General features: G+C 45.5%; 2 protein-coding genes across 3 annotated transcripts; one reads left to right on the top strand and one right to left on the bottom strand.

Moving 5' to 3' along the window:
- Window positions 1-13,715: 13,715 nt before the first annotated feature.
- LOC126541203 (uncharacterized) lies at window positions 13,716-42,858 on the top strand. Of its 2 annotated transcripts, XM_072286517.1 has the most exons (3): window positions 13,716-14,659; window positions 15,259-15,747; window positions 39,352-42,858. In XM_072286517.1, the coding sequence occupies exons 1-3, from the start codon at window positions 14,648-14,650 to the stop codon at window positions 40,087-40,089; spliced, it is 1,239 nt and encodes a 412-aa protein (XP_072142618.1). In that variant the 5' UTR covers window positions 13,716-14,647; the 3' UTR covers window positions 40,090-42,858. The 2 variants fall into 2 exon arrangements, with proteins under 2 accessions (XP_072142618.1, XP_054932606.2); XM_055076631.2 differs by lacking the exon at window positions 13,716-14,659 and having other exon boundaries at window positions 14,920-15,747.
- Window positions 42,859-45,532: 2,674 nt separating this feature from the next.
- On the bottom strand, window positions 45,533-51,932 carry LOC140215838 (uncharacterized). The gene is made up of 3 exons (XM_072286150.1): window positions 51,921-51,932; window positions 48,056-48,187; window positions 45,533-47,852 (listed from the first exon to the last, which is right to left on the bottom strand). The coding sequence occupies exons 1-3, from the start codon at window positions 51,930-51,932 to the stop codon at window positions 47,175-47,177; spliced, it is 822 nt and encodes a 273-aa protein (XP_072142251.1). The 3' UTR covers window positions 45,533-47,174.
- Window positions 51,933-72,089: the final 20,157 nt, after the last annotated feature.

Below are 72,089 nucleotides of genomic sequence, written 5' to 3'. Positions count from 1 at the left end.
TGAGGGAATAGGGTTTGAAAGCAACCGTCAGACTAGCTTGTGTCACTGGGTATTTGACAATTTGTATATAACACCGTTCGATGAACCTCAGTGATGCAAACTTGGATCACTGGGTATGTGCTACTCTATGTATGTGCCGCTCTTCACTGAACGTCTTTGACGACAGAATGAGTAACTGGGTAGGTGACATTGCGTATGTACCGCTTTTCAGTCATTAGAAAGATCCCTTGAAATGTATGTGGTGCTCGGCGGAATCGAACCTGCGCCATGAGCGAACTTCGCGGCTGCCCCGCTAGATGCCGCAGGGTCTCAAGTGAGAAGCACGAGAGAAGAGCCCACCTGCATGCACGTTTCAGCTTTGGCAGTGCCATGTGTCGCTTTATTGCTTCAGTGCTAATCGCATGAACGTCTACAATCATCGTGAGATGGGTTCCGCTGGAATTATTTGGCTTTCGCAAATGCACTGGTTGCGCAGCAGTTAGCGCTTTCTTGTTTCATTTAGTTGTTATAGGCAAGCACAAATCACATAAAAATATATATTTATGGCTTACTATATGACCAACGCATTGTTCGCTCTCAGTACACTAAAACTGAGAATCGCTGCGATGAAACCAATTATTTATAACTGAGCAGTGTACAACGGCGAACTTCCATCAATTTCCCTCCGCGTCCCGTAAATACGACGCACTGCAGCGAAAGTGAAACTAAAGCAGGTTAATATGCGGAAGCCACGGCTACTTTGATATTTTGTGTAAGCCTAATGCATCACAATTACAGAGGCCACGCAAGTTCCGTAGCGTATACGGGAAATGAATATGGCGACTGATACTTGTCTCAATCCTTTATCCCGAGCTGGCGTGTGACTGATAGTAACCTAATTACAAAAGGCTATCTATCCGCGCCTCCAGCTAAAGCGTCCAACGATAGCTCTAAATAAGACGAACGGGATCATCTTAGGCCACTCCTCGCGCTGCTCGCTCTTTCACCGACTCGCTCGCTACCGTTCCGTTTTTCTTTCCCGCATTTGCCAAAAAAAAAAAAAGAAAGAAGCATCGCAGGCACCACGCACGGAAGCCTGCGCTGCAGCCATTAATCTTCCACGTAGTTTTTTCCGTCCCGAGGCCTTCGAGATGGTTTTTCTTTAGAACCACGTCCAGGAAGCGGGACGTACGGAACTTGCGCTCGCGCTACACTCTGTAACATAGTCGAAGGCCTTTTTTTCCCCAGTCGGCTCGATGAGCCCGCTGTGTGTACGGCACGATTCGCCCCGCCACCTCCCTCCCCCTGCTACGTGCCGCACTTCGCTCGCTCTCCGCGCACACAGAGGCCAAGAAGGCACACAAAGGCAAGGCAGAGTCTCAGCTGGCGCCAAGCACTCCCTGCCTTGTCTTTAAGACGCCGTCAGAACCAAACAAAAGGAAACGATACACTGACCCAAGAAGCCGAACCCGGTGTGCGTGTTCGAATTACAGCGTCCATGCATTACAGTCCCGCTGGCTGCCGCAATATCCTATAATCTACCGTTGCGCAATCGAAGCGGAGGCCTTCAGACGGACTTCAGCGAGCGAGTCGCCGCGTAGCGCGTGTGCGAGGTATCGCGAGCAGGCGCGCTACTGCATACGAGCGGGCGCGAGTGACGTGCTGGTTGCGGTTTTTCTTTCTCGCTGGATCAACTACGCTTACATGGTCTGTCGGCGACGATTTGTGTTTTGCTCTTTGTGTTTTGCTTTGCGTCACGCAAACCGGCTCGTGTGTGCAGCCGGTGCGTGGTGGCAAGGTCTCTAATTGTTCCCTTTGCGTGCCATATTTACCGCGGCATATAGGATAGCCGCGGGCGCCTCCCGCACGGCGCGGCCCAGCAGCGCGCCGAGGTGATGCGGCCTTGCTGTGCAAACACAGAAAACCGATCATGCCAATTTGAGCGTGCATGCTGTCTAGAAGACCGCAGCCCTCTACCGGTTGTGTGACGCATTGTACGTTCTCTCTGTTGCCGTTCCGAATGTGATACACGTCCCTGCTGGCTTGCCACGAAAAATCACAGAGTTAGGCATGCCGAGCGGTTTTCCGCACTGAATGTTTGCACAATTTGACACTAAAAGAGACGAATGTCGAAAGAGTCAGTTATGTAATTAATGTAAGGTTACGTGACCAGAATCGACGGAATGCATTCTCGGTGTTCTAAGCAAGGTTAGCCGATTTTCTGTGACGTGCCTATGATGTATGCGCTATGCAGGTGTGCGCCACGCACATCAAGGCACCACTCTTTCTTTCTCACACACACACACACAAACACACGAACACACACACCCACTCTAGCCATCCGCACAATCTCGCTCGCATATATGCGCAGGTTTCTCGATTATTATTTTTGTTTTCGAATGACGTGACATAAGCAGATGGCGCTTAAGTACGGCGCTGGCTATGCTTCCTCTCTTGAAGAGATAGTACAGTGACATATATAGTTTTTGTACCATTGCGCACGATTTCATAGGAGATAGAGCAGAGGAACAGCTAATACACACACAATCACGTTACCACATACCAGTAAGAAAGATACATACACATTACAAAGAAACCGTCAAACCAGCAATGGAAACAAGAACGAGACATTATACAGCGAGAAAGTACCAACAAGCTTTGTTTACAAACGTGATCTTTATTCGTACCTTGCCAAATGCATGCTCATATAGTATGAAAGAGAAGCCTCACGTCTGCCGCAGTTCTGAAGCCCATACATACACACTCCGGCTGTGATTTGCACAAGACTAACGCAAGATAAAAGCAAAGATATTAAGCATGCAACCATTATTGCACACGCCTTTACCACGCATGCTAGTGAGTTCACTGGTGCGTCCTTTATGTGGAGATAAAAAAAAAAGAGAGAGACAAGGAGTTCTTCTCTGAGGAACGAATTAGTAATTCTCGACGTAGTTTCCATCTATGAAACATCGCCATGGCTATATTTCCGTGACTCTCGCTTTTCCTTAACCCAAAATAATCACCGGACGCACTGAAAGAATATAATCCTCGCGAAAAACGTCGTTGCTTACATTTATTCCTGCTTATCTCTTCCTGCTTAAATCAGTTGCTGCACACACTGAGCCGCTCCCTGCAGGGCCAACACCGGAAATGCAAGAACTGACGCGTTGCATTGCATGGCTCGGTGAATACTGATGGTGCGGATGGCCATCGATTGAGACATTGAGCGATGGCCCACCTCAATGCGAACCTGGTTGCACAGGTGGCGACGCTGCAGAGTTCTTGGTTTCCGCATGCGTTTTCTTCTGCAGCGACTATAGGACGGCCCACCCATGTTTCCACGAGCAAAGCGGCAGGATTGCACGAACAAAGCCCGTTTTCTTCCGTGGAAGGTTAAGGCCCTCACAAGATGTCAGAAAGGGATAGGGGAAACTATGTTGTCAGCCTCAATGAAATGCTGTCAGTGAGACCGATGCAGTAGAGAGATACATAACATTATAACCATAGTCAGCATCATTAGTTCGTGATTCGGTTGGACCTCCAGTGCGGTCTCTTCCAGGCGGGGATGCGCGTAGTGGACCCAGACGACTACCAGACATGGACAAACTCCAACGCCAGTGCCCTGGGGCCTACTGAACTTTGTATATACGTCCGTCTTAGTCGCCCTGTTTTAATACATTACCTATTCAACTTCCCTAAGCCTGCGGGCCCTTCCTACTAGGAATCAGCATCATCGTTGTCGTTGTCATCATCATCAACCACTGCAGCAGCCTATTATTATGTCCACTTTAAGAAAGAAGCCTCTCCCAGCGCTCTCCAATTATCCCTGTATTGCGGTAGCTGATTGCAATTCCGCCTGCGAATTTCCCAGTTTCATCCTCCCACATAATTTTGTACCATCTTCGGCTGAGCTTCTCTTCCAAGGGCTATACCTCTAACGATCCAGTTTTTATCTAGCCTACGCATATATGGCTTGCCCAGCACCATTTTTCTCCTAATGTCAACTAGAATGTCGGCTATCTTCGTTTACTCTCTGATCCACACCGCTATCTTCCTATCTCTTAATGCTACGCCTAACATTTCTCATTCCATAGGTATTTTCGCGCGCCTTAACTTCTCCTCAATATAACTTACAAAGAATAAACAAAAGCAATGATTCGTTCGTCAGTGGTCATGATTGGGCGAGTTGATATTTCATTTTCAGACTGGTACACCGCAACAAGGAAAGGACGAAACATGTAATGATGGTGTGGTTCTCCCTAGCTGTGACGTTTCGTGACTTCTTTTGACAATATTGTCTGATGATTTCTTGTGGCTTGTATTTTGGGCAATCTGCTAATAAAACTAGTTGTAAGTCAGCGGTCTCTTCCTTCTTTTGGCAGGCTCGGCTGTTTCTTCCTTTCCTTGTTGCGCCGTACCAGTTTGAGATTCGTTTGCGCAATAGGTATGCGTGCGTGCGTGCGTGCGTGCGTGCGTGTGTGTGAGTGTGTGTGCTGACGTAGTGCGAGTGTAAGTGCACTTTCTGGTAAACAAACAAACAAACAAACAAGAAATTTTAGGACCCCTAAGCAGTTATTATGAGTTATGAATGCGAAAACATTATTGTACAATTGAACGCCGCTGAGTTGACCTTCGAGTTTTGCTTTGCCAGTAATGTACCATAGCGGTACATGCGACCCGAGCCCGCAAGCAGCCACAGCTTGCGGCGTAAGCGCCGCTTGTCACCGACGTCCTGCGCGTCGAGAGACCGAGGGAGCATCAGTGGCCACCAAGGTCGGCAGGCGCGCGCCGCAACCAAACCCAGTGGTGGTGAGAGATAGAAATACGCAACGGCGCGCCGGCTTCCGAAAGCGACAGTGAGGATGACGTGGCGTCGCGGTGATGCCCTCTCTCCTCACGCAACACCTAGAGCGTAACGCCGCAGCAGGTGCTCCAATTCGCCTGCTCTTCTCCGTCGAGACGCTTTCGTGATGTGGCCACAGCCAATGGGAATTTAGGCATCGTTTCGTTGCTACAGATGCAGGATTTCTCGTTCAATGGGGTATTTGATGCTTTCGCATAAAAAAAAGGAAGCAGAAACACGAACAAATGAAGGGTATGTAAGCATTTTGTATTATTAAATATGTACTAATAAAAATGGGCGATGTTTTCGAACGTGGGAGAAGCTTAGTTGCTTGGAAAACATTGGCAGTAGTCGGCGCGAGCATTAATTAACAACCTATACTGTGCCAAATGATCATCCGAAGTGCTCAGTCGAGAAAAAGTAATTATTCTGCGCATATTATTTGATTGCTGCTAATTGAACTTGTAATATATTATGAAGTAACTTTATTAGCGATAATCTATATGTAGAACCCTGGCATTTGTAAGATGGAGAAGGCACTAGCTCCTCGCTAAATTAATACGAACATTCGTTGCATCTAACAGTGACTTCATTTCCCATAATTTATTCGGCGCCTACTGCAAAATCTTTCTTTTTCCCGAATCCCCATATGCAAATAACTATCTTGTCACGATAATGACAGGAGTTCGTTGTAGCAACCTAACACGTTGCGCATCCCGTTAGACACCAATAAAAATTCAGGGAAATCGAATACGGCATTAGTATTTCCTCTTGGGCTCGTTGGTGAAACATCGCTATATTAAAAGACCGGAGCAAGCAGACACATATACGCAAGTGCTTGTACTGTCTCTCCCTTCCTGTGTATCTGTGTTTGCGCCAGTATATCATATCTAAGGGACCTCCCCCCCCCCCCCCCCCCATGACACTACCTATTCCGTTTATATCCCAGCCTGTTATGTGGACCAACTTGAACAATAGCTACATGTTAAAAGGCCGGAAGACCGATTCGGTAGGCCGAGTGTGGTGAGGGTGTTGCCCTCCCTGCTCTTTCGATAGTAGTTTGCCCTAGGTCACGCGTTCTATTCCCAGCTTCCTCGTCCGCATTCGCACGCGCGCGAAATACGGTAACACTTCTGGGCTGAGATTACAACGCACGGTAAAGAAACCTAGGCATCAAAAGCCTTCAGGTATTTAATTCTTCGTGACCCAGACGCAACTTTGGGACGTGCGGAATCAATACCAAGACCACAAGAGGCCGATTTAATAATGCTTGCACAAATAAATGGGCACCTAAGGCAAATATATGTGTACACGAACGAAACATGACAGTGACTGGAGGGGGGGGGGGAGGGAGTCGTAATGCTGACGGTGGCTGAAGTTAACTCGGCGAGCACATGTCCTATCTTTGTTACTTCCTCGCGGGGAAATGCGCTTCGCGTTATTCACCAAGGCCACTGGCTGGGCAGTTGGTGATTCACCATGCCGAAAAGAGCTCCGCTAAGCAACGGCACAACACAAGAAAGGCAGGCGAGAGACGGAATCACTGTTTCTTGTTTTCCTATTTTTGCCTTCCCGTACCCTCAGCGCTGCTTTTTGCCAAGTGGGCTTTTTCGCTTTATGGATACTCCCATGAAATAAAGTCGAAACCGAGACATTTCGTCAGACAAATGTGTTGAATGATTCTGAAATCTAGTGCGTAATATGCGGCATAAATTATATTTATAATTCCAGGCGCCGCAGCCGCTGACTGACCTCTGCGTATTAGCGAAACATAACTCAACGAGGACACTGCGAGTCTACCAAACGAAGCCCTGTAGAACCAAGATTAATGAACTGATGGAGCAAGCGCCGACCGTCTCAAGGAGAGCGGTTTAAACAAACCTTGATGGCGTCCGCTCAAACCTGCCGGCGCTGCATTTTACAACAAGCGCCAGTGGCTCGACGCCGCGTTAGCCGCCGCAAGCACGGGGCGACAGCGGCGACAGCGCTTTGACAAGTCGATCGCGGGTCCGGAGAGTATATACGGAGACAGCGGGCGTGTCGCTACCTTTCAAGCGGCTGCGACACAGCGCAAATCGGCCGTCCATGGGCCGTTTGCCTTGCTTTCTTTTTTTTACGGTTTAACGGGCGCAGCTGATTTAATTTCGGAGCAGGGAGCAGCAGCCTGGCATACACGCGGCCCATTCGTCGTGCCATAGTTGGGCCACGCCTTTTTTGCGTGCCTGCGAGCGACCGCGCGCTCGATTATTTTTTCCCCGACCTTGCGAGCACGTTACTTCGTTAAGAAGTCGCACGAAGGTCGCGCGGCTCTGGCTCCATTAAAAATGAGGAGAGGGTGGCGGTGGATAGGGCACACGCGAAATCACTGAGGCCAAACTGCCTGGCACTGTACACCGGCCAGCGCACGGGCACGCGTAATCGTGTGTCAGTTCGTTGAATATTTTTGTTTTTCGTTTCACTTCGCTTCTTCGAGTCCATGGCCTTATACATATGAATTAAATTACGAACACCGCCACCCCTTCCCCGTGCCTCCGGTACTCCTCCAGGGAGCTCTTTCGGTGCCAGGGAAAGACGACCAAGAAAGGCAGATCGAGAAGCGAGGGTTCGAGTCCAGAGAACGGAAAGGCAAGAAGTCGAAAGCGAGTATGATTTACTGGGAGGGATGATGGCGCATTCGATAGCCGGCGCCGACGCCGGCCAGCGCCGTGTTATACGGACGACAGCATTGTTGCTCGTGAAATGGGGCTATCAGAATATGCGGCATTCCTCGGGCCGCACCCTGTAGATACTCGACTGGCATTGCAAATTTGGTCGTTCGGTTTGTTTATTTCTCTCTTTCGAGGGCGCGCGTGCATAAGGGCTGTATATCTTGGTCCCCACGTTGTTCCTACGCACCATTGTTACTCGGGCGTGAAAGCTTTTCCATCGAGCTGAAACGTGGTGCACTTAAAACAATAAGAAAGTCGAGAAGAGCATTAGGACGCCTGGAAGGATAAAGGCGAAGAAGGAATTCGAAAGGAAAACACAGACTAATGGACATCTCCACGCTTCCTATTTATTTTTTGTTGCCGCTAGCTCTTTTCGCTTTCTTTGTTAAAGCTCGGCGTTCATGAGGTTTGCACGACCGCAGAGCAGACAGCTGAGGCGAGGTGCGTAAAGTGCTTGAGAGGCAACCGCAGCCTTCCGTAATAGGCATGTTCGCACTGAGAACGATCATCTATGAGCAAGCACAAACATTTTTTTCTTCTAATCTCAAGCTGGCGTGAACATATATAGCGACACAGAGTGGCAACAAATCATTCCAGCGCAGACCTTCTCCGATTCGTGGTGTTCGACCACCGGTGAACACGGCGGACGACATCATTTGTTTGCCCCCCCCCCCCCTTTCCCTTTTAGTGGTTTGAAAATTTTTAGAACCAACGTATGACGTTTTTTATGTCTTCAGGTTGCATGATAAATATGACGCTTGCACTATGCGGTGTTGCAACTCGCGAATGCTCATTTTGGAACACGCGCTCTTAAGTAAAGCGCGGAGGGAGTTGAACGTGCTTCGCCTTCCTTAACTGATGAAGTTTTGCAATAAAATATCAGGAAAAAAAAAACATTTTTCTTTGTTTTCTGGACATGTTGGCGTACGTGATCCCCTTCTTTCTTTCTTTCGTTTTCGGTTTAAACTTTGTTCCGTTCTTTTCTCCCTGCGTCTGGCCTGTATACATGAAGTACGTCTAATAACGGCGATAGCCTGTTGGCTATTGGTCGAAGAGTTATGAATAGACCTTTGATGACGAACTTGAAAACTGATTGATCAACTGATTTATTGTTTTGGAAGTCAGCGCTGTCCTTGTATTTTCCACCGCTCAAGTCTTGTCTGCGCACTGCCAGTTGTAATCATGCCTCGCCAACTGTAGCACAAGCCTACATGATGTTTATCTGTACACTGCCTTTCGTGCGGCCTACGAACTTTCTGTAGAGTTTATGCTACGATTTCGCCACTCATATACACACGTCCCTAAGTGAGATCTACCTCTTATGCGGAAGATGACGGAAGCCTGCCGCATTTTCGTGAGGTTACGCTTTAGGGCATGTGTGCGGGTGAATTTGCGCCGGACGACGCTCTTGGACAAATAAAAGAAAAAGAAAAACAAAAACTAAGGTGACCGAGAAACTAAAATGCGAACCGGAGTGCATCCACTTTCTTAGGCGTCCCAACGGACAGCGCTCTTCACTGTCAAGATAGCCAACAACCCGGCCGGAGAAATAGCAGACACGGTGAACCGAGACCAGGCGTATGGGATGGCCGCCAGCCCGTTCGGGAAGGCCAATATGGCAGCAAAGTATGAGGGAAAGGGTTGTAGCCCGGTGGCGAGGTGGAGCGACACATAAGGCAACGGCAGGTTAAGAAACGCATCGCTTGGCAGCACCGGAATATTGCTTTCGTTTCGGAAGCGAGGACTAACAATACCCGCGCGTCACAAGCGCTGCGACCATTGCAAGTAGATCGCTCATTTGAAGAATGTCTGCAACACTGCGGTTAATAATTCATTCCAAGCTTTCATCGTCACCGACTTCAGCTAGGCAGATTGCACCTCTTTGCCTGCTACTGCAAGTATAGTGGGGGTTGATAATATTTCGTCGACATGCAGTCCTTAGTCGCCGACATTGCAGCTATATTAACACTCATGAACAATGATGATATGAGTCTTGTTCGCGTTGCACATTGTGTGTTTGTTGTTAGGCAGTTGTTATGCTCGATGCTTAATCTTGACGCCGGCTTTCCTTCAGTATAATAACGACGTGCCGCGCGCCTTCAGCCACCGGTCCAGAAGTTCTTCCTGTACTCCGTTTTCCGTTACCTCTTGCGCGTTTCCTGCTCTAGCGCTTTGGCAAGCCTCGGAGAACTGATACTTTAATTTCGTTTAAAGTGTCTCTTCAACTGCCTTTAAATGGCATCAAGTCGAAGGCAAGAAAAATTTTTCAGTTTTCTGCCCCGAAAAGTTCAGCTGCTTTCCCTCTTCCGTTGTCTATAATTGTACAGCGTAATTCCGTTTGTTCCGTTCGATCGTGCTCAACCTCTCATCTCTAAGATAGAATTTGTCAAGCACTGTGACTCTATGTGGTCATTTTTTGTTCCCTTTTACTGCTTATGCACACGTACGCAACAACCAATATTTCCTCATTGACAACCGTCGTCAAAGATAAAAAAAATAGATAAAAGGCAACCGTTAGATGAGTGCGTGCGCACGCACCTCGCATTGGCCGAGAACAGTGGACCGCTGTCCATGGCGTCCGGCTCGGCCACGCGGGCATGAAACGCGCGAGCCTTTCGATTAGGCTGCACGACGGCCAGTCACTTCCATAGACTTCCTGGAAACACCGATAAGATCGGCGACCAGGAACCTTCATATTCTTCCCCAGAGAGGAATGAAAACGTGTCGATGGCTGGGAAGCGGAACGTATACAGTCGCCTTCACGATCTCGGCCGGTATCGGCCGAGCTTTGCGCACATTCGGTGTTGATACGAATCGAGAGGGTCCTTTATTTTAATTCTCGTACCACTAAAGAAACACTCCAGCAGACAATAAACGACGCCCGTATTCTTGAGTCTCAAGCCACTGCACTCGCTACGTGGAACGCGATACGTCAATGGTTATCCGTGCAGCCGTGGCTGACTGGAGAGTGGAAGAGCTCCAGATTCCCGGATAAGAGTGTGGGGCCTATATGCTCGGGCGCTTCAGCCTTTATAGGTTTCGAATTCAAAGTGTGCATCTCTACTATCCGATTCAGAAAATAGGAATTACTGGCGAAGCCGCCTGTTTCTCACTGGACTGTAAGCAGTAGAATTGAGGCTGTTGATAAGAGTTACATGGTGGTTTATTTGAAGTGTATTTTACTGATCGACAATAAAAGCGACCTTTCCCGCCTGTAAGCGAGCCAATATTAGCCGGCTGTTGATTCGTGGCGGAAGGTGCTGCAACGTACTAAAAGGGCCAAGCGAAACACCAATTAGTACGATATACGCCACCGCCCCACCACTGCTATTGGGGAAGTTGTTTGATTTCAGCATTCTCGTGATGACGGCTAGAACATAGGTCTTGTTCCATAAAAGGTCGCCTGAGCGTTTAGAGTACTTGATTGTGTTCTTAATTCCACACTTGGATAAGCTAACTCGATGAAAATTTCTGTTTCGTGGTGCCAATATATGAGTTTCTTGTAGCTTAGTATCGAAATCGGTAATACAGTGTGTTCGTAACAAGAAAAAAACAATAAAGGAAGGAGGGGGAGGTGCTTTCATGATTTCCTCAGCTCATCTTGTGGGTCAAGGAATGAATATTGACACGCCATACTTTAACGTGCAGTGCTCCCGTATATACACAAAATGTCTCTATCGACCATATATATATATATATATATATATATATATATATATATATATATATATATATATATATATATATATATATATATATATATATATATATATATATATATATAAATATATATATATATATATATATATATATATATATATATATATATATATATATATATATATATATATATACATACATACATATATATATATATATATATATATGTATATATATATATATATATATATATATATATATATATATATATATATATAATATATATATTTACTAACGCGCGTTGAGCCACAGAAAGCTGTATCGTGAGTATTTCAAGACACTGTACAATTTCCTCATCGATGTTTTTTATCTAATTATAATATTTGATAAGTTGATTGATTCGTTAAGAGTAATTATCCAAAGAGGCGGAATGAAAAAAAATTGTTTGGGTATCTGAAAGCAACGGCAAACATTACCTTGGTTCTGTCCTGCTACGTATCATTTGCATATTTTTAATGTTTGCCTCAAGTTACGTGAAACACCCTTATAGTCCCTCCAATAAATGTTAGAAAAATTTACAGCTTCACTGGAAAAAAATTATCCATCGTGCTTATTCGCCAATGCGTAGGGTGTGTGCATTCAAGAGTAGTGACCGCCGCTGCTGTAAACCAATCAATCAATAAACGTTTTATTTCAGTTTTTCCGCACGAATGACTGAGGACGGCGACATAGAAGCAGTGTCAAGCCCCTGCTTGACGGGCCTCACCGCCCATACATATAGACATTGTGCACAACAGCAGTAATAACATATTAGGTAGATATTACAATAACATTATAACATTGTACCACACGTCATAGTCAGTCACTGTATAAGTATGTTTCACAAGTATTCAACCGGTCATGCACTTCAGCTAATCAACAGAACAAGTAATCAAGGTATAGTAGAGTACCGCAGTACCATGCGGCTTCGTCAGCAAGGTCATTACCAACAATGCTGGTATGCCCAGTGGCTGCCTGGGCATAGCGGCATTCCAGGTAATGACCTCGCCAACGAAGCCACCCGGTCTGCCCATCTGGAAGACCAACTAGTTCCAATCCCTTTACCCAGAACCGACGCTGCGAGGAATCTTGATATCATGGCTGACGCTATGACACACAAATCTCCCCCTTCCCCATCTTTCATCGCCCCCATCCCTCTCCCATGTGTAGGGTAGCAAGCCGGTTACGCTAAACTGGTTAACCTCCCTGCCTTTCCTTCTCTACTTTTTCCTTCCTTCCTTCCTACTGGTCTTTTCCCAACTTCGCGAAGTGTCATCTTCGTAGGCTTGATCCATCCTTAAGGCTACAAGTGCCTTAAAAATGTTCCCGCTCTGAGGCGACAGTATTGTATTGCCTCTGGCTCGGGGTGGCATTTTCGAAGGCCTATTCGTTCCGCATTAGAATGGGTGATAGGCCCATGTGCGACTCTTGTAGACCTATAGAATCGAATAAACACATCCTATGCCTCTGTCCACAGTACGACGTCGAGCGTGAAGCTCTCCGAACGGCATTGAACCAGCTGTACTCTAGACCATTTTCGGAAAGGAAGATTCTTGGACCATGGCCGTACGCTTCGATGGCACAGAAAGTCACGGAAGCATTGTTGAAGTACCTCAAGTCGACAGGTCTTGGTAACCATGTGTAGACTCGGTCCGAACCTTCAAATTTGCGTGAAACTGTGCTCTCTCTGCCTCCTCTCTCTGTCTATTTTCGTCCATACGCCCCTTTTCCCCAGTGCAGGGTAGCAAGCCGGACGTGCGTATGGTTAACCTGCCTGCCTTTCCTCTCTTCTATTCCTCTCTCTCTGTACTCAACAAAAACAGATATAGAAAGCTTTCTTTTTAACAAATACAAACAAAGAGAACAACAAATGATTAGGTACCAGCCAACCTCACAATGTATATAACGGATAGAATAAAATGAGCCGAGGTGTATATCCTCGAAAAGTGGCCTCATGTTGAGAAACCGCTTAACGACTCATAAAAGGGTTGCGCCGTCCTCAACAACCAGGCCACCAACGAAGTACAGCAAACGGTTACCACTCGCACCCGTCAAAGTATTAGCAAGAAAAATAGTCGCCGTGCTTCTTTTAAATACGTGTCGATCATACGATCGCCTACTCCATCACAGCAACACTCCCTTTCCAAAAGAATTAAAAAAAAAGTTTTTCTCGGCCACTTCTTACGTCAGGCAAGTTGTCACCGTGCCCGCGCGCACGCACGGGACGCGTCGAGCTATCCGGACAAACACTCGCACAAAGCTAGCCTCCAAATACCCCCTTGCTAATACAGCCAGGGCTGCGAACGAAAAGCAGAGCAACATGTTCGTGCGCGCGCGCAGGTTTGTCTCGTATCATTTGTACCACTCGCGTCGAGGATAGACAGCGAAAAACGCGCCCGCGCATGCCGGAATAATGAGGTATGGTAATTTGTCGTCCACCAGCGGCGGCGGCCGGTCGGCCGCAAGCGAGCCAGCGCGGCAGCGCATTCCGCCCGAGCAGGCGACGCGGAGCCAGCGCAAGCGAGCGGGAGGCAGTGGACACGCAGTGGTCGAAAAACGAGGTGTGTCCCATGCCCGAGGCCACATCGGCGCGAGCGCTATCGGCGGAACACACACGCACGGGCACGCCGAGCGCAAGAGAGAGGAAGGGGGCGGAAGGGGGCGGCGGAATCGCGTTCCCACCGGCGGTAGTAGGGTTGCCGCAGCGGCAGCGCGGCGGTTATCGCCCGCTCGCGACACACACGCAGCCGAAAGTGAGACTGGCTCTCCGTTATTGCCGGAGGCTTCACTCACCGAGTACGCTATATACACATACACGCACGGCAAACGGGAAGAGAGGACGCACAGACACATAGACGTGAACGGCGCTACGACCACAACGTCGGTCCACTGTCTGCTGCCGCTGCTGCTGCTGTTTCTGCTACTGCGCTATAGCCGGCTCGAAGGGGGAATCATCGGTTCCCCCGCAGCCAGCGCCGAAAGTGGACCAAGCGCAAGGACCACTACGCATCCGCCGTCTCTCTTTATTCTCGTTCTATCGCCTCTCTCTCTCTCTGTCTTTTTCTTTTTTTTTTCTTGGTGGCTACCGCTGCGGGTCCCCGCCCTAGTTTCGACGTTTTCGTGTGTTTTGGAGGTAGACGCCGGTATAGAAGGGAGGAGAAATTCGGAGACGACGCGCTCCTCCTAAAGCTGCAGCGCCCCCCCCCCCCCCCCCCCCCTACACTCTTCTTCTCCCGGAATACGTCGCCCGACTGGGGTGCGTGCGGGCACCCAGGAATGAAGTGGAGCACTTCCTTATCCTTCTATAAAAACCGTGACGCGCCACTGTCCCCAACTTATTCAATCTGATCCCGGTCCGTTATTCGGAGGTATACACGCAGAACCAGATCGCGGGCTCCTAAAAAACCTCATCCCCGGCATGATACTTCGGGTGAGTCTCGCGAGTCTGCCGAGCCCACCATTGGGAGCGTTCATTAAGTGGTTAAAGGATAGGCTATAATATTAACAGGGCGCGAGGCAGGGTGATAAATTAAGTGATAAATAATTTGTGGCAGTTTCCGGCCTATAAAATTTTTACACTTCGTGGGAGCTGTTATAAACACCAGTGTGTTTAATTTTACGAGCCGTGAGGATATTGTAAGGCCAGGTTATATATACATAAGAAAAGTCTTCTTCGTAAAAAGGGCATAGTTTCTTTTCTTGCAACAAAATCATAATAAGAAAGATAAAGATGTCTTTTTTGTGAAAAGCCAGGCTTTGGAGTTCAGTGGCGATGTGACGAAGTGAGAAGGAATCCGAAGATGCAATCCACCGCAAACTTTGTCGTTCGTAACAGTTTTCCTTAAGCTAAGATCGCAAAAGGCCAGCACTGTCCAGTCACCTTCCATCTCTAGTCTCGAAGTGCCGATCAGCCATCAATAGAGAAAAACCCTATTTTGGAGCCAGAGGCTGCGTCAAGCTCATTGTGGCTCTGGGTCGCTTTGTTCTTCTATGCTCCGGCGCGCGTGGTGCTGCTGCCAACCTCCGAAGACCTTCGCCATGCTGGCGCTCGCAGCCGCGGCGTCCACTCGAGGCGCCTTGGCCAAGCCCGGCTTCGACCCGCACTCGCCAGAAGTGCACGCTGTCCACGCCGGCCCCTTCCACACGATCGTCGACGGGCTCTCGCGGCCGCACCTGGTCGAACCTCGGGGCACGCCCGTCGGCATCAGCATCGTGCCGCTGCAGGACGCCGGATACTCGCAGCAGCACGCCGTGGCGCCGGTGACCGTGCATGTGACCCAAGTGGGCGTTCACCAGGCCCCCGTGATCGGTGTGTCCGCCGCGCCGGTGGCGGCCGTCGGCGTCCGCGAGGGCCCGCTCGCCCTCCACGCGTCGCACCCGCTGCTGAACGCCGTCTCGTCGCCGGGAATGGTGCTACACGGCGCGCCCGTGCTCGCCGGTCCCGTCTACCAACCTGCCGTCAAGTCCGAGCCCGTCGGTGCCGTGCTGCCCGTCAAGCAAGTACACCGAGAACAGCTTGTGAGTACCGCCATAGTACTTTGACAGCGGGGACTACCTGTCGCGTTGGCTCAGCGGCTGTATATGACGTAACGCTGCCGAGCGCTAGGTGGTGGATGCGAATCCCGAACGGGGCGGTCGTATTCCAATGAAGGCGGCATGCAGAAACTCTCGTGTACCATGCTTTGCGCACATGCTCAAGAAACCCAAGTGGTAAAATTTGTTTCGTCTTCGGCGTTCCTCATAACCCCCTGTGCTGTTTGGAGACGTTCCCGTCGAAATTCTAAATCGATAACGAGGACTCTGACGTCGTAAAAGCGGCCGAAACACAAGTAAATGCCTAGGCCCATAGCGAGACCTCGCATGAAACGCGACGCACGCTCGCTTAGTATACGTCTTGTCGTACAGCGCTGTTGTTTATTGCATATCTGTATAATCTAAACCTCTCAGTGCGCTGCAACGCTTCCGGCAAGCCATTACTCACGCCTAAAAAGCGGGTTGTTTGAACCACGGTAGTCGCTGCAGTAATATTTTAAGACGTTACGTCATACTGCGCGCTCGCCAATAGACATAGCTTACCATTGTCAAGGCGCCAAAGCGCATGTTTCGCTTTTAGTTTTTCTTTTCTTGCGCAGTAGTTGCCGACACTTTGTAATTAAGATGAGATGCGAGGTAACCTTCTGAGCACGAGGTGGCGCTTTCGAGTTTCGGCCCCACCGGCCACATTTAGATGGAAACGAAATGCAAAGCACTTGTGTGCTTAGATGTATATGCACCTTAAGGAAGCTCAGCGACCAAAATTAATTTTACGTCCCCCAATACAGCACACTTCGTAACCAAAATTTGAAGTTTCTGGCTGTTTGACTCTGAAATCTACTTTTTAAGCGCAAGGTAGCATTGAATCGTATGCGTTATAGCCATTTTGAGGGCGTCGCTGGGGGCACCCAGGTTTGAAAACGCGCATGAAATTATCACTCGGGCACGCTCAATTGCTGTGTAAACGATTAAACCACGTGCTGTGAGAGTCAATGGACAATCCGATAAAAGCTAAAATAAATGCATATACTGTGGCAGCGCAGATGCAATGAACCCGCCGGAATTCGCCCACCGCAACAGTTTGCGTAATTTCTGTAGCATATGCACGCTCCCGGCGTCCCTATTGTATAATATTTAATATGTATATACAGGGTGTCCCAACTATCATGCACGAAGGTTTAAAAACGTGCAAATGCCACGTAGCTGGAGAGAACCAAGGTAATGTTGTTGGTCATAGCCTCGAGGTACTTGGCACCTTGGTTCTTTCCAGCTACGTGGTATATTTCTAAATCTTGGTGCATGATACTTGAGACACTCTGCATATGGAGTGTGAACGTTCTTGATCAGGTGCTATACGAAAATAACGGCTGGTGACGGAAAGTTATTTTTCGATTTTTTCAAATTATTCCTGAACTTGAAAAAAAAATAAGAACATTGACTATTGAATTCGGGAAGCATGATGTTTAAACTGCGGCTAATAGAACATATTATAATGAGCACTGGATAAATTCTATTTTACGACAGCACACTTAATATGGTATGCTAATGAGAGAAGCACGATTTCAATATTTTTAGAATGTTTTAAAATTACAGCTTTTACAGAGCTATCTCCCCGATTGGGTTTGTTTGGTTATCAATACCTCACATCAAGCCTCAAATATTATACGCCTCCCAACACAACGTCGGAACGTTGAAAGAAGCATAATTTAGTGTCGAAACACAATAGATCAGCTACAGCGTTGTAGAAATAGAAAGCATGGAAGGAAGGCGGGACACGATGCATCAATTAACAAGAATATATGTTTACAACTGCACATTTAGAAAAAAAAATTCATCGTGGGGTGTTTCTGCTTCAGTACTTCAAAACTAATTTTTGTCCTGTTTTGTTTCGTTGTTCTTGTAAACAAAAAAAAAAAAAAATAGAACCGACTTCCAGCAAGCCTGAAGCGTGAAACTTCGTCGCACGTTCAAACTTTGTGCTTGCATGTATGTAGTACATTTCGGTCCATTTAACTTCGCAGACACTGCTGGCCGTGGCTGCTGGTGGGCGCTGCTGCTCTTTTGCCAGATAGTTAATACCCGGGACAGCAGTCGGATAATGAATCGGATTATAATTAAGCTCGTCTCTGTGGCGCTCGCTAAGTTTTGTAAAGCATGAATTGTTTTTGTACGCGGCTTGTACTGACGATGTTGATAACAAGTGCTCAATGCACGTGGAGATGGTGCCATTCCATATTAAGGACGAGAACATGTGCGCATATGAAATTCCGCATTCACGTTGCAGTTTGCTATACATGATAGTTAAGGTGGCTCCATCTCGCAAGCATATTAATAACTGCAAGGCATCCTCAGTGGCTCAATGTGAATAAATTCTGAATGAGTTATTTACACTAATTAATCAACACAATTACTTTGCTTACTGAATTCTTTCCCAAATATCACAAATTACGGGGCCCCCAACGCACCGGGATGTGATAGCTTGTGATAATCAAAAAGTAGGGTTATCACTTTACAGTCAAGGTTAACGCAAGGTTGTCGCGTTGTTCCTTTTTCAGTATAATTTATAACCGCCGCAACGAATTTATAGCCGATCAGAACAGAATCTAGCTATCAATGAAATCCTTTGACAAAACCTTCCCATGGCAGCTCGAATACCACGAAAAGAGGTATTACTGATGCGCCCCGTAGTGGCGATGTTTAAAATTTGTTGTTGAAACTAGAGGCGTATTTATGTCTGCAAGGATAATCATGCACGCTCGCAAACACTATATTACACAGTTACCATGGCAGGGAGCATTCATGCATATTAGTTGCAAGATATACAAGCATTGTTTGTAAAACACATTGTATTAACAACGTGCAGAACCGCTGGGAAAATTGATCATTACAGCAGTGGCCGCCTAATATATCTGAAAGTTAGGCAACTGACAGGCCGTCATTCTTCCTGTCGTCGGTCGCGCATCTCATTTTTTGACAAGGACTCTCTCTCCAAATGTGCTTGACCGCACTGTGCCGATAGCGCACGTCTGCTCTTAAAAGAATCAGGGCACTGCTAAAAGCTTCTCTTAAAGTTCTGCGTACGAGTCACGTATCGCCAGAGGCTGTAAGACAAGCTACATGGTTTGGAGAAGTATCTACTGTCCTTGAATGCATTTTCTTAGGTGCTTGACCGAGGAAAAGGTTCCAAAACGTGCTATAGACGCCCTTTGCTGAGCCTTTACAAGCAATAGCAACTCGGCGAGTGGCCATGGGTTTATGCAGGTGTTTCAACTAAAAAAAAAAACAAAAAAAGACATAATGATGTTGTTGAACAAGCCATTAATAGATGTGATTTAAGGATCAAGAACTACACCGCAAGGTAAAGGGGACGGCGTATGCTCCTGGGCTGAGACTTAGAGGCAACCGCTGAGCCGATTTGAATGAAATTTCTCGCTTTGCGTTAGCTCGGGAGCTTCTAAATACGTAAAAACAAAGAAATTCTTTTTGACAGCCATAGCAAAGATGTGAATGAAGTTTCTTGTATTTCGAAGCAAAAGCTAAAATGTAAAGGTACTGTATGAAAGGAATTTCTTATTTAGATCTTTTTTACAGAAACTTTCAACAGTTGGAAGATTTACCAAAAATCAAGTAATAAGTTCATAACTCTCACTGAGCATTATAAGAAAAAGATAACACAATTCTGCAAACTGCACCGAATACTACATCTAAAACGAACCAAATTGATGTATGTCAAATATACCCGCGACTTATCACTAAGGCTTTGCATATCTTTGGTAAACATTGTAATATTTTTACAGAAATTGAAAATTCATTCATCACATTTGTCCAATTTAGGTGCTCCAACGGATGTAGTTTACAGAACAGCGATATCAGTTTCTGGTGCAGACTTAGTTTGTGCTTGAAGTAAAAAAGGTCACTGACCAAGTCCAACTGAGCCATGACTGCAAACCTTTTTTCACTTCAACGCCTGGCCTAGACGAATTTTCGTCGAAACCTTGATTACTTTGTGCTTCTGCTTTCTTGACACGCCGATTTGCGCTACTTCAAGAAAAGAGCGCTACGAAGACGCGGACTAAAAGAGGAACATGTTCGAAGGACATTCTCTTTTAGTTCCTCTTTTAGTCGGCGTCTTCGTAGCGCTATTTTCTTCAAGTATGCAAAACCAACTCGCCCACATCAAGCTTCTGCTGCTTTCGATTTGCGCTAATGCTTATTTAATGTCATAAAGCTAAATTATGTGTCATTGAGTAACTAGAATTTCGTTTTCACTCTCAAGTACAACTGTATTTATTTAATTAACTCCGGCGCTTCTCAAATATAATAATTTTTGCGTTTTACATGCGTATAAATAAGAAAACTCAAGTTAAAAATTAAATTATGGGGTTTTACGTGCCAAAACCACTTTCTGATTATGAGGCACGCCGTAGTGGAGGACTCCGGAAATTTCGACCACCTGGGGTTCTTTAACGTGCACCTAAATCTAAGTACACGGGTGTTTTCGCATTTCGCCCCCATCGAAATGCGGCCGCCGTGGCCGGGATTCGATCCCGCGACCTTGTGCTCAGCAGCCTAACACCATAGCCACTGAGCAACCGCGGCGGGTAAAACTCAAGTTAGCCCTGAGATAAAGCTTCCTTTTAAGAGAGAAAGCTGATTTCTACCACCTGTGGAAAGCAATATTTTTACTTAAAACTCAATCCTTTAACAGAAATTGCTGAGAATGGGCACGATGGAAAACAATAAAGAAATGAAGCACGAAGTTTACAGCTGTTGCGATATTAACAAGGGCTTTGCTAAAATTCTATTCGAAAATTTGTGGTATATTTCAGAATGGTTATGTCTGGATGTCGGATATTTGGATAGGTGCAGCTTACGGAATCGGGATATCATTTTCTTTTATTGCTGCGTTTTAGAGCTGTAAACACAGTTAACCGTTTGTCCAAGTTTTGCCATTTTCTAAAGCTTTTCTGATAAAGCTTCATATCCTAAATAAAAATGTACTGCCTAGGGTAGGTAGCTCGTATGCCAAGCGATAAGACTGATTTCTCCTTTCCTTAGAGTTAAAGAGCTCCTGAGGTGAAACTATATTCCAAAGGAACGATAAAGTTTAACTGTCCAAATTATTCGTTCGTGACTGCATTTATTTAGTGGAAGATGGCCCATTACTAGAATACGAACGCAGTGATTTTATAACTTTGCGCCCATAAGACCGCGTTGCTATGGCTGTGTAACGTCATAGATGTTTAAGCATATTCCCATGTTGTGTCTGATTTTTCTGCAGTAAATGTTCTCAAATCTCCCTATGACGAGTATTTCGTTCCTTCGACATGCAGCGTAGTCGTTGCACCTGGAGAAACCGTCAAACTCTGTTCAAATCTATGGCTAGAATGAGAAGTACTTAATAAAGGCGTATTTTCTGTAATATTTGCGGCAATGGGCACTCAAAAACTGCTTAAATATTAATACAAATTAAACTAAAGGCATTTTGTTACACCGAAAAACAGAATATATCACTGCAATTATGATTTTATTTTAGGGAATAATAGAACTGAGATCGTACCAGCCGTAGAAAGCCTAGGCATGGTTTACACTGGATCACTTAGTTAGGATGCGCATGTAAATAGCGTAAGGTTAAGACTTAACAGAATAAACGCTATAGTAAATCACCATAAGGACGCACTTCCTCCATAGGAAAAGATCTTGATATGTAATGCATATGTACTACCAATTATTTCGTACTGTTTTACTATATGGGACAAAATGAGAAAGCAAAATGAAGAAAAGATCATATTTGCTCAAAAACGAGCAATATACGTCTAATCGCGAATGTACCATGGTACACACACGCACTAATCCGTACTTCACTGCTTTTTTTATCCTCAAAGTCACCGAGCTGAATCCTTACAAGTTGTTGTGCCTGTGCAAAAACCGCAGTTCTGGGAAATAATAGCGGTATGACAGACCCTTGCCCTTGTTCAAACTAAAGTGTTCCATACCAACTTACGGTACCCGACATTCTGCCCGATGGTGCCATCCTTTTTGTCGCACAACATATCGCCAACAGTTTCCATCCTATATTTTACCTAGGTACCTTAACATTCTTAACGCAAATACCATTTCTGTTGAACAAATCCGAAAGGGCAAGCTGATTGACCACCTTTACATTTCGAAAATGTTTAGTAATTATTTCTCTGACCTGTTTCCAGCTGATCTGAGCTGTGAATGTCACTTCCTTATTTATATATAGAAAGGCTTGTATTATTGGCCTACTGACACTGTTTCACTAGTAGCGTCTATGTGACATAAGTCACATAGACGCTAGCTTGCTCTGCTTGGTTATTTTTTACGAGGAAAGTATAACTCGGCTTCTGTGAATTTTAAATCGTTGTCTCAAACACTCGTTGGAGGTGCTGTTTTCTATTTTTGTATGTACGATGTATCTGTCTGACCTACGGTCGCAGGGCGTTTCTCAAACTGCAGGAAGCAGCCTTTTTGTTAGACGTCCACTCTTTGTGATGTTCAAGCTGTACCACAAAAAGAAATAAGCTTGTATTGCATATAACAAGTGCAAGAAGTTGAGCAGCGGCGTTGTCATGTGCCCTTAGTGCGTTTCTTTTTTTTTTTTTTTTTTGGTTTGACAAGCGTGGCAAGACCATTGGTTCTTCTACTGCAGTTCGCTTTAAATTCAATAGCTTGAAGCACAGAGTCAGTATGATCAGCGTGTCGTTGCGTGTTACAGCTTCTCTCGTTATTGAAGTAACTGGTTACGTGCAATTGGTTACTACAAAACTACAGAACTACAAAATGGGTCAATGATCACTAGCAAATAATAACGTCTACTTCATTGCTTACACGTCCGGTTGAAAGTGCTAGATTTGATTCGGTTAGCCAGTTTTAGAGAAGTATTGGAGAGAAAAAACAGTTAAGTTGGATTAGCAATTTGACCTCCTACAACACCAAAAATAAAACAGCCTTACTGTGCGATAATTCTTGGCAAGGCAGAAAAGGATTGAGGCTTCCGCATCGTCTCGCCATGACGTCATGGTTTTATTGGTGTCTGCTCGGGCCTCGTCAATGCTTTATCTGCAAATATGAATTGCATTGCTTTCTAGAAGAACCAATGACTTGGCATACCCAATGTCAAGCTTCATGAAGTTCTAAAGGTCTACACCTGCCGATATAGAAATATTCAAAAATACTCCGATATCCCAGACGTCAGACTGGCGCACCGGCACTGAGGTTCACGAACCGCTACGTTTAAAAACTAAATGAAAATTGGGCCTTCATTTTATCTTCTAATTATGAACCTATGACCACGGAATTAATGAAAGTATAGGTCTAGAAGAATCCTTTGTCAGTTGACACGGCGGGACAGAGGCAAGAAGAAAGAGATAGTGTCGTCTCGATTTTCTTCGTTTATGTGTCTTACACACAAGTTGTGAAGGAAGCACTTCCAAAACAATGACATCATCATCATCATCATCATCATCAGCCTGGTTACGCCCACTGCAGGGCAAAGGCCTCTCCCATACTTCTCCAACAACCCCGGTCATGTACTAATTGCGGCCATGCCGTCCCTGCAAACTTCTTAATCTCATCCGCCCACCTAACTTTCTGCCGCCCCCTGCTACGCTTCCCTTCCCTTGGGATCCAGTCCGTAACCCTTAATGACCATCGGTTATCTTCCCTCCTCATTACATGTCCTGCCCATGCCCTTTTCTTTTTCTTGATTTCAACTAAGATGTCATTAACTCGCGTTTGTTCCCTCACCCAATCTGCTCTTTTCTTATCCCTTAACGTTACACCTATCATTCTTCTTTCCATAGATCGTTGCGTCGTCCTCAATTTGAGTAGAACCCTTTTCGTAAGCCTCCAGGTTTCTGCCCCGTAGGTGAGTACTGGTAAGACACAGCTATTATACACTTTTCTCTTGAGGGATAATGGCAACCTGCTGTTCATGATCTGAGAGTGCCTGCCAAACGCACCCCAGCCCATTCTTATTCTTCTGATTATTTCCGTCTCATGATCCGGATCCGCCGTCACTACCTGCCCTAAGTAGATGTATTCCCTTACGACTTCCAGTGCCTCGCTGCCTATTGTAAATTGCTGTTCTCTTCCGAGACTGTTAAACATTACTTTAGTTTTCTGCAGATTAATTTTTAGACCCACTCTTCTGCTTTGCCTCTCCAGGTCAGTGAGCATGCATTGCAATTGGTCCCCTGAGTTACTAAGCAAGGCAATATCATCAGCGAATCGCAAGTTACTAAGGTATTCTCCATTAATTTTATCCCCAATTCTTCCCAATCCAGGTCTCTGAATACCTCCTGTAAACACGCTGTGAATAGCATTGGAGAGATCGTATCTCCCTGCCTGACGCCTTTCTTTATTGGGATTTTGTTGCTTTCTTTGTGGAGGACTACGGTGGCTGTGGAGCCGCTATAGATATTTTTCAGTATTTTTACATACGGCTCGTCTACACCCTGATTCCTTAATGCCTCCATGACTGCTGAGGTTTCGACAGAATCAAACGCTTTCTCATAATCAATGAAAGCTACATATAAGGGTTGGTTATATTCCGCACATTTCTCTATCACCTGATTGATAGTGTGAATATGATCTATTGTTGAGTAGCCTTTACGGAATCTTGCCTGGTCCTTTGCTTGACAGAAATCTAAGGTGTTCCTGATTCTATTTGCGATTACCTTAGTAAATATTTTGTAGGCAACGGACAGTAAGCTGATCGGTCTATAATTTTTCAAGTCTTTGGCGTCCCCTTTCTTATGGATTAGGATTATGTTAGCGTTCTTCCAAGATTCCGGTACGCTCGACGTCATGAGGCATTGCGTATACAGGGTGGCCAGTTTCTCTAGAACAATCTGCCCACCATCCTTCAACAAATCTGCTGTTACCTGATCCTCCCCAGCTGCCTTCCCCCTTTGCATTTCTCCCAAGGCTTTCTTTACTTCTTCCGGCGTTACCTTTGGGACTTCGAATTCCTCTAGACTATTTTCTCTTCCATTATCGTCGTGGGTGCCACTGGTACTGTATAAATCTCTATAGAACTCCTCAGCCACTTGAACTATCTCATCCATATTAGTAATGATATTGCCGGCTTTGTCTCTTAACGCATACATCTGATTCTTGCCAATTCCTAGTTTCTTCTTCACTGTTTTTAGGCTTCCGCCGTTCCTGAGAGCATGTTCAATTCTATCCATATTATACTTCCTTATGTCGGCTGTCTTACGCTTGTTGATTAACTTCGAAAGTTCTGCCAGTTCTATTCTAGCTGTAGGGTTAGAGGCTTTCATACATTGGCGTTTCTTGATCAGATCTTTCGTCGCCTGCGATAGTTTACTGGTATCCTGCCTAATCGAGTTACCACCGACTTCCATTGCACACTTCTTAATGATGCCCACAAGATTGTCATTCATTGCTTCAACACTAAGGTCCTCTTCCTGAGTTAAAGCCGAATACCTGTTCTGTAGCTTGATCTGGAATTCCTCTATTTTCCCTCTTACCGCTAACTCATTGCTCGGCTTCTTATGTACCAGTTTCTTCCGTTCCCTCCTCAGGTCTAGGCTAATTCGAGTTCTTACCATCCTGTGGTCACTGCAGCGCACCTTGCCGAGCACGTCCACATCTTGTATGATGCCAGGGTTAGCGCAGAGTATGAAGTCTATTTCATTTCTAGTCTCGCCGTTCGGGCTCCTCCACGTCCACTTTCGGCTATCCCGCTTGCGGAAGAAAGTATTCATTATCCTCATATTATTCTGTTCCGCAAACTCGACTAATAACTCCCCCCTGCTATTCCTAGTGCCTATGCCATATTCCCCCATTGCCTTGTCTCCAGCCTGCTTCTTGCCTACGTTGGCATTAAAGTCGCCCATTAGTATAGTGTATTTGGTTTTCACTCTACCCATCGCCGATTCCACGTCTTCATAGAAGCATTCGACTTCCTTGTCATCATGACTGGATGTAGGGGCGTAGACCTGTACAATCTTCATTTTGTACCTCTTATTAAGTTTAACAACAAGACCTGCCACCCTCTCGTTAATGCTATAGAATTCCTGTATGTTACCAGCTATATTCTTATTAATCAGGAATCCGACTCCTAGTTCTCTTCTTTCCTGTAGGCCGCGGTAGCACAGGACGTGCCCGCTTTTTAGCACTGTATATGCTTCTTTTGGCCTTCTAACTTCACTGAGCCCTATTATATTCCATTTACTGCCCTCTAATTCCTCCAATAGCACTGCTAGACTCGCCTCACTAGATAACGTTCTAGCGTTAAACGTTGCCAGGTTCATATTCCAATGGCGGCCTGTCCGGAGCCAGTGATTCTTAGCACCCTCTGCAGCGTCGCAGGTCTGACCGCCGCCGTGGTCAGTAGCTTCGCAGCTGCTGGGGACTGAGGGCCGGGGTTTGATTGTTGTGTTCATATAGGAGGTTGTGGCCAAGTACTGCACCAGGGTGGCCAATCCTGCTCTGGTGAGGGAGTGCGTTACCGGTTCTGGTCACCGGGATCAGGCCACACTCCAGGCCTGTTTGTGCAATTAAACAATGACAACCCAAAGTTTAATACTGAGCTGAAGTGCGTATGCATCGGTCTTAGCGGGACGGACAGTAAACGTGAAGCTATAGCGTGATGTATTTGACTTGGCGCTGATTCGTGTGGCCTCATCATGTACGCCATCGGGGTGCGACACCTGCAACGCCAGTGGCGGCCACTTGTCATCATATCAGCGTTGTGAGGTGCCTGGCAGCATCGAGGGCGCTGTTTGTTTTGCGCAGCAGGCGCCACCTTGCGCGTTGCGTCGAGCCAACATATTCAGCTGTCAATTCTTCGGTTTGGACGAAGGCTCGAATTTTTTGCAGGCATGTATATACCATAGCAAGTAAAAAAAGAATAGAAGGCCAAGCTGTGGTCATTGCTAACATATAGTTTTGCACTCGTAGCTCCCAGAATACTGTATTGTGAGCGTTGTTTGTGACTTGTGTCTTTAGGTTTACGAGGTGGTCACAGAAGTGAGTTTATTTACGCGAGCTTAACAGGCAAGCATTCATTGTCAGGACATGTGCTCATAATTTTTTTTCTTGATAAATATGTAAAGTACAGTTTCATACACAATCTTCGCCAGTTGTCTTCATAGGGGTGAATCAAGGGTTGATAAAGTTTCACCGGTGTTTGTTTTTCCCTTGCCTTGTTTTGGTGTTTTGGGCATTCCTATAGACGAGCGCACGAGTGCGCCAGCGTCATCCGAGAAAGCTAGTAATATCAATTAACCACGTCGCATTCTGTACGTTAACCAGACTTGAAACACTATGCAATTTCTCCCCATTACCGCTTCGGCACCGCTACAAAGTTCCATGTTAATTTTTGTTTGTACTGTCGGATGCTTTAATGGGAAGCTTCATGCATCGCCTTTGAACTTACGTGAGCAGATGCTGCCCCTATAGACAAACATAGCCTTGCTGGCGCAAAGATAGAATCGATGCGCAGACAGTACAGAAGGGTGATTTTTGCATGGGAAACCTCGTGTATAAAATTTGGGTTAGAAAGCAACGTAAGTGTTTTCATATGGGGCGACATACTACGTTTTGGAATACTACAGTTTGAGGAACACAAATTCCCATTAGGAAACACTCTAGAACTGCTTTTATCTTAGGAATGTATAAAAGCAAATATCTTACCATACAGTACAACATTTAGAGGTACGGTATGTTGTTCAATTCGGAAGAAAACCCCAAGAAACCTGTCGCACTATTCTAACAACGAGAAATTGCAAGATAAGCATGTAGGTATAAGTGCGTACATTCGCTGTACGAAGATATTCGCACATACGCATATGTGCGCACTCAGCTCGCCCCACAAAAGAGTACTGGTGCACTTGTTTCTTCATCGTTCGCCGGGAAATCGTGGCCCCTGTTTTTTTATTATATATGGGCTTCGAGGTGCGGAAAACTTGGATAATGTTCCTAGACACCCTCTTCTTCTTCACTCTGTGGTGTTTGAGAGCGGGGGGAGGGAGGGGGGACAATTGTGCTCATACTTATATATTGTGTAATGCTGTATGGTTAGCGCAGTTGAATAATTTTAAATAAATGCGGTATAAAGTGAAGCGGCTAGAAAAGGTTACACTAGAATAAGACATCCATCGTTAATGGTACAGTACAATTCTGTTATATTTAACTGCTTTTCTGAACCTTGTACCATATTATTAGTCTGTCTTTCATGTTCCCGACCATCGAGCCCTACTCATGTTTATTGCCGAAAAGGATTTTCATCTGCATATATTCTTCTTTACGCCAACTGGCAAAATTTTAGAAAAAAATGTGCGTGAGAAAAAACAGTCTTTGCATCTTTTCTTATTGCGTTAGATTGCATCGCGGCATCAATTAGAAGTACTACACATAATTGTGAAGTTCTGTCTCTTGCATCAAGCCTAAGAAGAACCGGTGACGAGAGCCGCTCCTGGCGGCCGATTAGGGTGGATACCCACACGGCTGAGAGGACGTCGACTAACCGATTGCAGACCAGGGCATGTCCGTAGCAAGTGCTGTAGCTCTGTCTCCTGCACTGGCGCAGGACAATAGGGGCATCTAGAGGAGGCGTCGATATATCCCCACTGCGTTATACCATATCCACACGCTGCGTTTAGCGACGTAGTTCTTCTTGCAGCGATGCTAGGCGTTGATCTAGCTCAGCTGACGCGGGCTCCGTGTCAAGAGTCAGAATAGTGGTTTCAGCTTGCTCAAAGTCAGTATAATCTTTTTCATGTACTGCGAACCGGCTGGATGTGCGAACGCCGCGAGTTGGTGTCGATGAGTTCGCCACCTTGGTATTTCTCCGGCGACTCTTACGCTTAGCCTCATTGGCGCGCCGCTTCGTGGGGCAGGTCTTGTGAATGATTTCATGGTCATTCCATTTACATAAGCCACACGTGTACGTGGCGGCTTCTTCCGGTGCCATGCTGGAGTCAGATTCGTGTGGACACGAGGTGCGCATGTGCCCCGTTTGGAAACACTTGTAGCAATGTACCACTGCTTGCCGATATGGGTGGAGCTGTAAAACACAGCCGTAGTAAAGAATGCGCTCAGGAGGCTTTGTAGAACCCCGAAGGGTGACTAGGCATGTGCGTCCTTGCCCCCCATGTAACGGGCACTAACCACCTGGTGCGAGGGGCAAATTAGGTCCTTCACTAAGCTCGGTGGGTTTTCACCAGGGTCCACCCCGGCCACAATATAGCGCCGAAAGTCCGAACCAGATGTACGGGTACTGAGGATGTTTCAGAAGTAGCCACAGCCTGCAGCGTCCGTATACGCTCCATGTCCTGAAGACAGCGCACCAGAACCGATACAGTGTTCCTGGCTCTGTGGATGGCAAAGCCTTGGCCGTTGTTTTTCTTGAGGCCGAAATTCAGGGCATGTTGGAGCACCCAGTTAGAGAACGATGTAACGTACAAGCAAGCCAGGGGCTTGATGGCCAATTTGTATAGAGGGGCTCCGACGCATGTAACGAGGGGAACGCTTCTGGAACGCTAATACATCCCCGCTTAGACGCCGGGAACGCCATCGATGTGGCTGATGCAGAGACGACTCGTCTATTCGTCGTTCGCCAGCACTGGTAGAATTTTGTACATCCTCCGTCGGCACAGGAATATCTATGTTGGCAGGTGTTGCAGCATAGTCATAAGACACTGTCGGCGCAGATTTCATGGCAGCTATAAGTGGCGACGCTGTCGAGCACAGTTGGAGAATCGCTGGTGCGCACGAAACCAACGCACTTTGTCGACCGCGGGACCGAGCGACGCTGCTGGGAGTCGGACTTAACTTCCGCCTCTGGTTCTCAGATGGGCCGGGATTCTCCCCTAGGCCTTCAGCCATGTTGATGACCACTCGAGGAGGTGCCAGGAGGTGTCGCGACGCCGCACAATGTAACGAGTTGATATTACGGGGGTAGAACGTCCCAAAATCGTCAAAGCAAGACCTCCGTGAAACGCTGGCTGCGCTCCGCGTTGGCTTGGCTTGTATTGTATTTGAATCACTTACATCGTCAGCCAGTGTTTCCCCGTTGTTTAAAGATATAATGACATTTCAGCATAGCACTGCCACATCCAATGTTTTAGGAGGTATATTACAAGCAGGCGTATTGTCCAACATTCTTTTTTACTACACTAGCCTCTCGTGTTGACATGCCTGTATTGGTGCTTATTGACTGAGAGACATACCTCAGGAGAAGAAAAAATGTAGGAGTGAATAAATATGGACGCTAGTCATACTTAACACGTTTGACATATATTAAGTGAATGCTGACTGTATAGCTAGTTTGCGATGCTGACGCGAATGGTTAACGTTTCCGTATAACTCAGAAGAGGGGAAACGAGGAGAACCCATTAAGAACACAAATAAGAAGAGTTCCCCTCAACGTTGGTCCCCGAGTGGTCTATATTTGCTTGACAACTATTAAAATGGGCTACAGAAATGAGGCAAACTACAACGTGGCAAACTTTCGCCTTTTAAGCCTGTATTTACGAAAAGAACGGAAAGTCCACAGCACTAATGTAGCCCGAGTGCGACCATCTTGGTTCAGATTATCTAATCAGATAAGTTTGCGATTAGCAGAAGTTCGGACATTGGAAGTTCTGCAGTCCAGTTAGGAGTCCTCGCTACACTTATCTGCATGCTTTACCACACTTATTGTCTCCTCTTCCTGGTCGAACGAATGTCGCGCCATGTGTGAAAAAAGTAGTTCGCGTGAATGCCGCACTGAGCGATACCACGACTGAACTGCCCTCAAACGTGCTTGGAATAAACTAGTCGCGTATACAGGTGGACACCGTCGGGCACCAGAAAGCGACTGGGCAATGGGGCTGTGTTCGGCTTTGCCTGCCGCCTTGGACGCAACTGTTTTTCTTTTTTTTTCCGAAACGGCGGGAGGGGGAAGCACGCGCGGTCACTTCCGGCGCCGATAATCTGCGCGCGGAAGTCAATGAAAGATAAAGGCGACAGTTTTATTTGGTCTCGACCCAAAGGCGCAGCGTATACCGAGGACGCTTTTTAAGCTGAGCCTGTAGTGGTGAAACGAGTCGCTGGCGCGAGCTTCGAAGCCCGCCCTCACACCTCTGACCTGAACCGCTTTTGGCGGAGCCGAGCGCCAATCTTTAGAAGCACTTAATTCTTTCGAAGCACGTTCGAGAGCACGTCAGTATATATAAGAGCTGGACTGGCACATTCTTACTTGTAGAACAAGCGGAAGAAAGATTTACAAATTAAGTCCTGCTTGGGAGGCGATAAAATGTGTCGTGGCGGTTGATCGATACGAAAGTCTAGAACCTGGATTTGGGATATAATGCTTCGGATTAGCGATAATCTGCGGCTGTGTGATGTGTCTGTTTCTATAAGTAGGCGTTAGTATCTACATATAGGAGAGCCCCACTGTAACTGTTGTGCCGCGTCATTGACTCTTTCGAACGTGACTTCTTTCTGTTCATTCTGCGACGAATAATCTACATAATGGGACAAAGACGCGGCATCGTCGTAAATTGCTGACCAAGTTTTGTATACCGAGCGTTATTCTGCCCTCATACTTCATCTTTTCAAACTCATCGAAGTATATGTGTTTCGGTCACAATCAAAGCACCACCGAGTGTGGAGGAGTGTGGCAGGATTGATGGAAGCACGTTGGTTATTCGGCTCGAAGTGTAGCTTGAATGAAAGGACAGGGGAAGCTAACAAAGATTCACAAGCTCCGACCTATTGAGGAAGTACAAAAGCTCTAAACCAATTACAATTGCGGTGGTTGGTTCATCGGAGGCCCACGTGCCGATGATAAAAACCGTGACATGATGTAACTTTCGAAAGGTCAATTTTAAGTGACGGATGGTTGTGTGCATAACTAAGACAAAAATAAATAATGAGTGGTAAGGGTTGAGAACCGCTGTGGTTAATTGAGAGCCGCTGTGGAGAGTCGTGTATTTTAAAAGGCAAGTGTTAAAAATAAACAACCAAAGAACATCCAGATGGCTGGTAGGTCCTCTTCTCCCGCTTACATGTCTCCGTTCAGTCAGATACATAGTTCCTTTTTACAGTCCTTTTCTTTCCTCTCCTTCTTATTATGATACTTATCGCGATCACTATTTCAAGCGTTGGGCGAAAAGTGGTCGCCAATAACTTGTTTAGGAGTTTCAGTGACCCGTTGAACCTATTCAACCCATTCAACCAGTTTAACTTATGATGATAGTTAGGAAGAACCAAATGGCTCTGGTTGTGTGTCCTTCAATAATTGCAGACTAGTGAGAAGCATCTGTTCACTGTGAACCTGTGAGTGTCATTTCTCTCAGGCATGAAATAAAAATTGACATTTGTACTGATTCCTTTTTTACAGGCGCTCTAACTTCCTATGAAAGGGCCGTAACAGAGTTTTGCAGGATTTTTTAATTGGCCATATATTTTATGCTTAGTGTAGACATCATAGGAAGATATTGTTTGGTACGGTATAAGGAAATAAAGGGGACGCTAGTGGTTAAAACACCTTCCTAACCCGTAAACTGCAGAACGTAAAACTGTATGTAGCTATATCTGAAAACGAAAAAGAAAGAACAACACCATACAAAGGCTACGCTAAAGCAGCGCTTTCTTTCAATAAAATTGAAATATTTAACATCCGGGGTCTACTGGCGCGTGTTGAAATGAGGTACGCTCACTGCTAAACCCTATGCGATCGCGTCTGCCGGAAAATAGTAACAGTGGAAAGCAAACTTGACTAGAGGAAAATGCCTTCTTTACGCAGCGGTAGCAGTTACCGGCTCCTACCGCACGTGAGGTTAGCGGTATAGGGTGTCACGCCACTTGTGGAAAGTAGTAGGGGCTACCTTCCTCGCGACCGCCATGCTGACTGCAGACTCTTTAAAGGAGTACCTGCGGTATGCCAAACGTTTCAACGTCCTGGGAGTTGAAAGAACTGTTGTACTCGCCATCGAGAGATCTGGAGTGTCAGGAGTGCCACGGTAACCGTAATGCATGCACGAACGAGATATAAGGAAGTCCTGAAGTAGCCCCTGTACTTTTGAGAAAAACTACCTCGCAAGTTAATTCAAAAATTTTCGCCAGTATTCAACGCAGGGCCTCTCTTCGTACGACATGCATGGGAACCGCACTTCACTGTCCAGTCACTTTTTTTCTTACAGGCATTAACATTTCACATAGCATAAAAGGTGTACGTGGTTGTGGACCAAGGTATTCACTCAACCTACCTTATCTGGCAAGTGATACATCTTTGATGTTTGGTGCGAAATGATTCATTTGCGACATGTCAAAGGCACCTTATAAAAATGCCGTAAAATCATACACAAGGGATTGACAGTAAGTTATCAACGGAACGCGGGGGCTAGAGTCAACGTATTGTCAAGGAGATGCCTTCGTCGGGTTAACAAGTGCTTTTGATGGCAGCGCTTACCTCACTCTCGCCCGTGGAGTCAGGAAGGTAAGCGGGTACAAGGAAGTCAGGTGAGGTTGAGGGAACAGAAAGTTTTCGAAACGAATCATATTATATTGTTGTCCGGGAGTGGTGTAGGGCGTCCCGCATTTCTGAAAAGGTGACAAAAATAACCAAAAATATAAAACTGGTAAATGGAGATAAGGAATAACATTCAATGACGCATGGTAATAAGCTAGAGGAACATCAAAGCTACTACTACTACTACTGCTACTACTACTACTACTACTACTACTACTACTACTACTACTACTGCTACTACTGCTAATAATAATAATAATAATAATAATAATAATAATAATAATAATAATAATAATAATAAAGGTAATAATTTCAACAATTGATAAGTAGAGATTTACTGCACTTAGCATGCTCATTTCAATACTTCTGCCATGGAATTGAGGTTACATCCCACGTGTCGCCTGTCTAGGCCTCGTTCTTGAGCAGCCAACAAAGCAGCTAAGTGAGGAAAGACACTTCAAGCCAGTTTGACGAAAAAAATGAGAAAGAAGCATGAAACAAATAGAACTTCAATTTTGCACGGTCCTAGGAACATGAAAAGACTCGCCTTATTCACGTTTGAACAAAGAAAGTCTACATAATTGAATCTGATTAAAAATGAAGGAGATCCAACGCACATGCGCGGATTTATATGTGAAGCAAGGCTTTCGGGAAGCAGTTAAGTAAATGTCATACAGCAAGACGCGACGCGCGCAATCGTCTTTATTGTGATCCTATGTAACGTTTAATCTCATGCAACAGTTATGTGAAGCAGAATATTATATATCCGAGAATTGCGCTTATGCATTACCATTCGCAAGCTATGCCGAAATGCAAACCGCAGTTCATGCGAATGCGCATTGAAAGGCGTCGACACTGTGTTGTCACAAGGACGAAGGCGATGTGTAATAAGACGTGTTTTGGGGGGATTTGGTCCATATTACAGAATAAGTTATAGAGCACAAGAAAAGAAAATAGAGGGATAAGGCAGGGAACATCATAAGCTCTTGCGCTTTGCCCTGTCTTGTTCATGTGATTTATTGTGAGGTTCGATGTTTGAAGGTGGAAAAATGGTGAGTAGAGGTGTATGCATTGAGAAGGTCGACACGAAAGGCAGAGGCTGACTGATATTTGCCCGTTTTATTTCAGCGTCGTTGGCGCAATGGAAATTAGCGCAAGCGGCTTTTACGCAATAAAGCAGCAGCCACCGCAGTCCACAATGTCTGCGGAGAGTCACTAAGAAAACTTTGTTTTAAAGAAGTCATATGAATGCAGTGGAGTTTAAACATGATGCAAAATATACATTTGTATTAAGAAACACGAAAAAAAGTACCAGCATGTCTTGCGAATGAACGAAATACAGGACCCTATAACGTAAAACTATTCTAATATGTTCTTATTCCAATCTCCTGGCGTGAAATTTGCGTAACTACCGACGCAAGCAGCCCGCGCTCACCCGCAGGGTTATCTCAACAGACCAATCAAACGCTCTCCTCGTTCGTAGGAGGTCACTTTTGTTTGCTTGAAAAACGAATAACATTGCCTGCACTGAGCGGCTTGTCTTATCTAATTGGCTGACATGAGGCCAGGAGCACGTTCAAGTGGAGACGAATTCGATGGTGCCGAGTCACTGCACTGAATATCGATAACCGGATGAAGAGGGCAGTGCCGGCATCTGCGATTGGCCCGCTTTCCTTTACTTAGCTTGCGGTGGCTCGTCGACAACAGGGGCGGCATGCAACGGAAGTTTAAGAACGACGCTAAAATAGATCCTCAGCAAAGAATAGTTGGCAGAACAAGGTCGTAAACGTGCCGAAAGTGCTTGAAATTGTTACACGGCCAGGCAAAAATTTTTATTACATGGAAATAAACCCATGCTCTCCGGCAGATGCGAGTAGCCAGTAGCTGAGTGATTGGCGGTAGCCATCCTTTATTCCTTGTAGTAGTTTTATTCCTTGTACGCATTGTAGTTGTATTTTGCATGTCTGGCCAATCCACAGAGAAATCAGTACAAGCAGCAAATACTGTGGACCATGATCTCCCAGTGTGGCCGTCGTGCCTGTCTACCGACTTCACCGATAGGTGGCGCAGTTGTCCCGGGAGTTTCTAAAGACAAAAGCATGCCGGAGAAAATATTCGCAACAAGATGAGCTATGTGTCTGCTGCAGGAACAATCCATAAAATCATTCAGCACACCCAAATGGAATGCGAAGGGATTCACCGAGTGAGACCCGTAGGTACCGTACACCTTTCAGAAGGTCTTGGATTTACAGTACTCTGTGGTCGAAGAAGCATGAAACTGAGCGAAAGCCGTTTACAGTCATTTTTGACGAACGATGTCAATTCTAACGCCAAATTCAGTTCGAAGCTTGCGGCCGTGATCACCGCCTTGCTTTAAGCAAACTACGTAAACCACGTGAATGACGGTAACGTTAAATTTGAGAAATAGTGTGCGTATTCTAAACGTTATGGGTCATTGAGCGTTGTGCCTATGCGCATTTTTATCCCGCTATTTCACTATGCCCGCTAATACGCTAAACACAGACCAAACTAAAACTGTCTAATAAGAGGAAGTGAAAGGGCGACACAAGTCAGCTAGGGCAAGTGCAGGGAAGGCCTTCGTCTGGCAGCAGATATAAAATAGATTGATGATAAATAGGCCGCTGGCTGCTTCTGATGATGATGATGACGACGGAGATGCTTAGTCAACTGGCTACCATACGAAGCCAGTAGGCAGATTTCAAACACCAAAAAGGAGAAACTTAGTTTTTTATTTTTAAATAGGCGCCAGAGGGAAACAAATATTTAACCGCGCATTGTGCAGGAAGTCTAGTAAGGCTCTGTAATGACTTTGGTTTTGAATTCACGTGCTGAAGTCAGGAGCACTACAGTGTAAAACTGTTCCAATGTATTTTATTCCAATCTCCTGGCGTCAAATTTGCGTAACCGCCGACGCAAGCATCGGACGGTGATCCGCAGCGTTGCCTGAACAGCCCAATCAAACGCTCTCCTCGCTTACAGGAGGTCACCTTTGTTTGATTTCAAAACGAATAGCATTGCCTCCATTGAGCAGTTTTTCTGATCTAATTGGCTGACAAGCGAGGAGCACGCTCAGGTGGGAAGGGTTTCGATGGGGCCGAGCCAGTGCACTGAAAATAGATAACCGGAGGAAGAGGGTGGTGCCGGCGTCTGCGGTTGGTCCGCTTCCCCTTACATAGCTTGGGGTGGCTTGCCTAAAATTGCAGCAGCATGCAGCGGACAGTTAAAAATGTTGCTGAAACAGATCCTCAGCAAAGAAGAGTTGGCAGAGTGATGTCGTGTACGTGCCGAAAGGGCTCGATAACGTTAGACGACCACGCAAAAAGTTTTGTTACACGCAAATAAACCCATGCTCTCCGGCAGGTGCGAGGAGACAGTGCCTGAGCGGTTGGCGGCTGCCATCTTCTATTCCTTTCGGATCGGGGAAGACGGATTCGACGGCTATACAGAAAAATAATCCAGTTTTGTTCGGCATTTTAATCCATCTTTAACGCGTACACGCCACTTTGGCGCATTCAGTTTTCGTGGTTTTGTGACGTCGATTGACAGACAGGTGAAGTGGGTGCAGCCTGAGACCTTTTAACCAATAGCAGAGGGTTTATAGCGAAAAGGTGTCCAATCAGAAATAATTATTTTTCTTTTGTTCTGTTTAATCATACATAATCAGTGCGTACACGTTATGTCTGATTGGGAGCTATCGCGGTTTTCGTGACGTCGCGTGATAGGCAGGCGAAGCGGGAGTGGTACAAGAAAGCTCATGACTAATCGTGGAGGCCTAATTGCAGAATTGGAATAAAAAAGGTTGGAATAACTTTGTACGGTATAGCGCTCCAGCAAACATCATTTAAATAAATGTGGCTAGCCAATGAAATGGAAACCACATCAGCGCCCATCTTCCTGTTTCTATTTGAGCAAAAAGCAATAACGAGGCACGAAAATTGCTGCGCTTCCAATTACGTTTCCTCGGTGGTAAAAAAAAATAGCTTCGCCCGTCACGCAAAGCATTCACGTGATAGCTGGTAAAATATAATGCGCAGTAAGGCCTCGGTTGTTTCTCGCGGTGTTTGTTTAGTGAACAATCGCATGTGCGAGCTAGCAAATCTTTCGAGAAGTGCAAAATATGACTCATATTCGTTTGTAGAAGTTGCGCCTCTGGATGTTGAAGTCTATAGACGCATCTCTTCCTCTTGCCTATCTTGACTTAGCCACTGGTTGCTATATGCTAAAGCGACCCTACAGTTTCTTACTGCTGGATTTGTTAGACTTATCTTAAATTTATATTTGCGCTACCCGAATAATAGGCCTTGTCTTAGTCTAGTAGTGGTCATGGCATTTGAATGCAAGAGCTGTACGTTGGTAGCTTGATTAAAATGAAAGATGTCTTCATTCCAATTTTAGGTGCCATGTATTGGGAGCCATACGTCAATATAACATTCGGAAAGAAAATAGGAAAACACAAAAATAAATCCTCGTGTTTTGGGGATTGCATAGAATAATGCTGTTCATAACACGTTTTTGAATAAGTATTTAAGTATACACGTCATGCGGTTTGTAAAAAAATTATTAAACTTATAGCATGTCTACCTCCTCCAGGTCATGTCATCGTAAAGTTGTGGGCCTACCGTGTTCTATCGCACACCTGCTGGAAGCTTGCTGGTGTGCGGGATTCTACTGGGCCTTAGGGTATCAACAAAACTGTCTAAGCCACTTACTATTACACCCACACACTGATGTGTAGAATAAATAACACAATGTGTTCTTTTCTTTGATGCTAGCTAGGTTATATGGCCTTGTTAGCAAAGATGCCTCTTTTTTTTGTACAGGACCCGGCTTAAGCTTTAGGATGTCCAAGTAATCACAATTTCTTCATGTTTATATATATCTCACATGCTTTTGCTGTAACACACACACGCACACACACACACACACACACACACACACACACACACACACACACACACACACACACACACACACACACACACACACACACACACACACACACACACACACACACGCACGCACGCACGCACGCACGCACACGCACACGCGCACCCCCCCCCACACACACACGCGCGCGCGCACACACACGCACACAAAGAAATGTTCTGCTGAGTTGCTCCAGGCCGATAGTAGAGTCACCAGTGCGCTGCAGAGGCAAAGTTCTAGTTTTACAAACGTTTACGGACAATTGTGCTAGAAAGATATGCATTGATACACGCGCACACGCAGGACCAGACACCCGTTCGAACAGACACATTGCAGTAGGTAGCTAGGTGCGTTATTGCTATGGCTGGTTTCAGGCGTCGTCAAGAACAAAATACCTGACTGAAGACGGGATTTATTCAGGGTCGCCCCCACTGAAGAGCCTGATATTCTATTCTGCCGTCGTCCTCGGCTTGCTGCTCTCGTCCCACAGACACTCGCGTCACGCATACAATTGTCCATTGTACACAAACATATTGGTTTTTGTGGCAACGCTTTGCAGAACACCAAATGACCCTGTAAAGCCGGATTGTCGTGCGTCGCAAAACGTTGGCTTCTAGAGTACGTGAGATGTGCATATTTTTAGAATGTACTTAACAAGATGATTGAAGTAGGTCCTTTTTTTCTCATTGCCATTAGTACGTCATTTTACTAAACAAATCTATATATTTGCACATTCCGAACTACTTATAAACCGCTAATTCCACCCTATACCTTTTCTTGTGTGTCTATTCAATCTATTTCCGGGCTCAAGTGCATTCTATAAAGGCCAGCTTTGTTTAGTATATCGGTGTGTAGTGCACCTCTCCCAGCACCGTTATGGCGATTGCCTATATGGAGATCAGTGATGAACCAGAAGAGGCGCTTCGGTATGTGAGGCCAAAGTTTCTGCCCCTGTAATAAGCCTTCATTTCTCATGCTTTTATAGTACTCTAAGTACGTCTATTGCAGTTATTTTACCAGCTCAGGTGGCACATATTGTGGGCAATAGACAATCAGCAAGAGTGGGAGATAATGAGGTGCCCGAGATGATTTAATGAATATTGAATAAAACGCACATGTTCGTTTTGTAGGTGCCGCAGCCGTACACCTTCGGCTACGAGATTTCGGACGGCTACGGCAACAAGCAAGTTCGGCACGAGGTGAGCGATGGCCACAACCACAAGCGGGGCTCGTACGGCTTCGTTGACGCACATGGCATCTACCGGCAAGTGCGCTATGTGGCCGACCACAACGGCTTCCGCGCCACAATCGAGTCGAACGAGCCGGGCGTCGCAGCGGGCTACTCGGCCGCGGCAGCCTTCAAAGTCGGCCAGAGACGAGCCAGGCCCGTTGTCCATCGCCGACCGATACCACCGCCGCCCCACAGGGTTCCCGTGGTTGTTCAAAGGGCTCCAGCGAATCATCTGGTCCAGAAGCCCGTTGGAGTTGCTGCGGCATTCCATGCAGCCGTTCCAGCAGCAGTCGCTGGAGGGGTTCCTGCTGGTGTCCCTACGGGAGTCGCCACGCCTGGTCGAGACCCAGCGTTGCAGGCGCTGCAAGTCGTTCAAGCGCTCCACGGGAAGACCTTGACAGCCCTCCCGGTCTCGTCAGTCCAGTACAGTCCAGGTTTAGAACACTCTGGAGGCATAGACTTCATTCCGTCGGCTCCGCGTCTGACTGCCGCCACTACGGCTGGCTCCAGTCTCATCGACCCGCGACGCTCGTACGTTACTTACGTTGAGGCGCCGCAAGAACACCCTTTCACGAACTTGAGGACGTCCCCTGCGGTGTACTACGAGGGTGGTCCAGGAGCTCAAAAACATCACTAGTCTCCGCTTAGCCATGTAAATAGTCAACGTTTGCTCTGTTTTCTTGCGTGTGTTTGTGATGGTGAATTCCCGTGGTCGACCAGGAACATTTGAAACTTGCTCCAGCCTTGACGCTAAATGCTCGGCCAAGTGGTACGAGTTGGAACTGCAGAGCTATGCAAAGATGGACGAAGGCACAGGGCAAAAGAAAGGACACAGATGTGCGCAACCTATTGACTTACCTAATGATTTAAGCTTGCTTGTGTCTTCGTGCATTGTCTTCGCTTCGTCAAAATTTGTGCAGTTCAGTAATAAGGTGTATCGCGTGATCACCATCTCCAGTGGGTTTTGGCCTAAATATTTGCAGTTGCTTTCTTTGATACGTAGAATTGCTGTGCATGAATTGACACTTTGCAGTCGCCCAGCCTTTTTCGCTAAAGATATGTCCAACAACACGATTGGCTAGTATGTGCTCTCGGGAAGAGTTCTAGCCTAAGAATGTTTCCACATATACAGGTTCTGCCTACTGTGGCGTCATGTGAAAAGCTCGAAGTAGTGTTTCGACCCTTTTCGACTGGTGGAATTTCACCACACATGTATGGAAAAGTAAGATACCTCTTTTAATTACTTGTCATAATATGGTGAGGTACCGTACAGTGGTATTATTGTTCTTTACGACATAAAGAGTTAGTCTTCGCGACAAATAACACGCTTGGATGAAGAACAGAACAGCTTTATCACACACGCACAAAACTGAGTGTAATGTAACGGGTGCGGATTCGTTACTTTTGCGAACGGTGTACCTACACTAGTACGACTATGGCCAGTTGCTTGCTACAAGACGACATAGTACTTTCGGGTCTGCATTGTGGCGGTGTGAATGAACGTGCCTGCACTAGAAGGAAGGCTTGCCTATCTCTGAAGAAGTAGTGTGCCAATGTGAGGTAGCGGGAAGCCAATTTTGCTATAATACGGCAAAACAAGTAATGACGCTCATCGGAGACCTTCAATAGCGGATAAAGGGGCTCCTTATAGCAAAGCCATAACCATGTGACTGTTTCCGCACACCGAAACAGTAATCTGTGAAATATTTGCCTTTGTTTTATTGTTAAAACGTCATTTGCCAAGAGAAGCATCTGGACATGAATTAGTGTTCCTTTGGCGCATTTTAGCCTGCACCAAAGGACCGGACGGAGGAGCCGATTATTATTGACTTTTAGAACTTCCCTGTAATGAGACTACAGGAACTTCACAACGCTGTCCACCGCACCGATCAGGTGTGAAAGACTTTAGTTCTTCAAGCCAGCTCTTTAGACCTGCAGATGACCTGATGAGACTAACAGCCGAGTGCGGGTTGCTGTTACAGTACACTGCTGCTTTATGCTGCCCACTATGTGTTTCATTGAAAGAGTTAGCACTGTGTGAAGTTTTGTGCAAAAAGGTGAATTTCTGTGAAGCGTTGCAAAGTTTCCTTCAATGCATACTTTCCGTTGGCAGGAGTAGGTGATATAAACGGATCGTGGTGCCCTTTTACAGTCTTCATCTGCAAAGTACAACGCAATTTTTTTTCAGAGGCCACGCTCCACAAGCTTTGGAGCAGACTCGACCTTCTTTGGTTCATTGCGGAAAAAAAGAAGAAATACAAAGCTAACATTGAGCACAAGCTGGGCTATTGAGAGATCCTGGCGGGAGGTGATGACTCTGCTGTACTGTTCTAACTGTGGTAAAGTTCGGCCGATAAAGTTCTGTTCCAACACATTTTTTAGAGGTGGAGCAATAAGTGCATTAACTTGTGACAATGAATAATGCGAAAGTTGGATAATACGCGTGCTACTACAGAATGCATTCGATGTCCTCTCGCAACATCATGGCTGCTTTCATCACATATTTTCTTTCCGTGAAAACGTCGGCGTTTTTCTGTTACGCTTATGACGTCTGTGTGTTGCAGCCACTATTACGGATGCTAATGATCTTGTCGATTTCACTACCCAGTGTATTGCTCATGAAAGGAAATCAAAGCTTTAAAGAGACACTAAGCAGGCAGACAGAAGTAGTGCTATAGTGATTATTAGTGACGGTAACAACGACCAAACGCTCTCCGTTGAATTTAGAGCCCGCAACATGGCTTCGATGATATCAGGGTGGCGTCAATGATTTCGCGATAGTTTCTTATTTTTCGCACGTGTTTGTAGCGAGGAAGCTTCTCGAGGGTTTCAATGGGAAGGGTTTCAATGTTGAGTCCTCGCTTCCCATTGAATGCGTTTTTCTCGTTCTTTGTTAGTAACCAATTATTTTTGCCAAGAAGATGCCCCAATTCGGACGTCATACAAGGCTGGCTAGGAAATATTAAAGTGGCATCGGCCTTAGTTTTTTGTTCTTCCGGTTCTTGTGGCCTAACACGGATTGGGGTGTAGGGAGGGCACATAAGCTCATTGTCAAGCTCATTTACTTTAAATTTAGGAAGTGTGTTTTCTTACGATGGTTATTATTACGTCTCCTTAGTGTCCCTTTAAGAACTTAGGCATGCACTGCTGTCAGCTGTTCAAGTCACAATATGTTTTAATGAATGTTGTACTCTGTGCTTGTACGTGCTATCCTGGCTGCTTGGCCAACACGACATAAAGCGTCACACAAGGACGTGAAATAATTGTGCCATGAGCGAACCTATGCATGTTCCTGGTGCATCATATGCCAGAGCTGTGGCTAACGATTATGCTTGGCGCGATTCATGCCCAGGCGAGCTTTTGTGGATATGTATATAGACAAAAAATAAAAGAAATTTACAACAGATTCTATCATATTAAACTCTTGCGGCTGGTGACCGACCGTTGCCTGTGAGCCATTGGAGCCTTGAAGTTGCCACGGTTACCAGAGGATGTGCTTTGCAGTGTAGCAAGTCATGACACCTTCGTAAACGAAGTTAGAATGTTTTCATTTCTTTCAGGCTTTTGTGCGTTATTGTCTGACTGTTTAGAAGTATCCGTGTTTTCCGGTAGAAACACGGCATATACATTACCGTTCTTTACATCAAGGTCCAAGAATCAAATTTCGCCCTTTCAGATCACTACGGTTCCTTTCTATTTTAAGAGCAGGCGTTGTCCCCAAAGCTATTAAGCCCTTAAATGCCTCTGGTGATCGCTGTGTAAAGCAGGAGACTTCGCATTGCGGTGCACCTTTGGGGCTTCTGCCAGCCACATGCATGCTTCGCGACAGCTTTTCTCGTGAGCAGCGTCCGTTGAACGGGCAAGCCACTGATATGTGCACTTTTTACGTCGCATATCGAAGACGTCCGCAGGGATGGGCATAAATGCACAAACTATCGAAGGGGCTGCGCTCGCTTGGGCGCATAGTGTATGTTGACACACCTTGGGCGAATGCGAGACCTCTGATGAGCAAGAAATTCGCGAGACAAATAAAAGCCAGGCACAAAAGTAAGGACGGCTTGTTCAATTAGGGGAGCGTCGGCAGAAGCGAGAAATGTAAACTGTCCCACAAAAAATGGTGACTACGGTAAGCTATAAAATGCGCTCAACAGCGAAAAGACTTCGTGTTGTACATTATATAGATGATGGAGGCTGAACTCTCGGACATAAAGCGTAATTTTCGACATGTCCTACTTCATGTACGGAGAACATTCCGGTTCAAGTGTGCAGGGACCTTAAGTTCAAGTGGAAGGAAGGTCGAGTGATATCTGGCCTTTATGCTTATCCACAGCTCCAAAGCAGCAACTCGCGCATGAGCAAATCTAATTAAATTTGAAATTTTCCTATTTCGGGTGTGTTCTCATGCCGAATGATCCCTCCTGCGAGCTCTCTGTGTCGAAACTTGAAGCAGCGTGAGGAGACGAAGACAACAATCGAAAACACACACAACAGGACGAGCGCTGTACTGCCAAATGGAAAATTGCGAAGAAATTCAAAGCAGTCCAATTCGATCCGATAAATAAAAACCAACTCGCCCAAATCAAGCTATTGCTACTCTCAGTGTTGTTCCTTGTGGACCGCTTTGTTGTGATAACAGGGCACGAACAGAAAAGAAGGCAGCGGAAGCCCAGAGTTGGTGTTGCCACTTTTCCCAGGTACTACGTCTTTCCGTGTCCGAAAGCGACCGGTCGCTTCTGAAAGCCGGGTGGGTGTCAGGAACTAATTCTAAAGGCCCGACATTTCTGATCAGCTCGGTACGCGATGGCTGCCACCGAAAATAGCATCGCGCGAAAAACTGGAGCAACTTCCTCGTGTTTAGCAACGCGTTTGCGATGCTTGTCTTTAAACGCCCACGTATAGCAGACTCCTTTTCTGGCCTTAGCTCTGAGCTCTTCCCCACCCTAGATCGCTCTTGATCGATTAAGCAGTATTTTTCTTTCCACTGCCTTGGTGCTCAAGCAGAATTTCTGGCGTACGCGTGCCAATGCGTCTTCTAAGTGTATGTTGTCTTCGCGACTGACCAATCAGCGCGGCCGATCTCATTATGGCTTATCTCGCTAACGTCATTGCCAACCGATACCGACCTTTTTTTTTCTAGCAGAATTCTAGCACAGCGTACTCGCTTCAGCTACAGTAGTCCCAGGGTCAGCTCATTGCAGGCTGTCTCATTACTTGACGTGAGCGGTATTTTTAGGACTACGGTTAGAAAGCGAGAGGTCAGTTTTTCCTTACGAGCGTACCCGCAATATGCAGTGTCCGGCAGTGCTTGCAAAGAGCGTATCAACATTGGTTGGAGGAGAGATTTGCGTGCAATTAGGATGTTGACTTAGGAGGGCCCCTAAGGCACTCCTTTCCCATTCTGGGTACGATCGTTTAGGTCGTACATCACTCGGTGTGGAAAGCACAAGACTTATATTAATTTTTATGCTATTAGAAACGCATGCAATATTAGCCCAAATCAAGAATGTAATGTTTAGCTTGTTTGTCATCTTCTTACGTGGCAAGATTATATTCTGAAGGTTTCACTGACGTTGACCAATGTCGCTTCGCCTCTGAACCGTATTCAACGGGGAGTAGCACATAAGGCCCGCATTCGTTCCCAGCATTCATTACAGTCATAATTTCTGTGTTCTCGTAGCTTCGACAGCGAAGTGGATTGCAGCGATAAGTTTGGTGATATAGCGTCCCTTGCCGTGCGCCATTTCCAAGTGAGTTTGGCTGTGCTCACTGCAGCCCCGTAGGGATGATCTAGAGTTTAGAATTGAGTACTAATGTTTTGATTTTCCTAGTTAGGGATCTACGATTGTGCAACGATTGATCTAGGCAAACAATTGGAGGGCTTCGTTGATACATGATTGTTGTAGAGTCTGAGAAGTTCTAAAAGGGAACAAAATTGTCCTGATGTCTACGCCGTCATATATGGGTGCTTACCGACTCGTGTTATCGGGATTTGTTTTTGTGGGCCGTAGATCAGTGAACCATTTAAAATAGAGGTATTGCTTTAAAACGCGCTTAGAAAGCGCTGTTTCTGCGTACGGTGCTTTTTTTAACATGTTTTCTCCGGGAAGTAGTGATAAAACCTTGTATGCATTCCTACTTGCCATATGCCATCTTAAAGCCCTCGTTATTCAGGATATACTTATTTTGCCTAGGTGCTGGTCATATGCATATAGTATATAGAAAAAGAATCATTGTATGGCACGATGAATTCTGGGCACACTCTGGGCTCAGGCGTCCTATGCGTCAAATCTTCGTAGAGAGGGTGATTCCGTAAGCTTAATTGCTGAATTCCTACGGTTCTTGAAACCATCAGCCATCGTTTCGTTAACAAGACTCTTTAAGAGAAAGCAGACAAAATGAACGTGTCTATGTCAGCTCTTTTATTAAAATGAGCGCAATATACATAATTACGTGCATTCTGAAACAGGAACAATAGTCAATAACAAACTGCTTCTTCCAACGAGAACCTCAGGACTCCATGCTGTCTAATAATCTCGGAGACAGCACCAAGAAAATACCATTAAAAAAGGGCGTGTTTTTGTGCAACTGGCTTCTGTGTCCAGGAGACAAAGACCGTTTCAAAATGCACTGACATCCTTCGTTGCGAAGAAAACAGTTCTACCGAAGAAAAGCAATATTATTCCATTTATAACACTTTGTTTTCTATGAGCAATAGCTGTTAGACTAGAACACAGCGCAGAAAACTACACCCAGAAATGTACTTATCCTTGAATACACAGACTGTAATGTGCTGTTCAGACAAAGTAGTGCTTGCTTGTTCGATGTTCTCGTATGATTAACGAAGAAATATTGCATGCAGCACTCATTCCTCAGCCGCAAATTCAACTTTAGTGTGTGATGTTTTTGGTCTCAGGAAAGGCTACTCATCTTGCAGAGATTATTCACTATTTTACATCTTCTCTTTCATTGGAACAGAAACATCCTGAGGCCTTGCCACTGATAATCGGTTTAATGATATCAATCATGATTTTTTTTTCAGGAGAAAAGCAATAAAGGAAGACCACTTCGACAGCAGCGAATACAATGAAGTCAATGATAACATGTTATTCGTCTGTGCATGTTTTGCATCGGCATCCGCTATGATATTGTTTTCAGCAACACTTGGCATTAGCTGAAGAACTGAGACTCCACCTGGCGGCCAGCGTCAACTTGTGCGGAATTGCTTCAAAGACCGCCTGAGCCTCGTCACTCCATGAGTACGTCAAAGCTGCAGAGTAATGAAAGCTTCGCACATTGGGAGACAAAAAAAAAATCTGTGCCTAAACGAAATAGAAATTTGGGTGAGCTGGTCACGAGCTGGTCAAGAATCACAAACGCGCAGCGTATAAAGGGCAACATGACAGCGCTTTTGTTGTTGTACTGCTTCGATTTGCGCTTACTTCAATGCATGCTTTTAAGTAAAACACCTTCTTATACAGTCTCCATGTAGCTAGAAAAGTTCTCAAAATGGCGAAGCCTTGAGTCTTAATATAGCCTTGAGGACCACATTCCTTATATTTCTTCATTTCGTCGGTGACACAATTTATTCTATCGTGCTTTCCAAAGCACGACAAGCATGCGGACCTCTTTCCGTCATCACTTGACAAAAAAAAAAAAAGCTTGGTAATGACGTGAACGATGGAATGAAGATTCAGGGCGTCCCAGAGAGTCCGTCAGGGTGTCCTAATAATAGTGAACGTAGGGCGCGTGTGCCACCGCGAGCGGTGCGGGTCCTGGAGCCGTCAGGGCGACTGGCGGCCGCACGCCATAGTGAAGTGGCGCCGGTGCGGCATAGGGAAGTGGCGCCGGTGGGCCATAGTGAACTGGCGCGGGCAGCACAGGTGCGGCAGCCGGCACAACGGGTGCGACGGAGTGAACGACTGGCGCAGCAGCGGGAACCGGGTGCGCCCAGTAGGGAGCCGGCGCGTGGAACACCGCTGGGTACGGAGCTGGGACAGCCTTGGCCACGGGAGCGGGTCCGTAGACCAGGGGAGCCGGAGGGGGAGCCGGGAAGGCCACGGGAGCAGGTCTGACCACGGGCCTGAACGAAGCGGCGGCCACAACGGGAGCAGCAGGCAGAGCAGGCCTTGCAACGGGCGCGGCAGCCACGGGGGCGGCTGCAGGAGCAGTGTAGGCGGCGGCAGCGGGCGCCGACGGCGCCGTGCCCGGCTCGTTGGTATACACGTTGGCCCGGAAGCCGGCGCCGTCGGCCACGTAGTCGACTTGTCTGAAGACTCCGCCGGCGTCCTTGTAGCCGTAGTTGCCGCGCTTTTGGTTGGCCGCGTCGCTCACTTCGTTGCGGTACTGGTGGGTGCCGAATTCATCCTTAGAGTCGTAGCCGAAGCTGTACGGGTGCGCTGGCTAGAGACGGGTAAAAAACGAGAAACAGGTAAGGTGAGGCTGGTGCTTTTCGCATTAAGCAGCCCGCAGCACGTAATAAAATACTACTGGAGTTTCACGCTTCGCTGGTTATCGAACATAGTACGAGAAATGGAAGAAGGTAGTGACTGTAGAGGAAACAAATAATGGAGAAGGCTCAAGTGTCACGCCATAACAAAGCTTACCTGGACAAGAACAGCGGCCGCTGGCGCTGGAGCTGCGGCGAGGACGGGAGCTGCGACAGCTGGAGCGGCCAGCGCTGCCGGCCGGGCATAACCGGCAAAGGCGGTGGTGGCAGCAGCGGCAATCAACAGCACCTAAAACAGCAAGCATACTCTGGATGTGGTCAATGAATGTCATTTGTGATAACACGCATCTTGGCTGCACGCAGTGAACTGGCCGGTACTGAGGATGAAATCACGGAAGTTTAGGAGCAACGCACTAAGTGTGCGTGCCGGCATTATCACACGATGCAACAGTTTCTTACGCTTTTGTTACTCCGAAACGTTTCTAGTACCCCGATGAGGATTGAAATACATATATATATATATATATATATATATATATATATATACACACACATTTGTTGTTGAGTTGTCGCAAAAGAAAGAAGAAAAGGGGAAGCGAAACAAATCTTCGGAAACTATATATGTTTTCTTCTACAAAGGCACTAATCTAAGAGATTTCTGCGCATATTCACTTACGAACGACGCACTTATTGTATAAGCACCGTGCTTCAGCACTAACTATAATAACGTGAATATTTTCTGAATTTCCGATTGGCCGTTGTGGTCTGTGGTTATGTTTATCCTGACGATTTGAGTGTCTGATGTAATTCATATTTAACGCATTGGAGAGTTTAAAACAAGGCCCAAAGACACAGTGTCTATTGTAATTAGGTGGACACACCTACTCGCGTTTGCATCAACTTGACATTGCTCACCCCTATACCGAAGGTAACATGTATGAGACACTTTATCTCAGCTTTTTTACCTTATCGCCTCATGCCCTTGTTCTCTGCCTGCTACGGCTGAAAAACGCACCGTGTCTCATGCTCATTATGGGGCCGACTATATTAGTATTCAAGGTAGCTATTCGACGGCGACATCGAAGTGGTTCAGCGATTCGCCAACGCTAAATCGAGAAGCCGAGAATTACGTAAAGGTAGATATTCCGAACGCGAGCTTATTTTTGTCCTCGGTTGTAGGCATAGTTTCGACTTAGAGATTTGAAAAGACGCACCGAGATTCGGCACCTGATTTACAAGCGTTCTGTGGTAAGTTCCATGTTGTCTCAGTGTCACAACTTGCATGTCCCTGAACCACCGGCGAAAGAGAGTCAAAAAGACGGTGAAAAGAAATGCAGTAAACTGTCTGAAGTAATGAAGAGTTTACAAGGCTGCCAGCGCTTTCTCCGAGTGACTTAAATATCGGTTACCACTGCATACGGAACAGCAGCTTCGTTATCTTTAATTATGACCTACATGCAGCGCGAGATGGAAGAATTCACGCCATTGCTAAATCAAGTCAACGGCCAGCATAAATGAACTTTCCTTGACTGTGGTAGCCACGCGCACCTGCACCCGAAGCGAAAGATACGCGCAAGTGTGAGGGCCTCAGGTAAACCCCCTTATCTCGCAATCCGCGTCGAAGGACGACACCTAAAGTTCGTTGTAACGACATGTGCGGATGCCTTTGCTTGCTGGTGCTCCCGCACACGCATTATCGCTTAAAACGAGTTCTGTTGGCACTTTAGGCTTCGACGCCGCTGCACGTCGTTGGAACTCCACGCATGTGCTCAACTTATGCATAAGCATGCCGAGATATCCGTGCCTCGCTGTGGCGAAGTTATCACGGCGTTTAGCTTTGAGCCCCAATAAAGCCGATTCTATTCTTTCATTTGGTGAGGTTTACTGTTGTAAAACAATGGTGTCAGTCGTAAAAGAAATGTTTTGAGCTGAATAACCTCTTTTTTTTCTTGCCTAGCTGCCTCTGAGAAGAAATTGTTTGTCTTCGCTGTCTACTAGCGTCGTTTTGCAGCTGAAACTGGTTTGAACTGCTTTACAAGCATCAGCCATGTCCTGCTCTTCGTGATCAAATTGATCTAGAAGTTTCCAGAAAACAGCGTTTATACGTGAATAAGTCAGTTTTTCGCAGAAGGCTATACATATTCTGTTCAAGTTGTTGCCACGTCTTGGGCCTGAAAACGGAAGTTTAAAAACACGACTACCTTGCTGCCGCTGGATTGCGTACTCGGTTAATTTCGGTTGTGCTCCTTTCCTCTCTTTTCCTATCTAACCACTTGCCCGTTCCGCACCTGCCGGGTACCAAACCAGTACTACCTCTTGTTAATTTTCCCGCCTTGTTATTAATAGTTCCTCTCTAATTATGTTTTGCCAACAGTTATGACAGTCGTTCTCATCACTGACACAATGACATGAACGCAATGGTACCCTTGACGTAAACTGAGAGCCTTCATATCCGAACGCGAACGATTGCTTTCCTTCATATTCTCTCTGATTGTAGTAAATCGTGCGGTGGGTGTCTGGTTCTAGAGAAGAAACACCTACTTTGATTTCTGACCCATAAACATCTGTGGGGTGCACGCAATAAGAAGAAAATATTTATTTCTTCGTGAAAAAGAGTGGGAAAAATATACCGCGGCGTCCGTTCATCCCGAAGTTTCCAGCATTGCTTAGCAGTTTCCTCGGCCCTAACGTTAAGCTACTCAAATACTTATGTAAGTTCTTCGCTTCCTCTACGCCTGAGACGCTGGGAAAACTAAAGAGCTCGAGCACATTCGGGCACTTAACTCATGACGAGTAAAAGCCTTAGTACAGTGAGAATTGGCCGAAACTCAGCCCGCGCCACCCCGCACAGCAGCAGGGGCATCAATACCAAGGGAAAGGCCGAAGTAGAGCGCAGGACTCGTCGGAACCAGCTAGCTGGGGTATGGAACCAGAGCGTTCTCATATTGTTAACCACTGCACAGAGGAAAGGGCGTAATAGCGCTTTCATCACTAATGTGTCTGATACTTGCTATTCAAGTTATTCAAGCAAAAAATAATAACAAAGACGCCAAGCATCACTCAGTTCTCTGAAGATTGCACACTTAACATTCTAGCACTGCTGATTGAGCTCGTGGAAGGGTGCACGCAGTGCAGTGGGGGCCTCCATTTCTGCCTAGCACCCAGGTACAAAATTTAATTAATTAATTTGCTCGCTTGACACAACATACATTTCACCGAGCAGTAAGGTATACCCCGTGGTAAGAAAGAGAAAGGTTGCACTGAAAGGCAGGGAGCTTTGCCTCCTCGGGAAAGATCATCGTGCGCAAAAATTTCAGCATCCAAGCATCTCTGCATTGTGGCCAAATAGAAGACAATCCCAACGCTTGGGTACATAATTCCTGCCATTGTGTTCAGCCCTGTAGCCTGATATTGGCTATTCTTAATATGAGTCATGGAAAAAATACAAAACGCATATATAAGGAAGCAGAAGAAAGAGCTATAAAATAGAGCTGGATGAATGCAAGTGTGGGTACATACACATGGAGGTTTAAAAATGTTAGAGCATACACTACGAGACGTGCAGTTATCCGCGAAAGCGCAGCATTGTGACAGCTGAAAGGCTTCGCGAGATATTCATTTCAATAACTGGGAAGGTTCAGTCGCAGTGGGAAAGCTTCTGACAGAAGCTGATGCGGTTCCTTCGAGAATAGAGGTAGCCGTATTGCGCCTTGTTGGAGCAGATTCAAAGAAAGCCGACATCGAGGAACTGAAGCACTTCGACCGCACGTGAAGCAGCTTCGCGGAGAGTCATTTCGTGCCCATTTGCGGAAATGAGGAAGCGGTGGCTTTACAAAGAACGTTGTGCCCTCTGTATCGTTCCCACGCAGGTCGTTTTTTTTCCTTATTGTGAAATTCTTCGTCGAAGTCGCGTATTTATAGGACGGGAGCTTTTACAGCACATTGCGATACGTCGCGGACACTCGAAGAGCGGAGGAAATCGAGCTCTCTCAGGCGCTCCCGGTTTTCGCGCACAGTCTCACCTGAAATACCATGATTGTTCCCTTGCGTGCGTCGACACCACGGCTACAAAGATTGTCTACGATATCAGCGAAGCAGCAGGCGTCCACCCTGCGTGTATATCCTGTGGATCCCGAGCGCGTCTTTCGGAATGGCGAGAAAACGTTCGCTGTCATCAGGAATTCACGCGCTTATATACAGGGGGTGCGGTGTATAGTGGGACTGTCGCCCTACTTTCTATTTCACGACACCACGGGCGCCTGCCGACATGTGCGCATGAATTAGCCACCATTTCCCGGCGCGTTCGCTCGCGCATGTGTTCGAGAACGAAGCGGCATCGCGCGATGCACGAGGAAAGAAAGACACGAGCGTGAAACGGGTGGTTGAAGTTCGTCTTGCGTCGCCCAGAAATCTGCATTTGTGCCGGGGCGAAAGCACTCGCAGTTTTCAGCGCAACACGCAAGAAAAAGAAGAACATCTACGACGCACTTTCGGTTTGACCTGAAAGGTCACCATGCAGGGCACGCGGGGATCCTTCTTTTTTTTTTTTTGTAGGGCGGGTTACGGCGTACGGCAGTTTGGGTGTTTCTCCGTGGGATCGTGGGCTTCGCAGATACGCGTGGACACATGTCGTCAGATGTGAACGTTTCCGTGCCATTTGCGGAAGTGTCGTATTGCCTCCAAGGTTGGTGAGCTTGGTTTGCATAAGTTTGCTCAATTTTGCGAATAATATTGTACAGCTCAGGACATGCTTCAGCAGCCACTTTATCCGAGTAGGCGCGCTCGCTGACTGCACCAAGACTTGCTCCACACAATTCCTTCAACGATTCAAGGATCCGACCGTATACCGCCAAGCCAGTAAGAACTATTGTGCACTTCGAAGCGCAAAGTTCGCCCGATGTCGCTAATATTCTGGATACGCGAAGTTGGAGATTTTACGCATCTCGGCTCTAGAGAGACGCCGAAAATACTTCACGCTTCTTAAGTTCTATTTACTTTTAGGTTGTGCCACTTAAGCATATACATAGACCACACTGACTGCGAGCTATTAGACAACTCTTAAGAGACGTAACGCCGAGGTGCGTAAACTGTTTGAAACACAGCTACATAGTTCCAATTTTGATGTTCGGAAAAACTGAGTTAAAAAAATTTTGAACAGGCCACTGGAGTGTTCCCTTTTATTTTTCATTATTTTTTGCAGTCAAGCTGTTAGTGCGACTAGGATAGCTCGATCAAAAACATTATATGTAACTTTGAGACTTTTATGAGAAAAACTACATCACTCAGAATGTTCACATTCTGAAAAACCGTGGAAAAGCTTTGACGAAATATTCTGCAAATATTGAATTGCGTGTGGTAAGTAGGAACAAAATGAAAACTGCTGTCTTTGTTTTCGGCTTGTTTAAATACGTTATACGGAACTGCTACAAATTTTCTCCGCTTCCATGGGAGGACCAGGAACGGCAGCAATTTCACATTTGCGGAATATGTAAGTCATGCTTTGGGTGATTTGTAACAAAAGGTGGAGCTGTGTACGTTAAGTGCTTAGAAAATAATTACCGACTACTTGTTTCCTACAACTGTTCAGGCGTTAAATGAGGCGTGTGGTTTGTTCTCCCGGTCTCATTAGCGAACTATGGGAGACACGTTGTTTATATTTTCCTGAAGTACAAGAAAATGTTGTGAGTAAAGGATGACAAGTGTTGAATTATTGTAGATTAATTACAGCTTTTCTAGAAAATAACTTACGCAAACGCTCCAGAGTGTCATACTCTTGTTTGCCTCAATGTTTGCCAGAATCCTAAAGCAACTGCATAAGACAGAGAGTTCAAGTTTTAAGAAAATGGGAGCACGTTCAGTTTAATGTACGGGGAAGCTTTCATGTTTCTACCTAAATAACAACAGTTGCGAATAATTACTGAACCCTTGTTTTTTCTTTGTTTTCGCTGTTTTTATGTGCTATGCTGAGCACATAGTTGGCTTCACCGGTGTCCTCTATAAGGTAGACAAGGTGCCTTGTCTATATTTATATACCACGGTGCAGAACTTTGCCCGTGGTATCTGGTGTAACTATGACCACTGCCAAGATGAAATTAAGCGAAAGTAGAGATAACGCATCGGAATATCTTTGCGCGATGGCAAATGAGTTTGGATGAAATACAGCTTTTGGAAACAATTCCTATAAGAAACGCTTGAAAGCTTTGTATGGTCATTACGCTGTTTCCTAGTTCCCCGACGAAAGTCTACGTTACGCCAAGTTTGTATTTGGTGAAAATATGGTTACCTTAAGTGTAATGCCATGCTAAAATGTAAAGTTTCTGGCTTATTCCTTACTGTAATGGACAACAGCCCCACGTGCGACACATGCAGCTGTTAAGATACGCTGACACACATTATCTGTGTCTGCCCGTGCTATAGTGCCGAGATGCAAGTGATTCCGATGCGCAGAGTGATAGAACAGTTGGGCAATCGACCACTATCAGATCTAAAAGCGCTACGCCAGTGCTCCCAAAAAACATTTGCGCAATAGGCCGCATTCGCGTTACTAAGATTCCTGTGGTCTACAGGCCTTCACGATAGACTTTAAGAACGCCGCCACCTACCGCTCTGGTGTACGCGGTTTGTTTGTGCTCGTCCTCCTTTCTCTCTCTTTCTCTCTCCCCCTTCCTTTCTCTTTCTCTTTTTACCTCCGTATTCCTTACCCCTGCACAGGGTAGTTAACCAGAACCACCTCTGGTTAACCTCCCAGTCTTTCTACACAACATTTTTCTCTATCTTCTGGAATGATTGGCAGCGTTGCGAAGAATCACGGAACACTCCTTTTCTCCGTATTTTCGGCATTCTCATGCGTTATATATGTGGTTCGTAATACATGTCCGCGATATCCTCCGTGAACTAAACTAATTATCTTGTTTCCCTTTGGATGTGGTTAAATTTAGGTACATGTTATGTATAATGTGTAAGCAAAATTCAAAGTGTGCTGTAAAAATATGGGCAAACATAACACTCAAGCTCTATGAATGCATTTTAGCACTGCTATGGAACAGCCGTCTCCCGATGTTTATAATACGACGCACAGACAGCACCATAAATTTATGCCGGAAGGATTCTCTATGTCTTTCCGTTTCACAAAAAAACAGCCCTGAAGGGTAGACTATAGGCTCCACGAAGGAAGTGTTCTAAATTCATGTGAACATCGATAATGGCAAGCAGCCTCGCACGCTGCACAGCCATAGAAAAAAAAAAAACACATGAAAGTAGGGTTTAAGAATGCTGTTCTGATGAACAGCCGCTATCGATGCAATTAAATATAGCTGATTAGTTAAACTAGTTTGCTATAGAAGCACATCTCCGAGGTACTGCACTATATGGGACATGATATCAAGTTAGGTAATACTGGTTCCCGCTAACGACTTTCTCCAGCTACCATTTCTCATCTTAAGCACACATGACACGAAAGACATCGTAACGACAGACTGCAAAGGCTATTAAAACAAGCCGCTGTTGAGGAAGATCGACCTGCCGCAGTGGATTAGCGGCTATAGTGCTGCGCTGCTAAGCAAGAGGTCGCGGGATCAAATCCGGGCCCCGGTGGCCGCATTTCGATGGGGACGAAACGCAAGAACGCCCGCGACCCGTGCATTGGGGACATGTTAAAGAACCTCAGGTGGTCAAAATTAATTCGGAGTCGTCCACTATACTGTGCCTCATATTCAGATGGTGGTTTTGGCACGTAAAACCCCAGAATCTAAAATCTGAGAAATATGTATCTTTGGAGAAGCATAGCTGTGCAATAAGACATGAAGCAGTGTGTGCGTAACGCGATAGCTGCCTATGGGTATAGGCTTAAAACTTGTGATTAAGTAAATCTTTACGTTGATGTTTCCTGTGCCGAGTGTTGACGACTAAAATGCAGTTCCCTCGAAACTTGCGTATACGCGAAAATTTGAAAAAGAAAAGAAAATACAAAGGACCTGTATTATGTTTTTCTATATCATTAAAACATCAGCGCCGGCGACCAAGTGAAAAGCGCGTAGATTCCTAACCGCTACCGCCCAAAGGCACTTCTTGCATGCCTGGGTAGACAGGACAACGCGCCAAATAATAAATAAATACTATTTATTCTGACGTGTGTACATAGACAACAACGTATCATGCCAACGAGATGAGGCTGAAGGAAAGAGACAAAACTTGTTTCCTGACTAGGCCTACATCTCGGTTCGTAGAGCCCCATCATTGCGTGTACAGCGAATGCACGTATGCCGAATCAAATACGAATCGAATGGTGCCAGAAGTGAATCGAATCAAATATCGCATAGTTATCCTATAGTTTTTGACTAATGAACGACCCTTATTACAACTAATGTAAAACGATGTACCGCATCATAGTTTTCTGCGCTTAAAGTTCGCAAGTCTGCGTAATTACATAGTATGTTATAAAGCCCTGCTTATTATGAGCACAAATAAAGCATTAAAAGCAAACAAGTAGTTTCTTCGCTTGCACATGACTTTTCAGAGTGCGAATTATTTCTGTATAGCCAGTAAAGTACGTATACTATGTAAAATATAGCTCGTAAAGTATGTAAACGTGGCTACCTAAATGACTAAGGCTGCTCCATTACGCAAGTTCTAATGTTTTATGTCTATACTATGCCCGCGGGATTGAGAATTTACCGTCGCTTTGCTTTAATTTTATGCTCATCTAGGCGCAGATAATGATCTTAAATATTGGAAACGTATTCGAAAAATATTCTTATTTGCGGGTTGTGACTACTACATTTGAAGACCGAATCAAATAGGACGCTATTCGATTCGTCATTCAAAAGTTTCAAATTTTTGTGCACCCTTATAACTTAGCCATAAGATCCTTCAATGACAATTGCCATATGAACATTTCATGCTTGAAACAGTGGTCAAACTGGATGCGACTACTGCCACAGTAGAATTTTATATATTTCAGCACAGTTTTCAGTCATGCCGCCATCACATTAGAACAAATACACTACTTTTTAATGAATAAAGCTTAAAGAGAAAAGCAGGTGGGAATCTTGGGGAAGAAGTATCTATGCTCGCCAGAGGCAGCAGAGAAAGACGACCGTGGAAAAATTTCTACAAGTCGGGGTCGTGCCAGTTCGAGCCCAGTGGTCGCATACCAGAACGCCCACGAACAGGGAGTGACCGCAGAGACGCGCGCAGCCGTTCATTTTAACCGCAGGTGCCGGTGTTCGGCACGCTGCAATGCCCAGAGGAAAGCCACGGCGTGCTCCTTGGGCAGTGCACATCCCGTTCCGAAGGCCAAGATCGTGCCACGTTAATTTCTCCGACACGCTTTGCCCGAACCTCAGCCGATCGCTACAGGGCTCTCGCCAAGACGACACTCCTGGCGCCTACGCGTATCTCTCGTAATATTCTCGTCGAATGGAGACAGCGAGAAGAGGGAATTTCGATCTCTCAGCACGTAGGCTCTCTGGGACCCAGTTTCGTGCCACGGTCTGGCTCGCCCGCCGAGTGCGCGCCTCTTTATTTATGGTTCAAGGACGTTGCTTACGCGGTACCAAGAAGCGGTCGAGATTCGCGCTTGACGTTCGTTCGCCGTGTTTTAATTGATGTAGAGTGCTTCTCACTGGGGCCTCCATTTCGTTTCATTTTATGTCGTCTTTCCGATGCTTTACTGTGGGACTCAGTATTTCACACTCACTACAGCCATCCTTCCACCTTGAACACATTAGATGTCCTCACGTATTTTTTGCTTTCTCTCTTTCACCACTTCGCTTTTATCCGCAAACGTGTGCAGTCGCGAGGGCGCCTGCTTCTTTCGTTTCTGCTTTTCACATTCCGACTTTTCTTTTATTATTGATCCTTTAATCCGTGGACGAAGACGTGCAGACCGCTGTTGTAGCTTGTCATCGAGCATCGATTACCACACCGATTTGCGTTTGTGCACGGTGATGTGAGTTTTTCACTCACGAATTATGTTGCCAAATTAACTTTTGTTTCCGAGTTTACGTTTGTAATCAAGGCTATGACTTATTTAATCACAGCTAGTACGTGTCATTCTCGTTAAGTTCATGAAAAGCTCAGTGGCTTTTTAGTCGAACGATCTGCGAACAACTTGCGAAGTATGGAACATTTAAAACACTTAGAATCTCCTGCGCAAGAATCTGTGTTATTGCTCCAGAGGTGTTGTGTAGTTTGCAAAGATTATGTTGTGTACTGTATCTATCAAGGAAACTCTTGAATTAGCACTATCGCCATTCATTATTGTCGCTTCAAAGGTTACGCAGAATGAGGAAGCATTTATGATTCTACAATTTGATAGTTGCGGGAAGAAACTAGAAAAAGAAAATTTGTTATGCATCACTATAATAACAGTGCTTGAAGAGACCCAGTAAGCCGTGGCTTCGACACCACGCTGACGCACCAGTCTTTTGACCAACTTCGCTATGCATCAAGGATGTGTTCAGTGCTACTGGCGGTCTGACTGCGGCGAAATAAGCTGTCAATATATATATATATATATATATATATATATATATATATATATATATATATATATATATATATATATATATATATATATCTGCACAACTGCCAACGTTACCGCAAGTATTGGCGTGGGCATCGACAGTGTTGAGAACTTGAAGCCTCAAAGCTCATATAAATAATACTTGATGCTTTCTGTCGTAGCGCTCTTTTCAACAATGCTTGAAATATTGGATAGTACAAAGATTTCTCAATGATCTAGATCGGTTTCTTTGAGGATGTTTAGCCCAACTTTGTGGTTGCTATCCTTATCTACATAGCGTTGTTTAGAGCTGTTACATAATAAGAATACGAAAATGCATTTGAGAGCGGAATCAGAGCCTAATCAAATGGATATAGTTCGGGGAATACTTGTCAGTAAATTCCAGCTGATGTTGTAACCGCAGCAGTAAACAGGGATAATTATTATACGGCATAATTCGGTGGTAATATGCAATGGGAGACAAGGTTTATCTAACAGTACAAGCGTTTGGTTGTGCCATGAACTTACAGGGAAAACTGCTACAGACCCTCAGAAAGGAAGCTCCATAGAAGGAAAGCGGCGAAACACGATCGAATAGCAAAACCGGACCATAGTGCAGCAGCTATTACGACACGTATAAACCAACTGCGCCGGCATCCTTCCGTCTTCTTGTAGTGGGCATTGTTATGCTTTCTATAGCTAGTCAGCATAAAGAATTTCAAGCTTAATATCAAATATCTGCGTCTTACACTTTTCAGCAGACACAGACAGCGCGCAAATGCTGCATCAGCAGGGAAACATGATTGGTTCAGTGAGATGGTGAAAGATGCAGCAAATGTCAAGGGAGAAGTGGCTTTTTCTTGTACGTTTATATGAAAGACTGTATGCGTGTTTGGAACATTTGCATGCTGGACACATTAATATCGTGTCTGCGCCAGCGGTGATCAATCCCACCAGTAAGCTTCATGAAATTCAAGCAGTTGGCAAAACAGGTGTGCACAGATATTTCGGCACGTACTTAATGGTGTCTAGACTGAATGTGAATTTGCTCAACGTGTTTATAGAAACAGTTGTCACGTACCTGCCTTATAGCGACACCATTTACTCATCAGGATGCCGGATTATTGCAATCTAACACCTGCTTTTTCATGGTGGCTGATTTATTTACAGCGTTGCCGAGAATAACAAGACATATTCTTGATATTCAGAGACCGCATTGCTTAAACCAAGTTGCAGTCGTGTAAAAGAAGATATATTCAACGTTTTTCGAAACGCCTTAACTTAAGGCATCATAATCCCCGAAGTTCTTGAAAACTCAGGCTCAAGGCGTAGGCGTAAGTTGTGCAAAAGTAGGGAAAAATATGCTGTTGCCGCTACTGCTCTCTTGAACAGTGATTCAGTGTTTATGTACGATAGATCGTGCCTAGCGTAGTGTGAAGAAGATCGTTAATTTATATCATGTGCACTGTGCTGAGATGCTATTTTGATGTAGCATGTAAACCACGTGAAATGGGAAATGTCTACTAATTTCGCACCATTGGCCCGCTTTTCTAATTGAGGCTCTTGCACATTTCAGTAACATTATACGCATTCTATTGTTGAGGGCGCTGCCATTTGTGCCTTGAACTGTCTAGAAAAAAAAGAACACCTTTTAAAATTCCCGCCATAGAGGATCACTCAACGAACTTGCTCTTTCCTGCTTCCCCCCCTCCCTTTAATAAGCAACATTTAGCATAATATATCGGGCAAACATTAATCGCGTAGAGGTGGTCCAATTAAGACACGTCAGGAGCGGAAGAGGTTTTTCATGTAGTAGCTCTTTATGCACGGTACTTTATTATGCGTCGCATTGCTTGAAGATGATAAAAAAGTGAAAGCGAAAACGGGGCGCCTACCGGTCGGCCGCTTTTAAAAGTGCGATGCGAGAGACCGAATGGCCTGGATAGTATCGTGGTTTTGCATTTCTTCAAGTTCAGGGTCATATGGGAAATGATGACACTCAGAGAAGTGATGCGATGCTTTTTCATCCTTGGAGGTGCTTTTATAGGAGGCTTATGAAAAGGCGAGTTCTTGATGTGCTCCTTTCGTGTCTTCTGACTAAAACCTGAGCCCTTGAGTATAACATCTACAGGCAAGTGCTTATGACAAATTGGGCTTACTTTTGAGGGTGTTTTGGTTGGAATTCTACTAAGAATTTTAAATGAGAAGAATAGCTATCAATGTTGCTATTTTTTCAGCAGTAAGTCAGCCACTAAAGAGTTTCGGCTGAGGCGCTTTAGAAGTTCTTTATTCAAGAATATACGTGATATTGATATTACTCTCTTCGAAATTTATGTTTGCTTCAACATGGTAGCTTTAGATTTTTCTTGGTTATGCAAGATTGAATACTGGCAATGAAAAGAACAAACATGCTGCCGCATAAGTGACTTAGCAACATGACATTTGATGATGTGCTTCAACATATGCCAGGTCACTGTTTACACCTGGACTCGCAGAACTCATTTATTCAGGTATATGTTGATGTTCAAATGGGACCACACCGTGTGTTTTCTCATGCTTGGAGACAACTTGCATGTTTAGAGTATAAGGCGATCTAAGAACTATTAGGGGCTATAGCAAAAGTTTTTAGTATGGTCATAAGCATTGCCTCATTTATTTATGCATTGAAAAACCTCCAGGGAATGCATTTGCGTGGTCACATACTGGTGCATGATTTTTTAGCTCGATGTAGTCGATAGTGATAGATGAACACTTCAAGAGCACAACATATTATAGATGAAGAAAAAAGCAAAGCTTCGGCGATGTATGCCAATCCGAGCAACTAATACATGAAGTAAAGCGAATCTGTATAAGGTGTCCTCACATCCTTCGGATGTAAAATTGGGCTCATTGAGGGGCGTTGGTACAGAGGTCCTGACGCCATCCTCACAGGCCACCCGGGAGAGCTGGCGATGGTGAGCTGAGACATCTTAGATTTGCAGCAGGCGGCATACCTGGCAGGGCCGCAGACGCCGAAGCCGAGCCCGATGTACGCTGAGGCATTGCTTGGTATGCCACCCAAAAACTGACCTTAGCCAAAAGGCTCACCAGAATACCTGCAAAATGTTTGTAGATTTCGAACCCTCCTAACTAGCCTCCAAATTGAAGTCAGTTAGACATGACGTGGGAAGCAAATTCCTGTGTATCACTCGCTAAGATGAAAATGCAAAGAGAAATATACAGGAATATTTTGTGGGATGGGAAGACAGAGAAGTCGACCTGAGCTAGTTCGCTTTATCCTTCTATTCTGTACTGGGGAACAGGAAAAATAAGTGCAAGTATTTTCATGGATGATTATCGCTCGCCCCTTTATTATAAAAAAAGGGGCGAGTGGCTATGTACGTTGGACAGCGGCCCTACACTAAAGCCCTAAAACCACTCGTATGGGGATGTGTCATGCAAGAACTTTCCCGGCACTTTCGTTATCTTCCTTGCAGGTGTAGTACCAGGCTATGGGCTGAAAATAGCACCCTACGACAGTGGTTGCCTGCCAACGCTGGCTAAAAAACTGTCCAGCGCTCGTCTTTCTGTCATATATGCTAGGCTATCCCATAATATGTGTTTGAGCGTATAAGGCGTCTAACAGTGCTCAGGTACATGCGTAATTTATCATCTGGGTTGATTACGTGCAGGCGTCAATAGTCAAAGAAATTGGGATCTGTTAGCGTTGCGAATGTATAGTGTAGCTTTTATTCTATATTTCTTTGTAATTAGGTTCAGAACGGATTCGGGGCTCTGATGAATACTGTGCTTGCTGTCTCTTCTTGTGATTCTTACTACTTCTGATACCGAGTGTAGTACCACGTGCCATCGTCCTTCACCACAGTCGCGCGAAACGGTCGTGTAAATATCCTTAGCAGGTTCCCTGTAAAATAAGTCGGTGTCACTGTCGTCATAGATTCATTGTCTGAACATAGCGTGCGAGCTGGGTATATGCTGTTCGTGTGTATATGCTCGGATACTTTTTGTTCGTGTGTAGATGTCAGGATGTTTCGTGTCTATATGCCGGCCGGGTGTCTATATGTTTCGGGATATGCCAGATACGTGTACTCTGGCCTTAGCATAAGCAAAAATAGAAAAAAAGTGTCCGACGATTATGATATATGCCTAATGAGAAATTGGAGCGCAGAACAATACGTGTTTTTATTTCGCGATATATTGAGGCAAAGAATATGAGACCGCACCGACTGACATTGAGCCAGTGCCTTCAGGGCCTGGAACGCTGGCATGATGAGCGGAATCGAAGCCAACTGTGGAATAAGACGACGACGAACGCGCGAGCAGTGAGTGGCACAAGCGCGTTCGCGCTATTACGCCGAGGGACGCCGATGCTCAAACGAGGGACTAGCGTCTAAAAGCTGCGCTTGAAAAATGAAGAAAATCACGCTACTACTGGAACAACTATCTGTCGTAGCTTATATGAGATGATATATCTGTTAGCATACTCAAATGTTTGGCACATAATTTTACGGGAGAATTGCTAAATATTGTGAACACTTTCCTTTAGACAAAATGGCTGCCTAACGAGTGGTATATAGCTTAAGTTATCTTGCTTCTAAAGAACGCTGGAAAAAAAGCTTGATTTGTACTACATTTCGTCCATCGCTGTAACTACTAACATTGTAAAATTAATTCAAAGAGTTGTTTATATTTGTATATCATAGCACATTTCTAAAATTAATGCTGTAGCCACCACTGAGATTGGATTTCACGGTGGTTGTTCTATTTGGTCTGTGCATCTCGATTTAGAAAGCAAGTTACGGTTAGCTAAGACAAACTTAGAAGTTTCGGCCCTCGTAACTTTAGATATTTCAAAAGCTTATGACAGCGTAGAGTATAGCATTATAAGCTAAGTATACCATTAGCTTGCCTTCGCGCATCCGTGGTAGCAGCGGCGGCACGGCATCAGCCTCTCTACAATGTCTGAATAAGTTGAGTGGTTGTAGGCTACTGGTGGGATTGCTCCACCGTAGCGACACTTAAAATACATAAATCACATAAATTAGATACAGACGTCACAACTACACATATTCACTCCTAAGGTCACCATGTGGAGGCCAAATCCGTGTCCTGCAGGTAATTTAAAAGAAGGCGAGAAACCTCCTTCCTACACAACTGGTTCCCGCGCGGGAAAACAATGTCCTGAAGAGAACTGTGAGGAATTCCTGTCTTCTTGAGGGACCCGAATAACACACTCCTTTCCGCGTTATACAGAGTACAGCACATAAGGTAATGTTCTATGTCACCACACACACCTCACGTTGAACATAATAGAGACAACGCCAGGCCAGTCTTATACATCCACGCAGGGGTACGAGCAGAGCCCGTGCGAATTCGGAGCAGTAAAGTGGCTTGGTTTCTTTTGAGACCCTTGGTCACACATGGCTTGTGAGGTGAGCTCCACAAAGAACTGAAGTGGCACAACACCGCTTCTCTGAAGAGTCTCCTGTCCTCTTGAGGCACTTTTCTTAATGGATTCCCAGACAGCGCTCTATGGGCGAGGCTGTACGCCATCTCGTTGCCTATGATACCTATGTGCGAGGGCACCCATAAGAAACCTATGGAGAAGTATTTGATATGGAGATTGTGCACAGAGCGTAGGGAGCCAAGACATAAAGCATCAGTAGAGAACCCGTGCTCTAACCTTTGAAGGGCGGATTTCGAATCTGTAAGAATGACAACAGGTTGAGGTGTACAAAACCGTAGCTTTTTGAGAGCTGCCTCAATGGCAACGCTTTCGGCCGTTGTGGAGGACACGACTGCAGTGAAGCGAACGGACCAATCATAGTTGAAAGAGGGAATGTGAAAAGCAGCTGGACTAGATCCTCTGATCTTGTCCACAAAGCCATCAGTAAAAATTTGAAGATGACGTGCATATCCAGTCTCAAGATGTTCCAATACGAGCGAACGCGTTGCCGCCAAAGGAGAACTCCGCTTAGCGCGAACGTGAGGAATTGTCAACGAACAATCGAGGCTCGTGAATGGCCAAGGTGGTTTCAACCTCTTAGTTCGACCTCTAGCGTCAAGACCCAGGTAACCAAGAGTATTAAGGGCCAAGTATGCTGGGGACTCAGATCTCTTTCGAAGGCTCTGTAGAAGGGCTCGCCCGGCTATCATCTGTTTGAGCCGGCCAATTTGCATCAATAACCTTTGTGAAGCGACTAGGCTAAGAGGTACTGAAATGTTAGGAGCAGTCTGCGGAACGCCAAGAGCCCTCCTTAGACCCTTTCTGGGCAAAACCTCAAGTCGTTCTAGCTGTGATAGCGAGGGAGAAATTAAAGGGAGCTGGTACATTATTTGAGTCGTCACTAGTGCATCGTGTAGCCTGATCATTGAAGAATGGTGATTTCCCCATTGTTCACTTGCAACTCTACGGATCATATTGAGACGCGGAGATAGCGATGTCACAGTAGAGTCCACAGCTCGTCGTTACTGTAGACGGTAGTCAATTATGGCGCCCAAAAAGCGCTTGGGCTTCAATTGATGAAGGAAAGATTGATCAAGGTCTATCTTCAGTCGCGCATACCGTCTTCCTCTCCCTGGAAACATGATGAAGTAAGGTTTTCCCTCCGAGAGAGTCAACCCAACACCGTGAAGGCAATTTTGAACTGAAAGTAATGCCTGTCGAGCTATCAGAGCTAGACGCTTGTGTTGATATCCGGTTAACCAAATAGAAATGTCCTCCGCATATATCGACATATGGATATGCCTGCATTGTTTTTGCACTTCAGCGGGAAGACCAGCCATCGCAACATTAAACAGCGTTGGGGAAAAAACACTTCACTGAGATACCCACCTCGCGATACCGCTCTTTCGGTGCTTATGGTTCTTCCTAACCGCACTTGGATTTTACGATCACAGATAAATGAGTGAATTAATCGCACATGAGAGCTGTGTACGCCAGTGGCCTGCAAACTATTTAGTATTGAGCTCTGAGGGACACTATCATAAGCCTTTGATACGTCTAGGAAAATAGCTAGTGTTGAGAGGCCGAAAGCTCTTTTATGTTCAATGTGGCTTATCAAATCCAAGACACAATCTTGCGCGCTTAGACCTGTGTGGAATCCAGTCATGCATGTTGGCAGAGCCCTTTTATCTTCGAGCCCCTAAGATAAACGCTTACCTGCCAGGTTCTCCATGAGCTTAGCCACACACGACGTCAGTGATACAGGATGATACGAGGCCAAGTCTGGCGGTCAAGTTGCCTAATAATTTTCCGACTACGGATTTATTAAAACTCAGGAACCTTTGCGCAGCGCGCAGAAGGGCGGAGCGACAACTGATGCGGAAGAAGGGCGACAGATCCTTGAAGACGACCTTCAACAGGCTTAACTCTGCCATTCGACGCCATACGAACAAGCTCTGTAGGTCGCAGTGGGCGTCCTTCTGCGCTAGCTTGACTGTTTTGTCACCGATGAGAATTTGACGAGTCATTGGTATCTTTGCTGGTGATTCTCGTCCTAGTAAGCCTTTCGAAGCGCTTGCACTGCGCAAGCAGAAACTTCTCGCGTGCTTGGCAGAGGAATTTGCAGATGCAAATTTGTACGTGCAAGTTCAGGAATTCATCCGTGTGCTCTGCCTGCAACATCGACGTCTGTTATGGACGCCCCTTTCACACTTCGAGAGCTACAGAGAGCTCTCGGCAGCCTGCGGCGTCGATGTGCACCAGGTCCTGACGGCATTACCAACCAGATGATGCAGAACCTACCTCTGGACTCACCGGAAGATGCTCCTAAGCTATCTCAAATGAGTATGGGAGACTGGCGACGTTCCTCCTTCATGGAAGGTGGTTTGTGTTCTCCCAGTGCTGAATCATTCCGTGAAACTTTGAGCGCACATTCAATAAATACGAACTCGTGTTACGAATCTTTATGCATTCACAAAGCTTCGCTGTGTGTAGATTCCAACTCGCTCGATCTGCTGCATTTTTTCACTGGAGATAGCTTGCTTTGTTGTACCACTTGTTACCCCACATGCATCATATATTATCTTATACACTAACATATATACATTTTTATATATGCGACTCACAAAGTTACATAGGTACATGTTTCTTAATTTTCATAACTCTTATGCATTGCCCATACTTTATTCTTTTATTCCTTCCATCTGATTTTCATCTGCTACTTTATCCATCCGCTAATTCTAGTGTTGTTATTCTTTTTCTTCCCTACTGCCGCTGCCACCAGAGATGGTACAAATCAGAGGTCTGCGTTGTAATAAGTTGCTGGCGTACTTTAAATATTTGAAATTGCATGCCCGTTCACAAACACGTGATCTTTGACAACCTCGCTTAAATGATATGGAGAAAGACTAGCCGAGAGAACTGGTATTTACATGCAGCAAATGTCAATATTTATCCATAATTCACTTGAAATGTCTCTTCGTGGAGTGCTTCTTCTACGAGAAGAATATTAACGTTTTCTAAGCAAGAAACGAACACGTAACATGGTAAAAAAAGGGTTAGGCAGAACGCATCCCTGATGGCCGACCATGTAAATGAAGCTTTGTTTTAGTTTCGGAGAATGATACATTGAAAGAGAAAGCATGGTATGTATACACTTTTAGAAAAGAAAGGTACTTGCTGGTGTTGCCACCAAACTTACCACCTATTACTACCAATTTACTGGCTGTTTACTATTTCCGACAATTCAGACTCATAGTAGGAGCTGCTTTACGAAGCAGTTTGTAGGTTTCACAGACCAGTTCGTATGATGTAATATACCACCGTCACCTGTGGTGTATTATTTGGTGTATCGGTGGTACTAATTCCATATTTAGAGAAACTATAGTTTCTATGAATATGTTTGATTAAGAGTTATGTTCTGAGTTGTATCGCACATATGTACAGACCGTACGCTATACAAATAAAGGTTCACAACTTTGTTTATTTATACAATTTCATAAGTGTCGCATCGGTACAACCTGTGCTCCTGAAAGTTGTGGCTATATATGCTCATAAACGTGTCGCGTGCAATTTCAGGAGCTGGCAGCGAACACGCTGAACGAATTTGCTCAATTCCGTCAAACGCGATGGGCTTGGAAGCGTTCAATTGTTTTTGCGGCAACTTGTGTCGCGTTTTAATCTTATTCTCGACCAAAGCGATGCCTTTCTGAAGGCAGTTAATGAAATGCAACTGCGCCGATTACTTCCAGGATATATTTTGTGTCGGCCAGTGGAGGCATGTCCGGTGCTCTGAGGGTATACACGCACGATGTAAAGCTCTTTGACAAGATGTGCACTGTCAGATATTGTATGAAAAACTTGTACAGCATTTATAAGAAATAAAAATTGTATAACGAGCTTGTTGATACACTAATTCCGGAGCCTATGCACCGATTGACACAGCGCGGAGTAGAAGAAAAAAATGTATTTAGGAGGACCAAAAAATGATTCAGTTAAGCCAAGCATAAAAACCTTCTTCACTCTGCATACGAACACACTACCAGTAAAAAGATGGCTGAACTGTCTTTTCTGCGAAAAATCTTGTACCATTGAGCATGTTTTTCTAGAACTCTGGTGCCCAGTCTTTCATTGGAACATTCTACGGAGGCCTATTAAAACAGAGCGGCCACTTGATCCGTATGGCATCAGGATTCTATCATTTCATAATACAGAAGTGCCTTGTCAGACCATCAACGTGGGCATGTGCTTCCCCCATGACAATAGTGACAAAGGAACATGGATCATTCAGGCTTTGTACTGATTATCGTATGATTAATAAACAAACAGACCTGTTTCCGGTTCCTATGCCCCGCATTGATTACATTAATAATGAAATGGGGATGTCACTGGTTTCGCAGAATTGAACTTTATAAAGGACTCGCTTCCTATTAAGATACAAACTAAAGTGGGCACCTGCATGCCCGAAGTTGATTCTATTCAAATGTCAGGCCTAACTACTAATTTCAAAGGTCATAATAAAGAAGCTCTGAGTCGTCTAACAGGGCAGGCAAACATTGTTCTAAAACTCATTGCTAGAGTAGCTAGCCGAAGGAAAGGATTGAAGGAGGACAATCTCATCCGGGCCTTTCAGGCGTTCTCGTATCAATCACGTATCGTATGAGTCACGTATCATACACTGCACCTTATTTAGAATGGACACGAGCTCAAGAAGCTAACCTTGACCCTCTCATTCGAACTGGACTCAAAAGGGCCATTGTACTGCCACAGTCTACTAGCACGTAAAAGCTGCTGACCCTGGTAATCCACAATACTAAAGATAAGGTTATTGAAGCACATTGCATAGCCCAAATCACTCGGCTCTCTGCCACTAAGCCTGCCCTTAAATCCTTAAGGAGGCCGGCATTGAGCCCAGGTATAGCCCCAAACCAACTTAATCTGTCAGCGAAGATACCAGGTCTCACTTCGTAACAGACCCTGTACCCCGTGACATTCATCCTGTGTATAACGTAGGCCGGAGGAACGAAGGAGCAAGGACAATCGTACAACATTTACATCAACACAAGCTAAATGCGCTTTTTGTCGACGCCGCACAGTATCCCACAGGGGAAAGATTCCCCATAACAGTGGTAGACGTAGAGGGAAAAATCATAAACGCAGGGTCAAGACGTCCCATGTAACGGAGGAGGCAGCTACCGCTTTTGCTATTAATAGTCGTAAGAAACCAGCCTTTATATACTCGAACTCACACTCGGCCATCCGCTCCCTCCCGTCCGGATTGCCAACGGAAACAAGCATGATCCTTCGGGATCAGGACTTCACTATCAGAAATGAAAAGCAGGGTGATTACCACATTTCGTGATTCCTTGCCCACTTAAGGGACATCACTGGACCGAATGGGATTAAACCGAATGAAGCTGCTCATAGGTTTGCGCGTGACCTCATGAACCGCGCAGCCGAACCCGGGGCCTCAGAAATTAGCATAGATCTAGGAAAAAGAAACCGTTCTATACATATTATGAGATTACCACTGATTAAAAGCTTAGCCATAGAATCGTCCCCCTGCCACACCCCAAGCTTGACAGGGCCCATGCCTCTACGTTTAGAATGCTGCAGACGAGATCTTACCCTACTCGTCGCTTAATGCACTTAATCGATCAGAATAACTCACAGGAATGCCGCAGTTGCGTATACGAGTGTTGTAAGTTTGAACACATGCTCTGGCTGTGCCCAGCCTTAGATGTCTCTACTTCAAACCAAGGATTCCTGGGAATCCGCCCTCAAGTGTCCAGAACACCTACAACATCTCCAGACCGTCTAGAAGGCCCTTGATGTTGCGGTAGATCTCAGCCTGCCAGCCCAGTCGTGGGTGAAGCCATCAGCTCATCCCGGGTCCCCCCGGACGTGAGCTCTTCCGGAGCTCAATAAAGTTCTTGTCATGTCATGTCATATAAAGGGTATTGGCAGATGCCACTCCAAGAATAGTACAAAAAACACCGCCTTTGTGACTCCATTTGAAATTCAGGATGTTTCATATAACTTGTGTCAAGAATTAAAAAAAAGTGGTTAGCAGCGGCTGAATGAATCCAACGGAATATGGTCTGCCATCATGTGGCGCTCCTTGGAGTATTTTTTAAGTTTTTTATATCAGAGGTTTGAAGAAAATGCAGACACCAAATTGCGGAAGTAATTCTCCGAAAGCTTCGATCTGAAATCAGCATGTTGCGCCATTAGGGCTAACAAAGAACAAATGTGAGTGTGGTGCACGTTTGTAAGAGCACGTGCTGTAACAACGTCACTTTTAGTTCCCTGCGCAACACTACGTATAAAGTGCCACGGTCTCACCGTGGTGTTGACTTGTGCTTCATGTAACTGTTTTAGAAATCGCATCACTGAAAAACTCAGTTGGTGTACATGCCGGCAATTTCGTTTCTGCATGTCAGTTTTGGCACGGTGTGTATAAGAATGAGTTTTGATGCGGCATGGCATGAATGACGGCAATTTTGTTTCTGCAACTGAATTCTGGCATATTTGATACACGAGTGAATTTTAATGCGGAAGCGCCTTTTCATGCCTTTTTATCACTGTTTTTGTAGCATGCATTTTTGCGGACTTACGACATCGCATTCGTCTGTAAACGTAAGCGTTGACTAGAGCGTTTCCGTAGGTCCCGTGCAGAATTTCACTTGGCACGTCGTATGGTGAGCACATTGAGCGTAGGATCTTGACAGTAGACTTGTGCGTGGAGCCATTGGAAAGGATCCTGTCGCCGTACGTAGTGGCGCGGACGAGGAGGAGATTTCTCGGGAGAGGCCAGTGTTATCAAGTAATATCAAATATTTCGGCGAATCCCAGTCTATGTGAGCCGCAACTGAAAGCCTGTCGCAGCGACAGCACATGGGGGGCTCGCTGAGGGCGTTCCACTAAAACTTGAGATGCCGAACTTCGAATAGAACACTTTTTTACCGAGGCGACGCTAGGGGTTGCCTATTGTTCCTCTCAAAAAGTCGAGTTGGAGACAGAAGTTGTAGGGATAAATAAGCTGATTAACTTTACATAATCCGTATCTCGCTTCTACAGCTCCTTTACGCGAATAATGCTACAACGCAACATCCTTGCGTGAAATGCGATTGTGCAACTTGTCGAATATTAAGATACAGGTCTCTGAGATGGTCGGCAACTATATTTGGGGCACAAAATTTGCTATGCCTCTGTAACTCATCCGCCATTGCCGGAACTGTCATTTTCTGTAGCTTAATGCGATAGTGGAGAGTCTTGCACCTTCTGTTCTGACTGATATTATTGACGGGCATCAGGTCGGTCAGGAAGAAATTGCGCGGTAACCGAGAAGGCATCAGCCAGTGAAATCTTTAATGGATACAATCTATGAGGGATCTTTCTGCGCTAGAGGTGTTAGCCGCTCCAAGAATATCCATCGTAAATAAATGCACTTGCATTGTATATGTCATAATTTACTGCGATATCACAATTTGGGAATGTTGAGACATCTTCTAGATATTTCACCGGTGCCGTGAATGTGCCGATTCGGTCTGTCACTGACGTTTTCTCTTAGCCACTTCTGATCGGTGCACTTAGGGCTTTAGGATTGCCACATGACATTTTTTTTGCTCGTCCCTTTGTGCGTCCGAGCTACTAAAGAAACCGAGAGTTAACAATTTGACCGGGCACCAGTACAAAAGTTAGCTTATTATCGTGATTGCGGAAACTTGGCCCAACAAGGATCTAGAGAAAGATTTTGGGAATAATTAGACATAATTACGAGAGTGGGCCTGTTCATTACAGCATAGATTTACTATGTAAGATGCGCGAAACGCCATCGGGATTGTATGGATGATGAGTTTGCAGTAAACCACATTCTCTGAACTGTATAGTATCTGAAATTATATCGATACTGAAAGTTCACGAACGTAAGGTTATCTCTTTGGTCTGTTGGTCGCAACAGTGAGTGGGGTTTTGCCTGTATAACGAATGATAGTTGCTTATGAATATATTAGAATAATGGAATGACATCCACATCAGGTGTCTGTATTGTGTAGTTTTTTTATTGAAAAACCACTGAAATGCAGTCAACGTAAAAAACTGGAGCATATGGTAGTTTTTCAGGGACCAATCACACTTTTCTAATTCAAATGCATGTGAAATTCAGAAGTGTTCTCATGAATGACTGCGGGACTAAACAGAATGACACTTGTGGTATTTAAAACCGAAACACAAATTGGGGCG

The sequence above is a fragment of the Dermacentor andersoni genome, chromosome 2, assembly GCF_023375885.2.
Source record: "Dermacentor andersoni chromosome 2, qqDerAnde1_hic_scaffold, whole genome shotgun sequence".
NCBI lineage: Eukaryota > Metazoa > Arthropoda > Arachnida > Ixodida > Ixodidae > Dermacentor > Dermacentor andersoni.
Note: the sequence above shows the minus strand (reverse complement) of the source record. Positions and strands in the feature narration are given on the sequence as shown.

Bases quoted from the DNA above. Each gene is read 5' to 3' on its own strand.
- LOC126541203 (XM_055076631.2), top strand. From the start codon at position 15,220: ATGCTCCGGCGCGCGTGGTGCTGCTGCCAACCTCCGAAGACCTTCGCC. The intron at 15,748-39,351 runs GTGAGTACCGCC...TTCGTTTTGTAG, and splicing joins AAGTACACCGAGAACAGCTT to GTGCCGCAGCCGTACACCTT.
- LOC140215838 (XM_072286150.1), bottom strand. The intron at 47,853-48,055 runs GTAAGCTTTGTT...ACCCGTCTCTAG, and splicing joins CGGCCGCTGTTCTTGTCCAG to CCAGCGCACCCGTACAGCTT.